The 51,545-nt window shown below is 38.7% G+C and overlaps 2 protein-coding genes across 8 annotated transcripts; both read left to right on the top strand.

The window, feature by feature from the left end:
* Positions 1-6,610: 6,610 nt before the first annotated feature.
* Positions 6,611-12,655, top strand: nod2 (nucleotide-binding oligomerization domain containing 2). Of its 5 annotated transcripts, none has more exons than XM_026173841.2 (12): positions 6,612-6,728; positions 7,026-7,585; positions 7,882-7,935; positions 8,071-8,197; positions 8,453-10,226; positions 10,376-10,459; positions 10,543-10,626; positions 10,706-10,789; positions 10,864-10,947; positions 11,085-11,168; positions 11,282-11,365; positions 11,593-12,655. In XM_026173841.2, the coding sequence occupies exons 2-12, from the start codon at positions 7,100-7,102 to the stop codon at positions 11,663-11,665; spliced, it is 3,018 nt and encodes a 1,005-aa protein (XP_026029626.2). In that variant the 5' UTR covers positions 6,612-6,728; positions 7,026-7,099; the 3' UTR covers positions 11,666-12,655. The 5 variants fall into 5 exon arrangements, with proteins under 5 accessions (XP_026029652.2, XP_026029626.2, XP_080156092.1 ...); XM_026173849.2 differs by having other exon boundaries at positions 6,631-6,724; XM_026173867.2 differs by lacking the exon at positions 11,282-11,365 and having other exon boundaries at positions 6,611-6,728.
* Positions 12,656-15,989: 3,334 nt separating this feature from the next.
* cyld (cylindromatosis (turban tumor syndrome)) lies at positions 15,990-38,531 on the top strand. Of its 3 annotated transcripts, XM_026173811.2 has the most exons (17): positions 15,990-16,342; positions 17,433-17,975; positions 19,823-20,134; positions 21,887-21,992; positions 22,653-22,754; positions 24,820-24,936; positions 28,148-28,536; positions 29,010-29,175; positions 29,275-29,416; positions 30,158-30,280; positions 30,517-30,608; positions 31,613-31,679; positions 34,223-34,355; positions 34,825-34,933; positions 35,162-35,280; positions 35,620-35,836; positions 36,265-38,531. In XM_026173811.2, the coding sequence occupies exons 2-17, from the start codon at positions 17,484-17,486 to the stop codon at positions 36,447-36,449; spliced, it is 2,871 nt and encodes a 956-aa protein (XP_026029596.1). In that variant the 5' UTR covers positions 15,990-16,342; positions 17,433-17,483; the 3' UTR covers positions 36,450-38,531. The 3 variants fall into 3 exon arrangements, with proteins under 3 accessions (XP_026029596.1, XP_026029604.1, XP_026029614.1); XM_026173819.2 differs by lacking the exon at positions 24,820-24,936; XM_026173829.2 differs by lacking the exons at positions 22,653-22,754; positions 24,820-24,936.
* The last annotated feature ends 13,014 nt before the right edge of the window (positions 38,532-51,545 follow it).

Below are 51,545 nucleotides of genomic sequence, written 5' to 3'. Positions count from 1 at the left end.
ATGAGTTACTGCTGAGCTTATGTGGTTCTTTAAAAACTGTTGGGCAAATTAAGATAAATTACAATAAATAGGAAGGTCTACCAACCAGATTCATTACATTTTCATCCACCTGAAAAGTGTTTTTGTGTGCTGTTAAACCATAATGTTATAATTCAGTTGTTATTACTATTATTGTTTATAGCAATAGTAGTAGCATTTTATTAATTGCTAGAGTTGCAATCAGGTCTTCTCTATCCTTGAATGCTATATGCTGTGCAAACTCGAGTGCCGATATGAGTTTAAAGTCTAGTTAATAAAAATAGTCAATATAAATACGTGCAAATGATCTAGAGGTACTGATGGATGGAAGGTCAACTTCTGGCTTACACCATAGATAGAAAGTCTGAGCATGTGGCACAGAGTCAGTTATACATAAACTCTACTTCTTTTTTTTTTTTTTTTTTGGCCTGTCCCGTTTGGTTCTTTTGCCATCAGAATTATCGTCTAAAGGCCAAGAAAGATGCCCAATGGATTTACTTTACCAAATGGACCATCCCTTGCCGTATTGGTCCATTTGATTGACCTTTGTTTTTATTATTTATTTTATTTTATTTTCACTTGCTACACACGGGACAGACATGACTGGGGGAAAGAAAAGGGAGAAAGAAAGAGAGGTAGGGAAAGAAAAACAGCGGGGAAGAGGAACGGTGATAAAGGGCAAAAAACAAAAACAAACAAAAACAAACAAACAAACAAAAAATACATATATCAATCACCTGGATCACCTGTTGAGAAAGAAAAAAGAGAATACAAGCAAAAAAAGAGAGCAATATAATGAACAACATCATCGCGATAATCTATGTGAATATAACAGTAAATACTAAATGTTGAATATTATTGTGCAGCACGTAAGATCGACAGCGCAGTGTGCTTTGAGGTAGGAGCCAAAAAGGGTGTAGTTTGTGTCTGTGAGCACTCGTGTGTATACCTGTGAGCATGAGCGTGCTTGTATTCAAAAGGTTCCTTCATGTAATGATCTGCTAGAGGGTGTGGGGAGCCACAGCCCCGTCCTCCAGGGCATGAAGCAGGTATGGAGGAGATCCAGGCTCCAGACATCCAGAGGCCCTCAGAGCACAGGCTCACTCCTGGTTGCTGCTTGTCGAGGCCTGGAGCCTGGGGCTCGTTCAGGTCCCTTCGGGGGGTGGGGTGCCCTCAGCCTCTGGGCCTGGGGCTCGGTCACTCTGGCACAGCTGGCTGCCGGCGGAGCTCACCGGCTTCTGCTCCGCGGCTGCTGAGTGCTCCTCAGCTCTTTCCGGGAGAGTGGCACGGTTGTCCCTCTGTTGGTCTTCCTTGGTCTCCGGTGCGTACCTGAACGCTCATCCCCGGACACCAAGAACCACCAACGCACCAATGTCTGAGGGTGTCTGCCACTGGCAGGGGGAGTGGTGGGAGCAGATAGGCCTCCATACCTAACCTCTGCTAACAGCAATTACAGTGAACAATTACCAAGAAAAGCAGCTTACAGAAGAAAATAAAGAGCTGCACTCTCTCAGCACTGCACATCATAAAGGTATTTAAGTGTGCTGTTGGCTAAGAGGATATTATTGAAAGTGACAGTTGCTTAGTGTAATTAAAGGTGAGGAGCTCAGCACAGCAGAGTTTACTTCCTAATAGTGACACAGTGATTTTTCTAAACCTTGATTATTTTTTTATGTTTAGTTTAAAGTCATTACTGAGATAATAACCATGTGTGTGGTTATTCCATATTTAAGGCTATGAAGAGTCTGGTGACTGTCATGGAAAAAATCCACATTAGCTGGGACTATAATAGGATAAACAGCTGCTGTGAATGTGTACCGTGTTATATTTGAGTTGTTAGGAGACATGGGTTAGAAGGAATGGTCTTTTAGAAATACCCCATCTCTGTGATACCACTGGCAAGACGCAATGATATTGACTTAAATATGGGGAAATGAGAGGCTGCCATAAGATGTCCTCTGTGCTTTGTTTCCAGCAGATAGGCAAAAAGCTTTGAAGTGTGGATTGGCACAGCAGGGTGCTAGCTTCTGTAAAGGGAAGATGCTAAACGCTAAAGGATGAGAAGGACATGAGGTAGTCTATTACCAATAAAGGAGCAAAGAGAGGGGGAAAGGCAAATCCAATGATAATGTACATCTGTTCCAGTGAATTTATGAGCTTTGAACATTTTTTCATGTGGGATAAGTGGTTCTTTTTTCTTACAGAATCTCAGAACTTCAAAGCAGATTTGCTTTGGATAATGCAAATGATCGGAATATGCCGGTCCCAGCCTCCTCAAGAGCATGAAAAGAAAAGGGGAAAATAGAGAATTAAAGCTAATTGCCATGGCAGTCTTTTATGTGTCTAAAGAAGGGCAAAAATAAAACACTTCAATTATTGTCAAGTTCATTCAATTAGGAAAGACGCTGACAAAGTGTTAAAGTTCAGTGTGACTGACCCAGAACTCATTTTCATTAAATGCCACTTTTCATTTTGGACAATTCCTTTGTTATAGCTGATGAAATCATAATTAGAAGGATTTAATTCATCCTGTAATTACTAAGATGGCAATGACTTTGTTTAGCTCTGGTGCTGTGGTGGCTCGTGCATAGGACTGAAAGTTATTTTTCCACTAGTCCAGTATTTCTTATATATCATAACTCCAGAACAATGTGAACATTTTAAGCAAACACAATCTGTTTATTAAGTTATTATTATGTTATTTAGTATTGGGTATAAAAAAAACAACAACAAACACAGGATCACAGTTTAATTTTGTCTTGTATATTCTGATCCCTATGTTTTTGAAGAACTTGGTCAAATGAATGGCAGAAGTAAAGAACAATGTTCTATGCATCCTTTATTTTACCTTTGCCAAGCAAAAGAGATTGTGAGGCTATACGGTGAGTCCATTTTAAAAAGTTAAAATAGATTGTTTTGCATCTACAGCAGTCTGCATGAGAGGTTTAAGAGGATCCGTGATATTGATATGTGGCCTGATCTTTGCAGTTTTATTGCATGAACTGATGTAATAACACAGAGAGCAAAGTTGTTTTGCCATTTTACATACATTTATATCTAAACTCAGTCTTAATCCGCTTTAACTTATGAATTAAATAGCTCACCATAAGATATAAACCCTGCCACAACAACAACACAAAAGGCAGCAGACTGTTCCTTTTCACGCCATTCTGCAAATTGCACTGTCCAACTTTTTCAAAGTCCAAATCTGTCTGGACTTCCAGAGGCTGACTCCAGACTTCTCGAGATAGCAAATGAATAAAACAAGGCTCCAGAAAGTTGCATTGGTTTTTAGTAGATCATTGGAGCTCTTTCTTTTTGCAACATCAAAGGCAGCCGCAGCTCTTTGATGTGGCAGCATGCTGTTTAAGGTACAGACTGAATGGAGAGGTGTCAAGCTGCAAGGTGCCTCTGTAGTTTACGTTGAGTGCTGCAAAGAGCTGCAGATGAAAGGCGCAAACAGAGTTTGATAATGAATGTCCAACAAGTAGGACCCATCTCAGACAGCGCACACTCAGCAGGGTGCTTGCGCTAACCTTGAGCACAGCACCCTAAACCTCGGGCAGATGCCGGAGACCAGACTCCTTCAACTTGGCTGCTCCTGCAAAAAGGGAGCTCTCAGATGTGAGCTTTAATCTTCCTGTCAATTAAATCCTGATTGACACACACACCCATACACACATCATCATGGACACATGCTCCTCTTAACCCGTCAGCTCCGAAAGCGACGCCATCCACTTCCTCTGCTGAATACTTGTCTTTCTGGCTTGAAGAGGCTATTTCTAATTATACATAAATCCTTCCAATATAAAAGGCATTTTATGGCTTATATTTATGCATGCTGCACTAGTTGTCCTCCAACTTTAACTTTAGAAATTGAATGAGGTAATTCACTCAGCCATTCTCTCAGTGGAAAGCAATATTACAGCATGTCAATATACCACACACTCAGCTTTTTAACCTGCAATACCACAGATAACATGGCTGCCTTGTTGTTTTTAGTTTGCAACCTGTTAAAATAAAAGTTTTACTGCTTGTGTAAACAAGCACACTGGGAAGAATGCTTTTTTTTTGCATCACTGGTTTGAAGTTCTCTGTATTTTGATTAAAACATCTCTAATATTCCATCTTATTTATGTTTCCTAGAGAATTATGTCTAGGAGTTATGGGAACTGATCTCTGAAACAAATATTAAACTTAATTATAAAAAAAGATATGACTGTTTTCCAAAGTCTTTTTGACAAAGTGCCACTATAATTTCAGTAACCTGCTAAGGAAGCACTATCTCATACAAAAACATAAACTGTTAGCTGACTGATTTTAAGTCAATGCATTTTAACAATAATGCAAATCGGTGTGCTCATGTTTGTGGTGTCATTGTACCGAATTTCCCTGACAGTGATCAATTACAGCTTCTGATTATTTGACTGTTTGATTTCGTCATATCATGTTATGTTATGTTATTTTTTTTGCAATATAGTAGTTTCAAAGTTCACTACATATGTTTTAAAAACAAGCAAACTTTGTGTAACTGTAAGATTACACTAAAATGAAACATGCCGGCTTGCTTCTGGGAGTTCTGAATCTCTGGTAAAGCAATCAGTACACAAACAGCCCATCAGTGCACCTGGCTTAACACTGAGCTCACAACATGTGCTTTTCATATCTGCACAGAAAGAATGCACAGTGATAAAATGGCTGCAGCCAAAGTATTCCATCTCTGTTACAGGAGTGAGAAGGATCCAGCCCCGAGCTGCACTCTTACTCATAGACATGCAGTTTAAAGCTGATTTAGTGGGTGAGGTTATTTAGTGCTGGGTGGGTCAAGACTTAACACTCATGTCCAATAAAGTCCAAGATAGGGATTAGATCCTGTGGTTCAAGCGTAATTTGATGCCATTTGCGATTTCAAGCTTGTCATGAAAAATAAATAAATAAATAACATACACAAACACGCATACACATACAGAGGAAGACAGCCATAGGGATAGAAGTAGCTATACTGAATGACAGAGACATCAGGTAGAAAGAACATGTGAAGCTGAAAAAGTACCAAAGGCTAAGAGAAGAGCTCGAGAAGATGTGGAGGATGAAGGCAACGGTAGTCTTAGTGGTAATCCCAGCATTTGGTGGCGTGACCACCAAGCTCCAGCACATCCCAAGAGCAACATCTCTGTCCAGAAGAGCACAGTCCCAGGAACAGCTAAGATACTGTGCAGGACCATCAAGCTCCCAGGCCTCTGGCAGAGGACCTCTACTTGAAGGATAAAGAATTTTTTTATATATATATATAGTTGTCTTTAAAGTGATTGAACAACAAAACAGCTCCTAATAATATAAAAATAATACTAATAATGAAGAATATTATATAGTCCAAACAAATGAAGTGGAGTTACATATTTTTCCTGCAATAAAAAAAGTGTTTGGAACTGTCTCTAAACAGAGCACAGAAATATACAGCTATGTCTTTTGGGACCGTGTGTGTATTTTATTTTTTTATTTTCGACATTATTTTACCCTTTTTCTTATGTGTTGAAACTTCTCTCGACCCCCCTGCTGTGATTTGGATAACAGAACTCCACCTTAAAGCTTCAAGTAAGATGCCTGACAGAGAGCACTCTGCATTACACTCCCCTTGGTGGAGTTGCCTGTTTTCAGACAAGAAGAACAAGCAAAAGAAGAAGAGAAACTCCCGTTTGAAAGTTTTACTCCAGTTTGTCTTTGATTACTCCTGCCCTTGAGTGTTTGAGGATTTTCTCGAACAGGGCACAGCGAACACACACAATAAGCTAATCATGTTACTCAGGAGGGAGCTGTAATAATGAAAATGATAAATATATGACTGCCCGAAAAGTCACTCTCGCACCTATTTTATCTCAGCTTCAAAGAATGCAGAGGGAGTAAGGAGCATTATGTGCGGTTTTAGGGTTGGGTTTTTTTGAAGTTTAGATCAGATGCACAGCATGCAGCCTACACTGCAGGTTCTCAGTTTCTGTTCTAACATTGTAAAACTGATACCGTAGCAAGATGATTTCCTACAACCTCTTTATGAATCTGCTGGGATTTTCTGCTTGATTTCTAATTGAACCGCAGTATCTTGTGCCCACAGACACAGTTTGAGCTCTGATTGAATTGATTCGAAGAAGACAGCTTTAGTGATACAAAAAGAAACTGTTAAAAGTGGAAAATCTGTGCCGACACCATGTTGTTTTCTTATGCAATAGTTCCATCAAGTGGTTGCAACACCAAACTGCGATGGGGATTGGAAATACCTAAGACCCGTAAAAGTTTCCGCCACTTTCTTTAAAAGAAGAGAGAAAAAAAATCCCACCCCAAATTACCCTTTCTATTCAACCTTCTGCTTTTTTAAAAACTGCAGTTCCTCTTTGCGGTCTGAAGAATGCAGTATCTTGCAAACGAGACAAGAGGATGTGGAAGTCTCAGTGAAATGTAAGCGCTTGAGTGTGGCAAGCTATATTTAACCAACCTTAAGTATCAAGTCACCATTGTTTGCTCTGTTTGGAAAGCACCAGGGAAGTTGACCATTGCGTCTATGCCACATCTCCGCCTGTATTTAGCTACCATATTATGGGAGGGACTTGGAATCAGGGCAAGTTTCACTTTCAGCTGCAGAATAGGGAAGAGGTAGGACCCTATAACTCTACAGTGGCTCTGTTCGTATGACAGAGGGAGGAAAGAAAGCCAAGTAAGTAAGTGTTCTTTTTTGTGGTTTTATTTTGTGTTACTTACGTCTGCAATTGAGGTCGCTTAGTCGGCTATTCCGTACTTGTACATGTTTTAAAGGGACCAGCAACACATTTGATGTGTATGTAATGGTAGCCATATATTCTTTTCATTCTGGTTTAACTTTTTGTTATGGCTTAAGAGAAAGACGCACAAAATGACATGTACTGCTGTATGGTATTTAAAACAGAGTTAGAAAAGAAAGAAGGAAGCTCTAGTTGGCCCATAGTAACATGTTGACATTTGGCCATTTGCTGTGACAGGTTTTCACACCACAAGAAGCAGAAGTAACCACAAACTGAATGTCCCTGAGCATGGGCACTGATATGGAGAAAGAATGCTTGCCGAGGAACTAGTGCTTAAACAAAGGACGAAGATACTGCATGCACTGTGCAGCAGTGGGTCAGCTGAGCATCTGGAGAGGGTTCTGGATATACTGCTTGCCCAGGGGGCGCTCATATGGGAGGACTACCAGAACATACAGGTACCAGGAAGAACACTGTATACCAATGCAAGACAGCTGCTTGATCTGGTCTATACAAAGGGTGTGGACACATGTGGGCTCTTTCTACATGCTCTCAAACTGGTTTTGCCTGAAGCACAGGCAGTGGGGCTCTCTTTCTCCGAATCCTGCTCAAATCTAGAAGAAAACGATGAACGTCAGAGCACTTCTAATCAAACTCTTCTGGCTCAACGACCGAGCCTTGTCCACAAGCTTCAGGGCTGTGTTGATGGTGTTCTAGAAGCTCTGCTGGATTCGGGTCACTTTTCTTCAGCTGATTGTGATGAAGTGCGGTTACCTATATATACTCCCACCCAACAGGTACTGTAAGCACCTGAATGTCACATTGTTAAAATGTGGTTTGACAACTTCATGCAATTGTTCTTTACCTTTAAACTGTCTTGGAATGAAGCTTGTCATTATTTCTGAATTCCTGATACTTAGATGTCATACAGACAGAAGTGCTGGAGTATTTTTGTTACTTTTTATGTTACTTTATCAGTCAATACTATACTTTAAATAGATCTAATACTATTCTGATATTCCTGAGTAATTATACAAGTAATATAAAATAATATAAAGAAAACTGGTAAACATATCTTGCTGCCTTTGTATAGATCCAGGCAAGGTTTTTACCACTTGGTGCCTGTCTTTGTGCTAAGCTAAGCAAGGTAAAGCTCTTTCTGCTGTTGCATTATTAGATTATGAATATGTAAGTTGGTCTTTTATATAACTCTGCAACAATCCAAATAACTGTCAAAAATAAACTTTTTATTATTTTCATCCATGTCCATGTGATCAATCAGGCAAGGCGTCTGCTTGACCATGTTAGATCCAGAGGTGATTTAGCAGCATCGGTTCTCCTGCAGTACATTCACCAAAAACAAGAACCTGGATTGCCACTTAACCAGAGGGAACTGACTCCTCCCAAAGGTCTGTTACTGTAAAAAGCAATGTTTAAAATCGCAGCAATATGTATTGTTTTTATGAGTAAAGCTATCCTTGATCACCCTCATGGGAATAATGTCCGAAATACAGAAGGTTTCTGGTTATACTTTGAAACACAAAATTGGCAGATTATATTACAAGATTATGCATGTTCCACATTTTACCAAAGAGATACAGGATGTATGAAATGATGACTTGTTCACTCATTCCATCTGTTCTTCACAAATTTTTCTTTCACAGAGTTTTTAAAGTACCAGAAGAAGCTGAGCAGCTCTGTGTCTGCTCAGGCCTGCTTTCTCAGCACTTATGGGGGAACTAGCCATATGTCTCTTGATGACATTTACACTGACGGCGAGCTGGAACTAGCTGAAGTTAATGCCCATGGACCTTTGGGATTGGAAGACATCGTTGGTTTGGCGGGTATAGTGAATGAGGAGGCCGACACAGTGCTCGTATCTGGGGAGGCAGGCAGTGGAAAAAGCACCCTTCTCCAGAGGCTGCACTTGCTTTGGGCTCGAGGGTTAGCCCTTCAAGACTTTCTCCTTCTATTTCCATTCAGCTGTCGTAGGTTGAATTCAGAGCACAATGAACTGTCAGTCCAGGAGTTGTTGTTTCAGCACTGCTGCTGGCCAGACCGGAATCAAGAAGAAATTTTCCAGTTCATCTTGGACCACCCGCATCAAATCCTGTTCACTTTTGATGGCCTGGATGAGCTCAAGCAGAGCTTTACAGATGAACACAGAGTTTGCTGCCCCACCCAGCGTGCACCTGTTCATGTATTATTGTTCAACTTAATCCAGGGTTCCCTCATGAAGGGGGTGCAGAAAGTGGTCACTAGCCGTTCAGAAGCAGTGAGCCCATTGTTAAAGAAGCACCTACGCAAAGAGGTTGTCCTGAAAGGGTTTTCCCCAGCTGGGATTGACTGTTTTGTACGGAAACATCACAGGGACCCCACTGTAGCCGCTAAGGTTTTAGAGTCAATGCAGGCGAACACAGCTTTACTTGGACTCTGTCACAGTCCAGTTCTCTGCTGGATAGTTTCACAGTGCCACAAGGAGCTGCTGGGCTGTGGAGAAGGCAGCCCCAAAACAATTACAGATGTTTACCTGATGATCTTACAGCACTTTCTCCAGCACCAAAGTCCTCTGAAGAGCACGATGGGTTTAGGCTGGCTACAGGAGCACCTAAAAACAGTCCTTCTTCTTGGACAGCTTGCATTTGAGGGGATAAGATCCACCTGTTATATTTTTTCAGGTACAGACCTTGAAGCATGTGGTGTAACTGAAAAGGATATCTGCATGGTTTTTCTCATAAAAAGCAAAGATATGTCCTCTACCCACTCCAAGTGCTATGAATTCAGTCATGTGACATTGCAATGTTTCTTTGCTGCTCTCTTCATTGTTTTGTCAAGTAACACTAACCGTTCAGTTATCCCAAAGCTCTTTGAGCTAGAGAACATGAGGGAGACAGGTCTGACCCGTGTCTGCTTTGGAGCCTGCTTGCCTTCCAGTGATCAACAACAGCAAGCTTCAGAGAAGGAAAGTAAAGCAGCAGAGACACCAAATCTGCAAATCACAGCCATGTTTGTGTCTGGACTATTGTCCCAGCGCCATCAAAATCTGTGGCTCCACTGCTGCCCCAGCGCTGCGGTGGAAAAAAAGGCCAGACAGGTGGCAAAATGCCTTTCCAAAGGCATTCAGAAACACTTTAGGTCCATTCCCCAACCTGTACAAGGGGAAAAGAAGAGCATGCATGCAATGCCCGACTTTGTGTGGCTTATAAAATGCCTCTATGAGATGCAGGAGAGTCAGATAGCTAAAGATGCTATGAGCAAGTTGGAGGTGGACCATCTGAAATTGACATACTGTAATATCGGACCTGTAGAGTGCACTGCGCTTGCTTATGTGCTCCAGCACTTAAGAAATCCTGTAGGCCTCCAGCTGGACAACAACTCTGTGGGTGATGTTGGAGTGGAACAGCTTCTCCCCTGCATGCACATTTGCAATTCCCTTTAGTAAGTGGAAATTACACATTTCTCTTTTGTTAAATTTCCTTGGTTAATAGATTGAACGCCAATTCATTAGAGTGAACAAACTCTCTAACTGCTTTCACTCTAAGAGAGGAGCAGTTTTTATTCTGAAATGCCTATTGTTCCTTCCTTAGCCTCAGAAATAACAACATTACAGATGAGGGCATCCGCAAACTGATTGCTAAAGTCATCCAGTGTGACAGCTTTCAGAAAATTGCGTATGTATTATCAAGATGATTAATACTGCCAGTTAAATTAAATTTTATCAGCCAACTTTCAAAATCTTTTTGTTTCTTTCCAGGCTCTTCAACAACAAATTAACTGATGCTTGCATGCAGGATTTTTCTTATTTATTGAAGACCAAGCAGGTCTTCATTTCTTTAAGGTCAGCGTTTGTCATCAAATGTGACTCTACTGTTGGCCCAATGACCAAAAGATTAACAAATAACCTTCTTCTCTTCAAGGCTAGGCAACAATAACATAACAGCAGAAGGAGCAAAGCAGCTGGCAGAGGGACTGAAAGTCAATCAAACCTTGGCGTACTTAGGGTAAGTGTTTCCCATAAAATGTCATGTTTCATTGTTGATGAATTTCCATTTACAGTATTTCTTTGCATTTCCAGGTTATGGGGCAATAGGATAGGTGATGCAGGAACTGAGGCCCTTGCTAGTAGTCTTGAGAAAAGCAACTCTCTGGTGTGGCTAAGGTAAGATTTGCAATAATTCTGGAACATGTTTGCTTAACTTTCACATTATGAAAACCATGAATGTGCTATTTACATGATATGTTAGGATGCTTTATCAGTTGTTTTTGAAAACGCATCCCTGCACATTTTGCTTACAGCCTGGTAGGCAATGGTGTAGGGAGTGCAGGAGCATGTGCCCTCGCTAATCTCATCAGGAAGAGCACATCACTGCAGGAACTTTGGTAAGTGTTAGACACAAGTTGTATGCAGATTACCAATAGCAGTCTGGTTTGATGGTAACCACTGCTTGCACAGCAGTGCTTAAAATGCTCCACCCTCTTATTTCCTGTTAAAGGTTGACAGAAAACTGCATAACCAGAACAGGGGTTGAATGTCTGATTCAAGCCCTTAAACACAATACATATGTGACATCGGTATGGTATGTAATGCTCAGCAAGCCTGACACTCATGAATACAAAGTTCCCTATATTCTTTAGAGCATCCACTTTTGGACTGTTTGCATCCAGACAAGTTGTTTGTCAGTTTCAGTGCCAAGAAAAAAATGCATCAGTTTGGTGTAAGCTAGAATATTCTTTTTCTTTGTTTTTGTTCCCATGTCTCCTGTTCATTTATTTACTACTACTGTCTCTTATTTTTGCATTATAGGTTAAGAAACAATGATCTCAGTTTGGAGGATGTAGAAGAAATGAAGCAACTGGAATCAAGACTGATCTTCTGATTTGTATTACAGTGGCAAAGGACTTTACTTTGCAAGAAAATGTATTTTATTTATTACAGGAATAGTTTCTATTTTTATTTGAGATTTAAAATATGTGTAATAGGGTTTAAAAAAATTTGGATCAGTGTTTTTTCAAGGTTGCAAAATACATACACCTCTTTATTGGGTTTTTATAGGTGGAAGTGGTGTGGCATTGCTTTATACCATAACAAATACTACCTTTTACATCACCAACACAACTTCTACTACTCATAGTAACAGCAGAAGTGTTATTTTTATTTTTTGTTTCTTTATTTTATTTTGTAGTTGTTAGTGGAAAGAGGTGTGAAATTTTACTACAGAATGTAAGACTGTATAGTCTGTGGTTACCGTTATGGAAGAGTTGTAACACCTTCATATCCTTCAGTCAGAAACAGCTACACATGTCCAGTTACATTGTCTTAAGGTTACAAAAAATGTTACATTTGAAGTTTCCATAGAAGGGCAGAGGCAAATATGCTGTTTTGGAGTGGGAAAAAAAGAAAAACAATTTTCTGTATCAGATCAGATGTATGTTTTTACTGTACTGATACAGAAAACTGTCTGGGACATTTACAAAGAGTATTCTTACAGTCCTTGTTGTGCAAGTTAAAAGGAGAAATTACTGACATGACAAGTTTCAATTTTTGTTTATTAAAACTTATCACAGCAGAAAAGTTTATAGAGCACATTTTGTTGGATGTTTTTTTTCTGGTTGTTTGTTGTAGGAATGAGTTTACAACTCTGTGGAATGTTTGGTGGAAATTGGGTGTATTCTGTTTTACACTATATACTATATTTATGCTGTCTATGTTACCTGTTTTTGTCATGTGTGTAAACTGGTTTCTATTTTCTGTCTTTTAATATAATGCTCATTAAGCAGATATGTAATTAAAAAAACATCCTATAAAAAGATAATTCCCATTCTGTTAATCCTGATTGAATAAATGCAGCTAAAGTACTTGAATCAGATTCACATAAGGTGAGAACATTTATTTATTTATTTATTTTATTTAGAACAGTGCATGTTAATGAACATAAATGTAAAAAATTTTTTTTACATGAATGTAAACATGCCAGATTACAGCCAAAGGCTAATTTCCATCTGTTGTCCTTAAACATAAAAAATAGACATAATAATTCATAAAAATTCATCATACATTCATAATAAAAACTCCATCACCAAACTTACACATACACACCATTCTGTTCCCAAATAAAACATTAAAACTATACAACTCATACATGATCACACACTTGATTTGTCCATAACCAGTTTTTAACCTTTGCCTTAAACAAATTGAATGTCGAGCATTCTCTAATGGGTTGAGAAAGACTGTTCCACAGATGGCCACCCTTAACAGAGAGGACGTTCTGCCCAAATGCTGTCCGTCTGTGGGGTATAAACAAGTCTCCTTGGATTGAAGCTCGAGTGGTCCCGTCTGAGCTTTCTTTATGCCTAATGAACTGCTTTAGTGGTGGTGGAGCAAGGGAGTGTAAGACTTTATATATTAAACACAATCTTTTAAGTTTCACTAAGTTATTGAAGTTCAGTAATTTATGTTTTTTTAACACATGACAGTGGTGGTGGGAAGTTGGTTTTTTGTCAAGTAGTTTTAAACTTCTTTTATAAATGTTTTCAATAGTTTTAAGTGTTGTTGGACAAGCAAGTGACCAGGACGTCAAACAATAGTCCATATGAGAGATGATCATTGAGTAAAAGTAAGTTTTTGCAACATTCATATTTAAATTATTACGTATATGATTAAAATTTCGATCATTAAATTTAAGTACCTGGGACACTTTATTTATGTGACTCTTGAAGGATAATGTTGGGTCTATAATGACCCCAAGATATTTAAATTCTGGAGCTAATTCAACCTCTACTGGCATAGTAGGGTGGTTGACTTGTTATATGGTCTCAGTCAAAGAAGGGAAACAGAGAGAAAGAACTGAGTTATGCCAGAATATAAAAACCTGGACTAAAAATGTGTAAAACAGGTCTTATGGACTGATCAAACCAAATGTATTTTTTTAATTTCAAATCAGCAACAGTATATATGCATGAAAAGAGATACGGAGGGAAAGAGGTATAACAGTGAATCTCTACAGCCATCTGTAAACCTTTGCGAAAGCTGTGTTTCAGAGACAGCTGCATTTGAACCAGTGATGTTGGGCATTTTGTCAAAAATGATTATATAAAGAAAACAGAAAAATACTGTCAGATTTAAAATAATGCACTACAATGATCACACGACAATGATCTCAAGCACATTGGCAATGCAGTAAAAGCAGACCTAGATAGAATAACACACCATCAGTCATGGATTGGCCTTCCCAGAGCCCTACTGAAGCATTGAGGGATCAGCTTGACACAAAAGGCAGCCAATATCCAAAGAAGAGCTTTGAATGTCCTTCAAGAAGCCTGGAGAGTTATTCCAAAAGACTGCTTAAAAAACTACAAGAAAGCTGCTTCAGAGAGTTCACCTTGTACTAATTGTAAAACAAAAGTAGTCATGCTGTGTAGGTTAGTCATTTTCTTTAAAAAAAAAATGAATGGTCACAATACTGTGAATAGTAATAGTTGAAACTGAGTAATTCTATATTTTAGAAAAATAGTAACAAGTAGTCAGTCCAAAAAGCAATGAATACAAAAAAAGCCATAACTGGAGCTCAAACTACTGATCTGAGACATGCTTTTCACCCTAAGATGACATGACAAGCAAAATATTTTTAATGGTATGATCTAAGAGTTGTATCTTATTTTGGTTACTGTTTCATGAACAGGCCCCAGACAGTAGTGCAAACACTTGAAATTGCAGCAGCACATCATTCCCCCTTTGTTTTATAGAAATATAGATTTAGGTCACATACTGAACAAACTTGATGGTGCCAAGAGGGAACTGTGGTACTGTATGAGAAAGTCGGCAGTGGCCAAGAAGTATGTATGAAGACAGTAAGACACTAATGAGGTGTGCGGTAGGAGAGACAGATGTGTTTCAGGTTGGGGTGGGAATCAATCAATCAATCAATCAATCAATCAATCAATCAATCAATCAATCAATCAATCAATTTATTCATAAGCACATTTAAAAACAACACAGGTTGACCAAATGGTTGTAAGTTGACAGAAGAGTTCATGGAGGAGTCTGATCTGTACTGATCTGTAATGCAAGTACAGAGCAGGTGGAAGAACCTGGAGAGGTGAAGAGAGGTGTAGGTGAAGGGAAGAGAAATGAAAGTCAGTAGAAGTAAGACAGAATTTGTGTGTGAATGAGAGAGAGACGAATTAGACAACTTCTAAATATGAAGATGCTAGGAGCAGAGATAGTGAAGGTAGATGAGTTTAAATATCTGGGGTCCACCATTCAAAGAAATGCACAGTGCACAAGAGAAATGGAGAAAAAAGCGTATGCAGGCGGGAGTGGGTCGAGGTGAGAGTTGGTGTGAACAATAGTAGCAAGAATGAAAGGGATGATTTACGAAGTGATAGTGAGACCTGCTATTATGTATGGTTTGCAGATGGTGGCAATGACAAAAAAGGCATAGGGCAGAGCTGAAGATGTTAAGATTTTCATTGGGGGAGAACAGAATGGACAAGATTAGAAATTAGTAGATCAGAGGGACAGCACAGGGTTGACCAGTTTAGATAATGAACATGAACAAAAAATGTCAAAGATGGAGCTGTCAAGCAGGAATAAAAAAAAAAAGAAGACTAAGGAGAAGATTCATAGAAGGAGGACATGCAAAGAGTTGGTGTGACAGAGCAAGATGCAAGGGATAAGGTAAGATGGAGCCAGATGATCCACTGTGAGAACCCCTAAAGGGAGCAGCCCAAAGAAGAAGAAGAAATCTCACAGGACCACAATGGAGAGGCTGTATTGTCTTTGACACTTTAAAACTTGGAACATATAACGAACCTGTTTGGTTATACTGAGAAAATTACAAATGATCTCCAACACTTGAGACTGAGAACCTTCACAGACAGATCTCCAGCAATTTTATACTTAAGTACATGATACTATTAATAATGTCAATCTTCTTACTCTTAGGCCATATTTAATTTTATACCAATTTTTTAATTTCATAATTATAGTGTAAAATTGCTTCTATTTAAATAAATATTTCTGAACTGCCTGCAGCTGATGAGCATCATCTGCCTTGGAAGCCACACTCCAACCTAACTACACTTTCTGCCGTCCGTGGGAAAACCCCAGAAAGTGGGACTTGGTTATTGACAAAACAAACAGCGAATCAGCGTTTTAGAAAGAAACGACTAACCAATGTCTGTCAGCGAACACGAGGACGTCATACATTAAGTTTAGTGTGGTCGTCTCCTGTAAATAATATATCTCATAGATGTAGCGATACACTGTATTATTTCACACATTTCTCGTGGAGAATAGGTGTATTTAAATGTTTTTAGTACACTTAGGAAGGTGGCAGTCTTCTGCCAGCCTTCTTGCTGTTGACCGGCTCGCTAGGCTAACTTTAGCGTGATACTTAGCTGGTTAGGATAGTAGCATTAGCTGTCCATTTAGCTAATCAGAGGTTATTACGGGAGCAGTCTAACCTGTTTTCAGAAGCATTTGTCTAACTGGAATGGACTTCGAAATGACAGCCATTTGTAGCCACTAACCGAATTCACGCATATCAAAGGTAAGGTGTCCGTGTTGTTGGCACTGGACGTAAATGACTGTCTGGTGCATTTTAGCTCACTGTACGCTAGCCACTTTCCTCTCTTAAAGGGCCTTTGACTGACAGCTTCTGCCCGGCGACACGCTGCTGATGTTGTCAAAGGAAAATGATGATTAAAGCAAGTCATAGTATCGCTTTGTAGGTGTCATCTGAAAGACCCCGTTAACTCAATGTCACAGCAGGTCAGCGCGTGTCAGTTTGAAATTACTTTCATTTTCAATCTGTGTTGGGTTTTAGCCATGTATGGCGTTAGCCTTACAAAATCTTGTAAAAATGGTCTAACGTTACTCAGGCTCTTAAAAACAACAGCGTATTGACGGAGTAAATGTCGCAGTTCAGTAGCTGCTGTCATGCTTGAAACAATTGACGGATGTAGAAGTATTGTGTGCTCTTGACTCTGTCGGGTGGTTGAAAAATCATATCTGAGGTGTGATCAGGGGAAATCCACCCGACTAGTATCTGTCTTACCCAGAGTGTCAGAATAAGTCAACTGTTTGCTCACTCTCTATTTTTAGAAATTTGAAATAAGTAGTAATTTTACACAAAGTGCTGATTTTTAAATAGAAATCACTGGTCTACTGAATGTAGATGAGAGCACAACAATCTCTCAGAAGAAACCAAAACAAGCGAACTGGATCACAGATTTTCTGAACTCTCAGTGCAGTTAAGACCGTTTTACCAGAGTTAATTTCAGTATGGCTCATCACACATCTTTTTGCATCTAATTAATGAAACTGTTCCAATGTGTGTTTTTTGTTTGTTTGTTTTTTGCTCAATTGTACTTTTAGACAGAATGAGCAGTTGTTCTTGTTAGTTGAGTTCTGATTTGTGCTTTGGAAAATTTCTAGATTAGAAATATTGTTAATGTTATGAATTATATTAATGTTTAACTTATTGTGGTATTAAAGCACATAACCGCAGCTGTCTAACCACATTAATTTACATTGCAGAAATGTAAGCTCATCACTTTCACTTATTAGGTCAAACCTTAAGTGTTCTGGGCGGGGGTTTTGTGGGGGGGTTTTTCCTAATTTTTCTCGTTTCTTCTTAGACCACAGGTCAAGGTTGCCTTGACATTGGAGCTTCTGCCTAGCATGCAGACATGAGCTCTGCCCTGTGGAGCCAGGAGAAGCCCAGTGGGGGCTTCAGGGAGGACTGGCGTTTCTACATGGTTGTAAAGGAGTGTACAGTGGAGAAGCCTCCCCAGAAGACCCTGAGGATTCCCCGTGGCAGTCTTGGCCAGGCCTGTCAGGAGCGCAACAGCCTAGGAAGAACGCTGCCCCCATGCAAGGGGAAGAAAAGTCTCCGTATTCTGGACCAAACCAACGTGGTTTTGAGCCTGGATGAGCGGGACGTCTTGGAGCTGGATGAGAAGTTGGCTGAATTGCTCTTCCCCATTACTAACTGTGAGGAACGGTATGCGCTACTCTGTAACAAGTCACGGCTAGAGCGTGTCCGTGATATTGACTGTGGTTCCAAGGTGCGTGTCCAGCTGCGCTCAGGGGATGAACCTCTGCCTGGTGTGGTCCGCTTCAAAGGCTCACTGCTTCCTGATAGAGCTCTTTCTGGAATCTGGTTTGGAGTGGAACTTCTGGTGAGATCTCTTTCAGTTTTATTCTCATTTTTGCAAAAACATGGTATCCATGTAGATTCTTAATTTGATTTTTGATCTGTTCATGAAAAATGAGATGACCACTATAGTTTAAATAAAATTTAAAGGACTGACAAAATTGTTTAAATGTAAAAAAAAAAAAGTAACAATTTAAATGAGAACATTTCAGGCTTAAAAAAGGTTTTATTTCAGCTTCATTCATGTATCTAATTAATATGAGACAAATGCTTGCAAAAGTAAAATAATCACTAAAACCAATGTATTACTTTTTAGCATGACCTTAAAAAATCTTGAAAACCAGTTATTATGTCTATGTCTGTGTAAACGACTGAAAACTAAATAGGAATAACAAAAAACAGGAACTGTTTCTTGAGTGCTGTTTGAAACCAGGTGATTTTTGCTTGACTCATGCAACTTTTTTTTGACATGATGGCTAACTGGAAACTGTTGCAAATGATTCCAGCAAATAAAACACTTATTCTTCAAATAACTTACTTAATAAGTTACAGAAGCACCACTATTTCCGCTTACATCTCATGGCACTGATTAGTGAAAGTGCTCAAGAATTTTTTTTTAGTTGTGTTACAAACTGAGTATAGATAAGAATGTAGGTTGTCAGTCTAAGTATGTCAGTGTCATTTATATGGTACTGGGAGGGAAAAAGATCCCCGGATCTTCTCCTTACACAAAAGCACTGTTGAATTCTTGAACTGTTGCTATTTTTGGAAATAATGTATAACAAAAATAGCATAGCTAACAATAAAAAAGCTTTTTTGTAGACTTTTTAAACTGTATTGATGACTGTTGAGGGTACACAGCAGTGCTGCAGAAGCTGAATGAAAAGCAAAATATTCACATTTGTATTGCTTTTACAGCGATGATGCCACACATTGACAACTTCTGTTTCAATTCACTTGGTTTAAAAAGCAGTGTGATAATGACAGTTTGTGTAAATATAACACTGAAAAAACAAACTGTAAAGCTTCAATCTTGTGAATCATGCATCTAATGGCTTTGAGTAAAAATGTGGGATTAAATAATGTATATTGCTTGTTTTATTTTCAGATATTTCAGGTTTTATTTAACAGATGTGAAGTTATTAGCTAGTACTTAAACTTCTAAAGGAAGTGGCTATAACTGTTTACCGTTTACACAAGGCTAAAACAGAGATGCAGTGTTTAAACTGGTTCGATTGTAAGAAGATAAGGTCAACATTTTAATTCTGTTCCTTTTAATCTCATCACAAAATCTGAGTTTTTGAACTAGGCTATTCATTCTGGACTGTACATGCAGTACAATAATTAAATACAGTACAAAGGCTTGTTTATTGCAGCACAATGTTGTTTGTATTCTTCAAAGTCCAGCTGCTGTCTTCTTGAGTGGGCTGATGGAGCTAAAGCATTCAAACTGCGCCTCAGTATAGCTGCCTCAGTTAGCATATAAGCTTATGATAAACTTCTGATTTATACTCCTAACTACATAGAGTTCAGTATGTTCGCTTTGCCAGCAGTAATGGTGATTCAGCAGTTTTTCTATCCAAAGAACCTGCCTGTGGATAAAGATGCACAATATCTTATATCATCCAGTGTCTGTACTAGAAATGTTTGCATTTATCATCACAGTAAGTCAAGTCATATTCCTGCTGCAGTAATCGATCAGATGCTCTCACAGCTCTAGGATGTTGACTCACCTTTATTCAAGAACGCTGAGAAAGCCGTTTTGCAAACTGGCCTCCTAATTAGAAGAATAAGTTGCTCATCTCTGTTGCTCCTGTTTTGACTTGCTCTCTAAATTTGACTCATTGTCTTTCCTCTATTTTCCCATCCCAGGAGGAAGGTCGGGGTCAAGGCTTCACGGAAGGTACCTACCAGGGTCGCCAGCTTTTCCGCTGTGAGGATGAATGTGGTGTGTTTGTAGCCTTGGACAAGCTTGAACTGTGGGAGGATGATGATGACGAACCTTTGGGTGAGCTGGAGGTAGACAATATCGGTCTGGTGGAAGAGGATCAAGACTTTCCTCCACTGGAGATCAACTCAAGGGTCCTGGTGCAGACCAGGGAGGGACCAGAGAGAGGCACCATCATTTTTTGTGACCTGCTACCCGGCAATGAGAGCTTGGGGTACTATGTAGGAGTTGACATGGTAAGAATGGTTCCCTTTAAATGGGTTAATCTATTCATAAATGTACACCTGGACAGATGCAGAAACAAGCAATAAAATTTTTTAGTGCTCTGAACTGCTGGTTAGAATAAAGGATCAGTTTGTTCACCTTCCAGTCTGGGGAAAATGCTAAACATTCAACATAATATTCTAAGATCATACAGAAAAACATTCTCTTTTTCTTTTAAGAAGTAAATAATAACGCTAAATCTGGAAGCCCACTGTTATCAGTCAGGTAATAGTAAGTTGAGATGCCTTAGTGCCTAATAATATGTGTTGTATAGTATGCGTATGTGCTATTGTACAACCTTTTCTACAGACTGAGCAATTTTAGTAAAAAAACAAATATATATATATTTTGTCTTTGAGCTTTAGAAGAAGAAAGAAAATGATGATTTCAAAATATAGTGTATTTCCTTTGAATACAGTTCATTCATGTTTGCTGACATTCAGACCATCTATTATCTGTGGTTGCACTACGTCTGCCAGCTATGTCAAACACATTTCAATTCAGTCTCAAGTGGATGTTGCAGTAAACCACTGAATAATAGCCAATTAAAATACCTCCAAATTTGTCTTAAGAAAAATCAGTGCAGTTTCAAGTGTCTCATTGTTTTTTTGTTTTTTTTTACACATTCAGTCAACTATTATAAAGAAATGTGTCAGTATTGCTATTTTGATACAGACTATGGGTAAAGTCTCTGTCAGTAAGAAGTCTGTAAAACTGAGTGATTTAAACTGCTGGCTCAGATAAAATTACCAGTTTAGACATCCTCTCTCATGATGGAATTCTTACTTTAGGACTTGGTGTGAAAATATAAAAAAAGAAAAGGAAAAAAATGTCCTACTCTGCTGCAGTTTTCATGCTTTATGTTTTTTAAATGTTTTAAATGTTCTACCATTTGTCATCATTTTTATCCATAAACAATTTCATGTGGAATTTGCATGCAATTCCATGTAATTATCACAGTTAACTCATGTTTGCTGTACAACTTGCCTGTGTTTATTATTTTCTTTTCTCTGACAGTTACTGCGTAGGAACGCGTCTTGTTGCCTTGGATTGTAGTAGCTGGTATCTATGACTACTGTTGTCAGGCGGGAGTGGTATTGTAGTGATAGAGAGATTGAAATACATAACTAAGGCATTTGACTGCTGATCGTTATCAGCACCACCAGCAGCTGCAGCAGCAGCAGCCCACTCGGTGCATCTGAGCCTCCCACACAAAGGCAAGACAGTCACGCGGGGAGTGAGGTAAAGACTTAGTGCTGTATGACCCAACAGCATGGCAAAGGGCCAGCAGGCAGCTGAGGAGAGCCCACTGCTCTGCCTCACTCTGCGTCCAGCCTCGCCCTGCCTTCTCTAGCTAGTGGCACTGGCTTCAAGCTTATCTTAGGCTATCCCTCTGAAGCATATTACTGGATTCCAAACTAGAGAAGAAGAAGAATACCGTGGTTGTACTTGCAGAGACAGTGGAGCTTTCAGGTGGAGGAGGACCTAAGGTGGAAGATATGGTTAATGTGGAAAAAGATGAGATGAGCATGGTTTATGGTTTATCATAACACAGAGGATCGAGTTTAAACAAAATCTTTAGATAGAGTGGGATATAGCAGACCTTGCTGAACATCAAAAAAATACGAGGAGAAGTACCACGTGTGGCACCACTTTAATCAGTGTTCCAGTGCTGAGGAGCATCTAAGAGGGTTACAAGGTTGTCATGTCTCCAACTCTTTCAGGACAATCCTATCGGGGACTGGGATGGTGTGTTTGATGGAAAGCTGCTGTGTAATTTTGCCAGTTTGGAACACACTCGACTTGTCCCCATCTGTGACGTAATGCCAGGTGAGTTATGTAGTATTTGTTCCTGGTTTTTACTGTGTTTGTACTGTCTAGCATTAGCATTTCTTTTCCTGATAACATTCAGCTGTGCCTCACTTGGACCAGCACTAAGCTGCTTCCTAGCATTCTGAGTTTGTGTTTTGCTTGCAGCGGGAACAGAGAGCCTTTTGTGTTGATGGCTCACTTGTTTTTGAAAGTCAAGTGAGATACTCTGGCTCTTTGTTCCCCACAGTGGAATATTGATTTGCTTATCTGTGCTGCTGTCTGACTGTTCAAAGTTGTATTCAAGTTTGAATAGTCAGGTGACTATTCAAGACTAATTGACATTGAAGAATTTGCAAATTTGCCACCTTTCTTTAAAACCATTCATTTAGCAGTATCTGACCATGGAGATATGTGTTATCTCAAAGTAGAACTACTTTAAATTGTCTCCCTAAACCAAACGTGTTATTTATTGGTTCCCAATTCCTCTTGTTTTGATACTTGACAGTGAAAATGTTACTTACAGCTTGCGGGACAAGTGAGGGGCAAGATAACTTGCAGCTAATTAGAATGCCTTAAGCAGCAGTTAGATGCTCTAGTTAACTGTTTATGCAGTTAACAAATTGCACTGGTCATTAATGTGAATTTCCTCTAATATGGATGTATTTTTGGAATTCACAGAATATTCCATGCAGGACCAAAGGCTCCAAAAGCACAGTTTTGCCCCCAGAGGCCCGGCCAGTGACAAGTCGTCCTCTAGCCAAAGCAAACCAAAGAGCAAAGGTAGTGCACTAAGTTATGATGCACAGCTACCTACATGCATAACCACAGCTTGATGTGCTGATAAATCTTAAAGAGGACTTATGGTTATTTCCAGCTTTGTATTTTTATTCTTGGACTCTCTTAGAGTAGCTGTCTGGTCTAAAATGTAAATGTGAAATAATCCTTTTTTAAAATCTTATCTGAGTCATCATGCAACTCTTCTGTTCATCCACTGAAAAAATGCTTTTAGCTTCTCCTCCCTTTAATCTGTCGTTCTTTTGACTGGCTGTCTTTTCCAAAGAGAAGTTTTGAACAACAGGTGGGAGTGACTTGCTCATAGCCAGCACTTTTTGCCTGAGATGACCATATTAGTGGTCAATAGCGCTCATAAGAATTGAAAATGCTGCCTTAAAATTAATGTTTAAAGTAGTTGAAACCCTGAGCTTAACTGTAGTAACACAATAAAGAAATTAGGGAAACAGTGGTGGAAATAATTATTTCATCCCATGCTGAATTTTTAAGTTTCCTTACTTACAAAGAATTGAACGGTTTCAAATTGTTTGGGGGTTTCATTTTAGTATTTAATTGCCAAGCAAACATGACCATACTTGATAGAGAAACCATTCCTGGCAAGGACAGCAGTAAGTTGTTTAGTGTAGTTGGCCACTAGGTTTGTATACATCTTAGGAGGGATTTTGGCTCACTCCTCTTTACAGAAACTCTCTAAATACCTTAGGTTTCTAGGGTGCTGCTTGGCAACTCAAAGCTTCAGCTTCCTCCACAGTTTTTCTATTGGGACTAAGGCCTGGAAACTGACTAGAAAACTCAATGACTTTAATGTGCTTCTTCTTTAGAATACAGTATAATTTGGTGATTGTCATTCTAGAAGATCCATCAACAACCCATCTTCAGTGTTCTTTTTTTGGGAAGGAGATTCTCGTCCTAGATTTTACAAAACATGGCCCCTCAATACTGTGAAGTTGTCCTGTACTCACTGTTCTGTCAAAACAGTCCCAAAATATAATGTTTCTAACCCTGCGCTTGACTGTGGGGATGTTGTTCTGTGGGTCTTACTATTCCTCCAATCAAAAAGGGCTCAATTTTGGTTTCATCTGACCATGGCACTTTGTTCTGAATCATTTAGATCACATTTAGAAAGCCATACAGGCTTGTAGATATGCCCTCTTGAGCATTAGGACCTTGAAGGCGTTTCAAGATTTCAATCCATTATGGTTTAGTGTGTTATAAATGCTGTTCTTGGTGACTGTGGTCTTAACAGCTTTTTGATCATTAACACGCTGTCTTTGTAGGACTTGCTCTGTCTGTAAATGAAAGCTTTAAATGAGTAAGGAAGAAAGTAAACAGATGACAGGTGTGTTTACCAGAGCTGCTCTACAGTATTTTGATGCAAAGAAAGTCTCAGTCTTAAATGTTGAAGGATTTTAGTCTTCTAGACACAAAGTCTTTTGAGGAACATCCATAGTGTAAATATGTCAGAAAAGATCTTAGATAGACCAGATGTCATTGCTCATGACATCTGGTTTCAAAACCCCAAAATCCTAACAATGCTCATCTTAAACAGGAGTTCACAAGCCAATGGATGAGGTTTTACTTTTATTCTATGGGAATATCACAGTGGGTTTACTTTAAAGGGGCATTCCATCAAATTTGCCAGGTTGTAAAGCCAAAAATATCCTACACATTTCCACTTTTCATACACTATATAAGCCAGTTATGGCTGTCTTTTATTTGTTGCAGATAATAATTGTTGAAGCTTATAATATTTTTAGATGAGTAAAATCAGGGATGATACCTTTGTTTTGTCGGGAAGTCCCACATAAAAGAAAATAATACAGATTGCTTAAGTTGACTTGATGTGAATGCAGTGCCTCTCACCCTGCTCTTCAACTTTTTGTTGCCGTTCATGATTGATCTTTTCCTTAGAGTTGTAGATGCCTGTTTCCTTTGTTCAGTGTTGAAACATGGTGAGAGAAGTTAAAGCACATATACTGGTACAGTGTGCACACGTGCACATTATGCTTATCTCTCTGTACTTTCTCTTTTCATGTACTTGCTGTATTTACAGGATTAGGTCATCAGTGTGGCAGTAGAAGCAAGTCTGAGTTTTACTATACTTTAAATGGCAGCTCTCTTGATCCCCCAGCCCAGCCCAAATCCAAAAGCACATGGTACATTGATGAAGGTAAAAGGGGGAAAAAAAAAGTACTCATGGGATGTCACCATCTTAAAGGCAAGCTACTGTTTACAAACTACATATTAATCTGAGGTACTGCAGAGCTTTAATACATTTACAGTTGCAAAATAAGGGTTTCCATTCCCACATTCCCTCTATAGTAAAAGACATTCACACTCTGGTACTGTGAGTTGCCATAAATAAACGGGTCCATCAAATGTATGCCGTGAAGTACGGGTAATATAAAGAGAATGTTGTAGAATTTGATGAACGACGTTTCAAAGCTGCTAAATGAATACCTCGAGGTACCGTAAGCCTTGAGCACTGGATACTCATTTGATTTATTGATTTAATTCAATTGCATTTTATTCATACGGTGCCTAATCAAAACAACAGTTGCCACAATTTGCTCCAATGTATTGCTGGTCAGAGCCTGTGCTGCATGTAATTTCCCTGCTCTGTCCTGGTTATCTGCAGCTATCCAAGAAAAACTAAAAATGTAAACGAAAGGAAAACAGTTCCAGAGTGGATTTGTTCAAGTGTCTTTGAGTTCCGAGTCATAAATTTTGGGGCAAAAAAAATGTTATGTGATTGATTTTGCAAAAGAAGGATAACTGTGAGGTTTCCCCCCCTTCCCAAGGTTCTGGTAACAAAAAGTAATTGCAACCAGATTTAAGTAAACACTATTTATACAGAGCAATACTATCAAGTAGTTTGCTGCAGTAGCTTGCTGTAAGGACTTTTCCAGTAGTCTTGTCCCTGTTCACAATTTCAGTGTTTCTTTGTGGTATTCTACCTGCATGAGCTATTTGGTGTTTCTAAAGGCTTTTATTGATGCTTTGTGCTGCAAATGACTCCTTACCTTTCTGATATTTTTGTTTTTTGCTACTGATGGTGGTTCAGCACATTTGCCAGCAAAAGCATTAGTAAAATATTAGGTTTGTGGAGTCAGACTTGGCTAATTTTTGTCAGATTGTTGTCTTGTTTATGTGTTTCTCATGGTGTAGGAAAACAAGTTGATTGTTTTTGTTCTTCTTCCACTGCTCGTTTCATCACCAATCATCACTAGCAGTTGTGAATAAATTTTTTAAGAATATTTATTGTCCTTGGATCCAGTGACAGAATCACAAAGTAAAAGAAAATATAAATAAGATTAAAAGACATGCAGGAAAAGGTGATAATGTGCCTAAATATCATGGCAAATTTGGACTAATCATAAGCAGAATTTGCTGTCTATAGCTGTTTGTGATGTTGCCGTGTCATGGCAAAATAATATTTGAAAACCTTCTGGGTTATTTCAGTAATGCATTTAGTTCAGGTAATTTCACATGCTGTTTGAAATTAGGACAGTCACAAATAGCTGATGTGCCATTTTCACAACTGCTTACTCATCCTGTGAATGTGTAATCATTTTCATCTTCCTCAGGGTTACCCTGCATATTTTGGGCCTTTTATGCACTGGTGCTCTCATTTGTATCAAAGTCAGCAGACAAGGTTACACATTTCTGTGGTTCTTTCAGTACAGGAAGAGTTCATTTGGAGATGGACAAGCTTGAAGTTGCATTCTGTCATGACAATTCAGTCAGCACTGGTTATATCGCACTTTTTTTTAATCACTGGTACATTTAAAATTCAGAGAGGCACAATGAATAAACATGTATTTGTTGTTTATTCTCTCTGGATAAGCTATGTTACCACAGTGCAATGGTGTCTGTTTATTACAGAGAAACAAATGTTACAATTTAGAGGATAACAATTTGTTAAAAACATTCAGAGAGGGGCAATGAAACTGTGAGATTGGTTTATGAAGTCACGTTATTAGAGATTGTTTGAGGTTGTTGTGCAGCGGGCACCCTAGGTGGCAAAAGCAATAAAATCCATAGATAATAAATACTGAACTAAATTTTTATAACTAAAATGGCTAAAACCTAAGTGGCCTTCTATTATGTTATGCTCTTTATATTACTCAGTTTTCCATATTGAATTTCAAGAAAACAAATGTCAAAGTCCTCTAACAGGGCTGTGTATATTGAACATTGTAAAGGGTAGTGGGGAATAAATTCAGTAACTTCCCACTTCTGTAAAAAGATGGTGTGTAAAGTTCCACTTTTCAGCTTTTCAGTCATTCAAGTCATTCACTGTTCAAGGATTTGCATGAAACATTATATTTACAGCAGTGGAAATGCAGATGTAAATTGCGGTGGCTTTACCAGAATCTCCAGCTTGCATCAGATATTACATAGTGACTGAACTGTCCTGAACATAGGGAATTCATCTGAAAAGTCCCATTTCACAAACACATGGTTTGAATTAATGGTACAGTATTTCCTTGTGTACTTCATTTCATGAAATATTTGTTCACAACTTGATTTTTTTTTTCAATATTATCAAATAAAGCTGACTCACTGTGACATATGGAAAATCTGTAACTTGATTCTGCCAGTAAATTGATTGAATGATATCCAATTACTTAACCTCATACCACAGCTGAGGGCATTTTCACACCATATAGAATATTGCTCAGCAATGGACAATTGTTTTTTTACAATTGTCTAAAAGACACAGATAATTATTTCTGCTTGCCAGTATCTACTCAACAGTATACCCTTTCACAGATGCCTCTTATTTTGGTATTTCCTTCTCATTTAAATAACAAATATCTGGTCCATTTAAGCTTTTGTTGTTCATTTTCATGTTTTCTTCAGCTTGATCAATGGGTCCAATATTTGAGAATTACTTCTATTATTTTCTTTTTACAGATTGTCAGCAAAATAAATGAATAGATGGCACTACTTTGGCACTCATGTGTCTCAAAGTTCCCTGAACCTACATTTTCAGAAAAAGATGCCATTTACTGCATTTTTACTACAAATTTCTTAGAGTTTGATCAGTAAATAACAGTAAAAATCAGTTCGGTCATGAAAAGACTCTTAATGGTTGATCTCTACTGTTTCCACGTGCTACTGATGTATCACTGATGTGTGATAGCTTTGGCGTCACTTGTGTGAAAATGCCCAAAGATGCTGTAAAAATGGTGTTTACCATGTAGTAATTCATCACCATCTGAAACCATCTGCTGCATGTGGTAAAAATGGAATAAAACAAGCATTTATAGTTTTCCTCCCTAAAGACCGCTCTACAGTCTCTGCCCTACACACAGCCTACAGAATATATTTTTAAAAAACATATTAACTTTTGGGTTTTGTTTTCTCTCATGCAGTTGGGGAGGACCCCGCCAAGTCACTTACTGACACACCCCCTGACTTCAACCAGTCCTCTCCACCATCCAGGGCCCCACCCTCTGGCTCATTGTCCAGCGACAACAAATTTCACTCGCTGCCCTTCAGTCTCAATCGTAAGCCTGGGCCTATTGACAGCATGAGCCATGGACCCCTGTCACTCTCTGTTCAGTCAGTGATGGGAGAGCAATCAGAGTCCCCTTCTTCTGCTGCTCCTCCCTCGCCACGGCCTTCAACACCTCCTCGAGGACAACCAGGTTTGGAGGTGGGGTCTCTGGTAGAGGTGAAAGAGAACCCTCCTCTGTGTGGTGTCATCCGTTGGGTGGGTCTGCCTCCTGGCCTACTGGAGCCTCTGGCTGGTCTGGAGCTGGTGAGACGACACAAAGATGTAAAATTAGGGACAGGAATTAGAGATACTGCTTGTCTTGCCAGTATTATGCAGTATATTAATTTGTTGATGTTTTTGTCCTACCCTTCCCCCATTATTATTGCATTTCCTGTCTGTCGTGAACCTGAGCTCAACTCATATTATTGCCATTTTGCGCATAGTGTAAATATATTGTGCTATCATTGCAAACAATTTGAACAAACACTGCCTTGGTAAATAATATATTGGTAGACAGACAGTATGCATATGGTTAACACATACTAACTGACTTCTATATAGACTAGGTATATGAAATTCAGTATATCAGATACTGAACAGCCACATTATTGTCAAGAAGTACACGATCAGGCAGTCCTTGGTTCCCAGACGTTTGGAGTTAAAGAAAATGTTACTTTTTTAGAGTACATGTTTGTAGGACCTTGCAACAATTTAATCACATGAACTTGTAATTCCAGGAAGAAGAGTGCCCTGGTTGCACTGATGGCACATTCAAAGGCACACGTTATTTCACCTGTCCCCCCAAAAAAGCCCTGTTTGTGAAGCTGAAGTGCTGCCGGCCCGATTCCCGTTTCCCGTCTCTTCACCATTCCTCCAATCCCATAGAGCGCTGCAACTCCATTGGTGAGTCATTTGGAGGTATATCAATAATTAAAATGATTAGTTTAACTAATGGTCTCACAAAATTTGTGCTTACACTTGTACTATGTGTATTTTCTGCAGCATTTGGGGGTTACCTGAGTGAGGTGGTACATGAGAACACACCTCCACGCACAGAAAATGATGGCCTGGATGTCATGGTGGGAAAGAAGAAAGGCATTCAGGGTCACTACAACTCCTGCTACCTGGATTCAACCCTCTTCTGGTCAGTACTTTTTAGGTGTAAGGGTAAATACTTTTTTATCTACAGTATATGAAATTTGTTTTATTGCCCTATGTGCACTTTAATTATCGATTGACTGCACAGAGCCTCACCAGCCTTTGCCTTAAAGCAGTAACTTAATAGATTTTTTATTTTATTTTAAAGCTTTGACCAGGATGAGCTCCAGCTGTGAGCTGACTGGGAGATGGTTATATAGCAGTTTCTGTCAACAGTCATTTTAGGTGAAGCAGTCAATCCAGAATAGTAGAAATTCCTGTAATAGTGCTTGAACTATTGTTGTAGTTATTAAATTCAGTCTGAGGGCTGTAGACAGTAAGGAAGGTCCAAGATTCACATGTGATGCTTAATTAACAAAATGGACACTAATGTAAGTGAACAAATTGTGTTATGTGCATCATATGAAGTTTTACAACTAGGTATCCATGATTTAATACAAATGTTGAAAATGGATATTTGACCAGTAGCTTTTAGTGAATTATTTTTTCAGTTTTTTTGTTTTATTTTTCTTTTTATTCCAGGTTTAGATTAAAATTTAAATGAAACATCTGAACATCTTACTATCAGAAAATATCTTCTTGTTTGCGGATAAACAGCCATCAAGCTAGTTATATTTCCAACTGTGATACTTTTGGGTCTGTTTTTTTTAGTAAACAAAGACAACCATTGTATGGCAATTAGCTAACAGGCAACATTCATTTTAATTCCTTTGGTGGTCCTTTGCAGTTTGTTTTCCTTCAGTTCTGTACTGGACACGGTTCTGCTGAGGCCACGATCAAAGACTGACGTAGAATATTACAGAGAGACTCAAGAGCTGCTGCGTACAGAGATAGTCAACCCTCTTCGCATGTAAGTCTTAAAAGATACTCAGATCCATGTATTTAACTCTTGCAGTATTGTAAGTCTGTGTTGGAACAGTGCTGAACAATTTTAAATTAGAGCTCATACATTTAAATAAAAGAAGACGTTTTTATTCCATCCATCAAAACCTGAATTTAGATGTGAAGCAAACTGCTTCTGAAAAGCTAAACTGTAGTTGTATTTGCTAAACTGTATTGGAGTATTTAGACCACTTTGTTTTCTAGACATGGATATGTTTGTGCCACTAAAGTTATGAAGCTAAGAAGGATCTTGGAGAAAGTAGAAGCTGCTTCTGGATTTACATCTGAAGAAAAAGGTATGAGACTTTTTTTTTTTTTTTTACCTTGTGCTCATGTCTGTGAAGGTTCTCAGTCATCCAGGTCATCGTAGTCAAAGGAGCTTGCAAAGAAAAGCGTCTGGACTTCTTTAAGTTGCTTGAAGACGTTTCACCTCTCATCCGAGAAGCTTCTTCAGTTCTGAAGAACTTCTCGTCTTCAAGCAACTTAAAGAAGTCCAGACGCTTTTCTTTGCAAGCTCCTTTGACTTACCTTGTGCTCATTATCATGGGTTTGGAAATTGATATTGGAAGTTGTCTCAATTATTAGTATTCTACTAGTAGTCAAAGGAGCTTGTAAAGAAAAGTGTCTGGACTTCTTTAAATTGTTTGAAGGCGTTTCAAATCTCATCCGAGAAGCTTCTTCAGTTCTAAGGTCAAATGGTGGGGAGTCCCAGATTTAAACCTAGTGGGAGTATCCCCCCCACAGAGGGACAAAAGGACCCCCCTGACGATCCTCTAATCGCCTGAGCCAAGGTGTAAAAATGGGTGTGGGTCCCAATCAGCCAGGGTTTTGGGTGAGCTCATTGTGAAACCTGGCCCCACCTTATCATGCGAATTCCTGAGGTCAGATGGCCCAGGATGTGAGTGGGCGTTAAGGCGTCTGGGGAGAGAACTCAAAACTGGATTATAGATGGCAGAGAGTTGGTGTCGTAAACCACCGCCTCTGTTCAAAGATGGTCGCTCACAGTGGACATAGATGGCTTCTTTCACTCCTCTTTCAAACCATCGGTCCTCTCTGTCCAAAATGTGAACATTGGCATCCTCGAAAGAGTGTCCATTCTACTAGTATTGCTTTTGTGTCTGGCTAAGGATGTAGATTTTATGTGACAAATTTCAAAATAAATGCTATAAAAAAAGAAGACACTTACATACCAAATCATTAATATACTATATATACGTACACTCATAGTTTGAACAGTTTATGGTGGCATTTGTGCAGAAATATTGCCTCAAAACTCATTTCAGTTAATTTTGCATTGCAGATCCTGAGGAGTTCCTCAATATCCTTTTCCATCACATACTGAGGGTGGATCCGTTGCTCAAGCTAAGGTAAAGGCCAAGTAACTTACAACTAAATGTGAAAATCTGTAAATTCCAAGGAAATACAGGTTTATGTAATTTACTTTTTTTTTTCAAGATTAAAAAAAACAAATACCAACAGAAAATACCCAAACTGATAGGTTTTGTAAAATTAAAATATTTTACTACTCCAAAAGTGACTGTCTCAAACACCAAGAAGAAAACTGATTAAGCCATGGAGAGAATGTATGCTCACTGGCCACTTCATTAGATACACCTTGATAGTACTTGGTTAATATACTATATACATTTTGAAAAATTCTTCCAAGATGTTGACTTGTTTTGACATGATATCAACAATCTTCATGCATTTTTTGTCAGCTAGACATCCATGTGAATCTTGTAAACTTAAAAAAAACAAAACTTATCAGTAATATTCTATTACCCAGTTTTGATGAACCTTTGTGGATAGCAGCATTGGTTTCCCATTCTTAGTGACAAAAGTGTTACCTCTAGTGTTGTCTAGAACTCTAGGCTACCAAGGTACGCTCTTCTGCATACACTGGTTTAAACAAGTGGTTATTTGAGTTACTGGGTCCTTGCTATTAGCTTGAAGCTAGGGATGCAACAATACCAATTTTTTCAAACCGGCACTGTCTCGAGCTTTCGGAATAATAAATAAACACTTCTGTTTGGAATAAAATAAATACAAATTAGGTTTGAGAATAAAATAAACTTTTCAATTGTTGCAGAGTTTCCATATTGTAAACAAACAAACAAAATAACGAAAGTATTTGGCATTGACGAACGAACTCCCCATCTGGATCATCAGTCCACTTTGCCGTTAAACCAAGGACTGACATCGCGCACACACTGCTTGTCTTTACCTCTTTAGAAAGTTTTGGCACCATTATCTCCCTGATGTGTGGGCGGCTGGGAATTTCATATCGCAGCTTGAGTATGCTGAGAAGAATCCTATGTTTTCCACGACTGGCATTGGCTGGTCATCCAGAGCGATAAAATGAGCCTCTGTTATTTTAACTGCCCGTGGATTTTCTCTTGACATTTTTCATCGCTTTTCCAAAACCTGAGTTAAAGTTGGCTGTTTTGGTCCACACTGACATTTTGTTTAGCCTAGCTACAGCAGCCTCCAGTTTCTCTTTTTTTATCTGGTGCTGCCAGTCTGACTCGTCTAACCCTGTGCCTGTTTAGCGCGGGATGTCCCCCTAGTGGCCAATCTAAAAAACTACAACAAAAATGACAAGCCACCCTCTGATTAATGAAATAAGTTAGTATCGGTTCATGGTATCGGTTAACTTTTACGAGTATGAGTACACACACATTTTACAGTATCGGCCCCGATACCAGTATCGGTATCGGTGCATCCCTACTTGAAGCAGTTTCATCTGACCTCTGACATAAGTTATTAGTCCTTTATTTAACCAGGTAAAAAATCTCATTGAGATTAAAAATCTCATTTCCAAGAGAGACCTGGCAGTGAGGTATTGTTATCCAGAGAACTGATTTTCACTGAATATTTTCTTTTTTTTTTCCAAAGAATTCTCTGTAAATTCTAGACGTTGTTGTGTGGGTAAATCCCAATAGAGCCATAGTTTCTGAAATACTATGACCAGGCTGTCTGGCACCCACAACCATGCTATGCTCAAAGTCATTTAAATGACATTTCTTAAACAAAAAACATCCAGAAAGCACCATCCCTCCATCTAAACAGTCTTTAATTGCTAAAACATGTTATTACTTTGCTTTTCGTAAAGAATTAGTTAGGGATGGTAATAAAAAAAATTCAGTACTTTTCACACAAAAATAATATTAAAGGTTAGGGTTATGATGTGCCATAAAGAACTTCCCCCTGATTATCAGTGCATTACCAGACAGTGGAAATATAGTCACAACAGCACTAAACCATGTGTCTAAATCTGTAATATGTAAATTTATACCACAGTTCTTGACACTGGAACCTTTATGGGTTACAACATGGGCAAAGTGGTTGGACTGTGGGAATTTTGTTTGACAGACTGAAAGCTAATGTTGCGGTTTTATTTACAAATCTTTGAAATTCCGATGAGCAGACTATATGACTTAAAGAGTTGGATGTCATCATTTATGACTGTTGTTTTGCTGTACATGAATTGTTAAGCTGTGTCATTACAAGTTGCCGAACTTGGAATGAATGCTACTGACAATCTTTAATCTGATTTTACAGTCTGTCAGAGACATGCAGATATAGTGAAACAAATGTTAAATTTTGAGCTGTTAAATGTCAAACAGCCTGATTTTAAAAACATGTTAAAATTTTCTGTTTATGTTGATCTTTCACCTCCCGCTCATATTTCACAAATTCTGAGACTATTTTTACTTCTTTTATAAATTGTTACAAATATTGGTACTGGTATTTTTCAGCTTGTATACCGGTAAGTAAAAATTGCTCTTTGCTGTATCATTTTTTAGGAAAAAGCGCACAGTTCATGAAGAGCTTCCAAGACCTGTACACAATTAGTTTTTCCCTTGAGGAAGGAAGATCATTGAACAAAGACTTTGCTGTTGTTTTCTAGGTCAGCAGGTCAAAAGGTCCAAGACTGTTATTTTTACCAGATCTTCATGGATAAGAAGGACAAGGTCGGAGTTCCCACCATCCAGCAGCTCCTGGAATGGTCTTTCATCAACAGCGACCTAAAGTTTGCAGAGGTTTATTTGAATTATTTTCAAAAGTTTGATATTATAGTGCATTGACTGTTTGAAAACTTTTTTTTGCAAGTCTAAAAACATTTTATATACTAATTAATTAATTTTTTTTTTTTTAAACATTCAAAGAAAAAAAGAGTTTGAATTAAGAGGTTGTAACTGAAATATTACATTGGCATGTACTTATTTATAAATGTTTTTGGAGTGTTTAATTTACTTGACCAGAAACGTTTTTCAGTTTTACTCCAGCATGTGCTATAGAAGTTGCACCTTTCCTTTAAAATAAGACATATATTTCCAGATATTAACGATTACACAGTTTATACCGTATATTATGTATTTAATATCCTCTTTTTCTTTCCTGTTGTTGGAAAGACTTCCTCTTATTCGTCTGTAGCACGATAGTCTCAGTTCCTATTTTATGACTTGGACATTTATAGACGACCACCTATGGGTTCTCTTTCTCTGTTAGGCTCCTTCCTGCCTAATTATCCAAATGCCCCGCTTTGGCAAAGACTTCAAAATGTTCAACAAAATTTTCCCCTCCTTGGAACTGGACATCACAGATCTTCTTGAAGACAGTGAGTAGCTAATATTTATGTCCAGTCTAGGTCTGTAATGTGCTGGTCAGTGGTGATTCAAAGCTGTATGTGGCATTTGGTATTGAATTTCCACTCAGTTGTCACTTCAGCTCAGCTGAGATAAAGGAACCAATTTTTCTTGCTTTCCAGTCTGCTTTCAATTTTTTGAAGAATTTAACTTTATCACTGCCAACACACTATACCAAAGGTTTGTGTTTTCTTATCCAGCTCCAAGGGAATGTCGTATCTGCGGAGGCCTGGCTCTCTACGAGTGCCGAGACTGTTATGAGGACGGGGACATCACTGCTGGCAAGATTAAACAGTTCTGTGAAAAGTGCAATACACAGGTAAATAACTCAAGGCGTTGTTGCAGCATTACTTCAACCAGAAACAAGTTTTAAAGTCTATGCCAGAATCAGCCATTTGGTGGCGCCAAATCCAAAGAAATCCTAGTGGTTCAGTGTTAAGTTTAACAAACTCTTTGTATTTATTTATTTATTTTTTCAAATAATTTGTATGGCAGTAGGATTCCTGGAAGACTTTTGTTTCCTCTAATCTCCTTTATATATTTCTTAAATAACTGTGGAATATTTCTAATAACATGTTTAACATCTTTTGTTTGTCACTAAAAGGCCAGTGTAACAAATGGTGTATGACGCGGGACATATGTGCTTGTACTGATTTAGGTTCACCTCCATCCGAGGAGAAAAGCCCATCGACACGGCAAACTGTCCATTCCCAAGGAGCTACAAGAAAGTACAGGCCGTCAGGGCAGTTTTCCCCGCCAGAGGATGGAGCTGTTCGCCGTGCTGTGCATCGAAACCAGTCACTACGTGGCCTTCGTCAAGTATGGCAGCGCAGATTCAGCCTGGCTCTTCTTCGACAGCATGGCCGACCGTGATGGTGCGTGTGATGGCCTGTTGATGTCGTTTTTGTAAATTTTGACTGAAGTTACTACCATTTAAAAAAAACAACAAAAAAAAAAACATCTTCTTTGTTTAATGTCAAAACTACGACCCACAATAAGTTAAAAACTATTTATACAAATAAGCAAACAATTGTTTGTTAAGATGCCAAGAAATATTTAATTACCCTCTAGTGCATAAGCTGCTATGTAGCATTTTTGTTGCTTTCTTATGAGATTGTGCTACTGTTCACTGGTAACTTGATAACAGCTTTATAGTTTCACCTTTTTTTTTTTAAGGACGTCGTTGTAAAAAATCAACTAATAGTGATTGCATTTAATTAAAATTGAAGAGGTATTTTAGTCATGACCTAGCTTTGTTGTGTCCATTCTGCTGTCTCTAATGACCTCGCTTGCGATTTTTCAGGAGGGCAGAATGGTTTCAACATCCCGCAAGTTTCTCCCTGTCCGGAAGTGGAAGCCTACCTGAAAATGACCCCAGAGGAGCTGCACACCCTTGATCCCAAAAGCATCCAGGGCCAGGCCCGACGCCTCCTGTGTGATGCTTATATGTGCATGTACCAGAGCCCGACGATGAGCCTGTACAAGTAGAACCCTCTCCCAAGAACCCTACCCTCCTGCTCCTTAGTCACTCCACCTCCCCAAGGCAGAAAAGTTCCAGGAAGACCAAAAATTAAACTAAAAGAAGAACAGCTGCCTGCCAGTAGGGGCACTGTCCAGAATTAATCCTTTCCCCTCTTACTCTCCTCAATGCCTGTTTGGTTCTGGAGGCTGGAGAGATGGAAGAAAGGGGGAGAAGCCTATTTGCACTGTGCATTAGTTGAAGTGTTGTGTTCTTCATGTAGTCCTATGTAGCTTCCCTGTGTCTCACAGCTGAGCATTGGTAGTGGATGATGAAGCAAATGTAGGCATTATGAGGAATCACTCCCTGTTGAGGGAGGAAAGAGATAATGGGCGGGAGGGCATGTTGCGTTGTAGTGACTGACAAAACATGTGCAACAAAAACACAATGAACTAGTGGGAAGACCTTGCTCACCTCATTTACCTTAAGAAAAGAGGAGTCTTGCTATTCTTAATCACTGAAAATGTTGGGCGCTTTCCATAACGCACATTAAGGAAGTAATGCAGTGTGCAAATCCTCATCCAACCTGTACGCTTCTGTGTAAAATACCTAAGTAGCATAGTCTTGGTAGTAACATCAACAGTATAGATGTCAACCTACTGTGCAGCTGCATCAAAACCAGACTCTTTGCTCTTTGTGAACAGGTTTGCATAATTTCCCATCAAACTGTGTAAGTGTCTTTACAGTATGTTTTGCAGAAACAGATGTAGCCATTGTAAAAGTCTCACGTTTTACTGCATACTTGCATAACTAATGCTGCACCTTTTACATCATCCCCAAGCGAACCTATCAGGAAACATTTAGGTTTTGTTTTTTTATTTTATTTTCCTCCCCATTTGAAGTCACAGTGAGTGCTAATTTGTCGGTCGGGAGACATCGGTTTTGTGTTACAGAATACAAATTTGCTCCTCTGCTCTCGTTGTAAAGAATGGTCTGCATTGCTAATGCAGTGTAGATGCCAGATACATTCATGGAGGGGGACTTGTACAATGGCTGCTGTTGTAAAGCTGATTGGTGGAGCACTCCATGCATTCATAGGGTCAATGAGGTGAAATACTGGAAAAGTCTGACTGTTTTCTTTAAGGTAAGTGTGTGTGATGTGAAGAATTTCATATGCAGTGTTTTTAAGTCTGTCACTCATTGTGTTGATGAGTAAAACTAAATTATGTTTTATGTTTACAAAACCTTTTCTCTGCCCATCGTGGCGCATTGGATATCCTATGATTTAGGTGAAGCAGGTATTGACTCTCGCTGCCTTTAATGAAAGTATAACTTGCAATATTTCCATCCAGGCACAAGATAACAAAACAGTTGTGATCAAAATATTATTATTTATTGTACTTTAAACATATTACAAACTATTCTCCCTTTCTAAGAAAAAGAAACAGGGTTCATGAAAGTGTACGTTTTGGGTACTCCTTGTCCTCTTACTCTATATGAAGTAAGTTTTTGTCAACAGCAGCTACTACTGAATGTTCATAGTGACACATGGAACAGTTAACAGATGATGGGAAATGAAGAGGCACAAGGCTGGTAACCTTGACGCATCAATGTATGTAAAGAAAAAAATAAATAAAAAGATGATCCTTGATTCCATTATATTCCCAAAAACCAAAAGCTTACCAATCTAAATACAAAGTGATTGTTTTTTATTTATATATATATATATATATATATATATATATATATACATATACACACACACACACTTAATCACACCTTAATAATCATGGATTAGGTTGTGATTATTAGGTGACCGTATAAGGACAAATTTTAAAGTACCTCCCACCTGACAACTTCCATTTTGGTCTGTGGTCGTTTCCACTGTTGCAGGTATTCTGACACCTGTGCAAACTTTTTCTGCACTGCTGGAGCTTATCACTGATTGGAGCCTTGTTCTCTATGAGAGAAGTCTCAGAGCAGAGATTAGGATTGAGATTATTTTTTTTCCTCTTTCATCTGTACAGTGTAGACATATGTAACAGGTGGAAAATTTATGTCAGTGATGTTCCTGTAAATGTTAAAAATAAAGCCCATTTTGAAGGGTGAAATGTCAAGTCTTGTGTATTTTGTGCCAGTGTAGGAATTTTTCTGCAGATGCTGTGTGGTGTTGGAGCGAATTTGCAAGTTTTCCGGTTGGTATTTCAGCCATGTAGTCACTAAGGGTTTTTAACTTGGCACATGAATAAGTAGATCTTTATTTATTTATTTTTTTAAATGTGTCAAACTACATTAACAAGAATAAATGAGGCTAATGCGTTTTTTGGTCTTCATTTGCAGCAGTGATGCTGAAGCACATGGCAAGTTATAGCATGATATATACTTTTTATTTTATGTTTGCCTATTAATTTGGGAAGAAATAGATATTTTTAAAATTAATTTTCATGCTAAACATTTTTTTTTAATTTAAATTAAAGTGTATATAAAGCAACTCAGATGCAGCTAGCTGGCTTCATTATAGACTTTATCATGCCCAGGCTTTTTTGGGCTGGGTAGGAAATCATGGTGCTAGGTTTAAACTGACAGCTATCATTCCATGGCACAGATGTGATACTACTTTCTGAATCAGATGAAAACTCACTTATGTCAGGCTAGTGTAGTGCAAATGCACAAACACTGATTTTAGTACCTGTAGCTTGCATCTCATCTGCCATTAACAAACATGAATGTCAGTATCTATTTTCTTGTTCAGTGTTATTACTTTTAATTAATTTTTATTTTTGCATTTATTTATTTTAAAGGCATATAGGTATGAATCCCCACAGATCCCTTGGTGTATTCATGACTGTTTAAAGTGTGTATTAACCCCGCATAGAAAGATCAGTTTCTTTACTGACAGGATTACTACCATCATCCACTGACATATAAACATTTAACAACAGTATGATTACAGCCTGTTATTGTTACGGGAGAATGTGAAAGATTAGTTATAGTCTGTTTTGAACACTCGGTTGGTTGCAGTCTTCTAGCTGCCCTAATATGCTCAGCTTAAGTCTACATCGGTGACCCAATTCCCCAGACGACCTCTGACAAAATGATATGCCTGGATAAAGCAGCATGCATTATACATGCATCTCCACCCCGGACGGGAGGCCTGTTCCACACCTTACCCTGTTTAGTTTTTAGTCAAACTTGAAACCAGCTTAGCAAGCTGACTTCAGAAGTGCCAGATAAGTATTTGTCAACAGAACAGCTGGCGCACAATGCCCTCTTGTAGCTTTATGCCACAGCATATGCCAGCCGCTCGTAGCGTGTGGTAATTTAGCCGGGGCTGGTTCTACGGGAACAGATGGGCTCAAGTATTGTTATTCTCTCTCCAGCTCAGGGCCCCTGGGGGGAATCACTAAATAAAATCAAAGCAGATGGACCTCTCTGGGCTAGGCTGTGTTTATGATAAACAGTCAGTAGAACCAGTGTCCATCTAACACCTTAACCCCACCCTCCACACAAACTAACAGCAAACAGGATTACAGTAGTTTAACCTCACCTGCTTTGGTCTTAAACTTTTGATTCACCGAAAAACAGCAGTCAAACCCAAACAAATAGAAGGGTTAGGAAAGAGCTAAATTAGGACTTGCCCCATCCTGTGGAGAGTTTCAACAATTTCCATAAACCACAAGTCATTCTTTACTCACTTGACCTTAAACTTTAAAATTCTCTCAAAACAGAAACTCTTATTTTGGTGCTGGATTAGAAATGTCTCACTAGCCTGTTCTTTCTCACTGACAGAGGACTGTTTTGTTCTTTTATAACCTTGCCAAGATTTCATTGCTGTGGTTCTCACATCCACGCCATGGACACAGGCCTTGGTGGCAGCATGGGCATCTTAAACACCATCTCATAAGGTAATCTGGTGTCCCCTGTTGTTATATGGTGCACAGAAATGCAGAAGAGTTCTCACTTAGCATTGAAGTTCGAATCTACTTTCATTCCCATGGGAAAAAACAGCTATAAACAAAAGAATCCTATCAGTGCAGAAGGAAGGTAAATGTTTGCGGCCATTCAGACAACAGGAAAGCAGTGATTTCCGGCACTAAAGATGAAAAAGAGTGGAGCATGAATGGTTTTAAGCCAATCAGTCCTAACTCAATATACCACTTCAGTGTTGTTTTAACTCCATCACGGTAACCGGTTTTATTTAGTGTCTTCAAAGGTCAGTTTCTGATGAAGTCAAAGTAGTGTAATCAACCTAAATGTTTATTGCCAGAAGTATTAACTCAGCAGTTACTCAGTCACTTTAAGTTATCTTAAAATCTTTTCTTTAGTTTTTTTTCCCCCCAAACTTTTCTTCAGGCGTCCAAAGACAGTTATTTTTCACCATTACCCAGATTGTTTTTTCTTTTCCGTGGACACGTGCCTCTCTAAAATTACACTCAGACATTTAGTAGATCTATCAAGTCAATTCATCAGCTGAGAGATGCAAGTCCCTCTGGCTTGATTGTTGTCAGGACACAAAATTAGCATTTCTGTCTTTTTTTTTTTTTTTAAAGCATCGATTGCAGCCTTCCATGTTTCATCAAACAACATTCTTTAAAAAAAACACCACCATTTCTTTAAAATGCCACTTGTGGTATAAAGAAATGTGGAATTAACATTTTCATTAATCACTTTTTGAATCAGCAACAACATTCTTACATACAGCACATTGGCCACGATAGTTGTCTTTTGTAAAAAGATAAAACTACACTTATAGCCAAATACTCCATTTCACCTTTTGATGTCTTTCCAGTAAAACATGTATCATTGCTTCTTCTAAACTGCTGTTGTGTTCTGTATTGTAATCTTAACATTTATTCTCATCTAAGTAACACGTAAGTTGTTCTCTCTCATTTTCAGAAAGGACCTGGTCGCTTGGATGAAGAATTAATTGCCTCTAAAGCAACAGCTACCAGATGTTGTTGGTCCTAAGAGCCAGGTGTGGATAAATTGCATATGCAGAATGTGTGTAAAATATTTAAAGTCGTATCTTTCACTTAAGATGTGAAGTGTTTTTATTGCCCATCACTGCTTTGAGTATGGCGAGAGGAAAGGCCGGCGGCCCCCCTGGGCCCACCACACTATAGCGAAGCACGTATGGTGTTAAGAATACGGCTGGTGAAGCTGAGAGTGAGACTTGGCATGGCTTTGTGTTTGGTGGAGTTGGTGCATAGAAGGGTGTGTAGGTGGAGGTTGTGGGGGTGGGGATCCTTCCACCTGTTCACCCTGTAATTCGCTCCTGGCTGCCACCTTTAACACTGCATTATTTACAGGTGCTCTCTTGATGGAGACACAAGCTGCTGCCTGCTTTAAATATGGATATGTGTGTGTGTGTGTGTGTGTGTGTATGTGCAAACAATGAATGCGTGCACACTATATGTGTACGCCTGCTTGCAAAAGAGTGAAATGAATTCATTTCACTAGTAGATTTACTTGTAATGCTAATATAATATAATACATGACAACATGTCAAGTGCCAGTATGAAAAAATGAGACACTAAGTACTGGACAACAGTCACAGTAATAACACCTGGTGATGGCAGTGGAGCATTTTGCAGTAACCTTTATTTTTGGAGAAAACAAACAATCCTTAATAATGCTCAATTTTTTGTGATATTCTTATCAATAAAAAAGACAAACTTTAAAATGGGATTAGTCTATTAAAATGCTAAAAACACTGTTTTTGACTCATGCAAAGTTGAAGATGCACGGTTTTCAGAGAGCACACGCGTGCATGCTCTTTCCCCATTGCCTCTGCAGGTTGCACATTGTGGAAATTGAAACCTGTGACCTTTTTGCTATCAGCTCTGCCTACTGTTTGCTGTTCTTAATGTTAACCTTGACCCACGTGATAGCATTTAGTTACTGGCCATGATTTCATATGAATTAACCCTTAATTATATAAGCGCAGTGCATATGGAGACTGACACCAGACACACACAAGGCATACTGCTTCATTGTGAACTACGTGTTGTCATCCACTTTGTGTAAAAACGGGAATATTAAGGTTTTTTTTATGTCACAATCCACATTATGGTTTGTGTCAGTAAACCACATCCTGCTTCCTTTTGTACTCTTATTAACCCTTTCCTCTCACAACCATAGCAACAATTAGGTAAAACTAGAAAGTGCATTTTCTGAAGAAACTGCAGTGTGAATGCTTGAATCTGAATGTATGCACTGAAATGAATCAATTGCTGAATTTTAAGTTATACATTTTGAATAAGATGAAAGATACAGAAATTTTCACCTGAAAACCAAAGTGCAGAACTTTTGAAAGCTGATGTTCACACAGAAGAAGTTGGAAAATAGCTGAAAATGTTTTAAATGTAAATTAGAAAAACCTAAGTAATGAGAAAAGAAAATTTAGTCAGAAAACATCTGAATGAATATTAAAAGTTCATACTCTTTGAATCACTGAATGACTAAAATGTGATCCCTCCACTTGGATCCACACAGTTTAAAAAGTTTACATCCCTGAGCTTTTAAAGAGACGGTGTTGGAAAGAGAACAACGATGGCGACGTTTTGAGGGTAAAATGATGGCTGTAACACTGTGGACACAGCAGCAGTTGAAAGAGAAGTGCTTAAGATGAATCTTGGCAGAGTGAGAGAGAGCTCGTTAAGCAGGCAGGTGTGAGCCTGGTTGCTATAGTGACTGCACCCAATGGCTCCATACACACGTACACAGACATGCACCTCACTTTTGCTGCTTAAAATGAACAGAAAAGTCAGGCCGAAACAAATTGTTCCCAAATGAAAAGTACAAGTCGTATTGACAAAATTCTTTCACCGTGCGTGGCAGCAATGTCTAGTCTATCGAATTCTCAGTTTTCATGCCTGTGGACTTTATTATATTGGCGTGGTGACAGTGGAAAGACAGCCTGTACTTCTGATTTTCAAACAAACTTTCTGAGCCATTTTAACATTAGAGTCTATGGAAGAGTTGGAAGGAGGAGGCTGTGCATTGGTGACATTTATGAAAGAACCATAACACCTATTATAATAATAAACACATTAGATGAAAGAGGACAGCGATGGCTACGTTTTGAGGGTAAAATCAGACCTGTAGAGCAAACGCTGCGGACACAGCAGCAGTTTTAAGAAAATATTTTAAGATAAATTCCCCCCCTCCTCTCACTCTAGCAGTTGAGCTGTCTCACTCTAGCGGCAACATTCCGTCCCATACACACCCATTATAAACTCTGAAACGGCTGAAAAAAAAAGGATGAAACTTAAACTGGAACTGAAGAAAAAGTATAAAAGATATTGAAAAGATAAATACAAGCTGAAAAGTTCAATGTCTTGACTTCGTTTTAAAGTTTTTGAATGGTGTCTCTAGGTCAACATATGTGGAAGTAGTTAGAGTTGAAAGAGGAGTAAGTTGAATGAGAATTTGAAGATCCTCCCTTTAAATTACATGGAAAATTTTTGTTGAATACAGTTGAATAATTTAAAAAAACACATAACAGCCAAAAATGAGAAAAATACAAGCACACATCTCCAAAAGAAGAGGAATCTAATGGTGCTTGAATGGTTTTTCTAAGTTGAATGGTGATCAGTGTTGGTCAAGTTACTTGAAAAAAGTAATCAGTAACTAATTACTGATTACCTCCCCCAAAAAGTAATCCCGTTACTTTACTGATTACTTATTTTTAAAAGTAATTAATTACTTAGTTACTTTTTAAAAACACGATTTACAACCTGAATAGGTGATAAAGCGATAGATCTTTCAGCCCAATTCTACTTTTTCTACATAATCCATCATACAAAATGTAATCAAATGGAAAGGTCCCTTTTTAAAACTTGTTTTATTAGTTTTAATCTTTTAACTTTATGCATCAAGCAAAAATTTAATTATATGCAACATTCTCTGACTGGAAGAATTTTGTTTAATATTTAAACCTATTTTCTGCATATTCCAGCACATAATTTTTTTTTAAAATTTTTTTGTGTTTACACTCACTCTTTCAAATAGATGAAAGTAAAACACAGCAGAAAATAAATAAAATGAAAGACTAGCGGTCCTGTTGCTCTATTTTCACCTGTAAAGCAGGAGTGGGGCAGGCGGAGGTTTACCCTGGTGCAGGTGTGCCGCGGCGGTCAGTGGAGGAATCCGCGAGTTTCTCTGTGAGTTTCCCATTACGTCGTTGCGCACTTGGTGCTTGCTTGGAAGTTTAGGGGGGTTTTTTTGCTGTAAAAAGAAGTTTTCTTCCCACGCACAACGGACACTAATGTTTTTGTCACTTTTTATGGAATCAAACTCAAAGTAAGGTCAGTACTTCCACGCTTTAAACGCTGCACGCTCATACTCTCTCCTGCACTCGATATATTATCCATTGTTGATCTGCACACAGCTGTTGTCACGAACGTCGCACTTGCTTACGTCACTGTCATGAGACATTCTCTTAAAAAAATCACGGTTTTAGTAATGTAGTAACGCAGCGTTCCTACGGGAAAGTAACGGTAATCTAATTACCATTTTTGCAATAGTAATCTCTTACTTTACTCGTTACTTGAAAAAAGTAATCGGATTACAGTAACGCCCATCTCTGATGGTGATAAAGGAAATAGCATACAAAAAGCGGGTCTACTCTGTGACATCATAGAGGTGCAGATGACATCAAAGGAACTCCACATGACAGACCTTCAAAACCCCTTAAATAGAGGTTGTAACCTCAACTCTTTTCATTGTTGTTTTTCAGTTCGGAGCTTATAGTTGCAATTCTCACACGTCTTGACAAAAGGTTTTTAAAAGTCCCTGAAGTCATTGCTGTGATATCATGCTTGGGTTATCAAAGAAATACTCTTCATCTTCGATGAAGACCATCATTAGAATGATGAAGGCTTTGAGCCTAAAAGATGATCCAACCCAACAGCCAGTGTCTACAAGCCAAGTACGGAGCAGTTTCTCCACTGGAGTGCAAAGTCCACCCAGTGTGATGAAACTATCATTGGTTGATCAATCTGCTTTAACTAGCAACAAACTTGCATCAAAAAGAAAGCGATCTGAAGTTGAGGATCGACTTGATGACAAAAGAAGCTTCTCCACAGCAAAGAAGCAACGGCGTTTCTCTAAAGAGAGACCCTGCAGTCACACTGAAATGAGCAAGACACAGAAGAGGGTACCTAACATATGGATCATCGGCTCAAGTTACATAAAGCGGGGAGAATGGGCAGCACGCCACGAGTTTGGAGAAAACTTTGGACTTGATGCCAATGTTCATTGGTTTGGAAAAACAGGGATGCGCTGGGATGGCGTCCTTCTTTGTTTTGATGCAGAGTTGATGTTCAGAAAGAGTCCACCTGATATTTTGGTCATTCATGCAGGCGGGAACGACTTGGGACTCGTATCCGCCCAGGAACTTTCCTCTGCAATGACTAAAGACTTGACTGAACTGCATGCAAGGATCCCCTCCATGACAATCCTATATTCCTGCATCAACGAACGCCAAATGTGGAGGTACAGAAATCCAAAGTACATGATGGACATGGGCGAAAAAACTGTAAACTCAATCATGAGAAAGGCAGTTCATTCCTTTGGAGACTTCATCATTGAACATCCCTCCCTGAGATATTATGACGAAACCCTATTCGGACAGGATGGAATTCACTTCAACAAGAAGGGAAATGAAGTGTTTCTGACCAACATCCGCTGTGCCATCGAGAAGATCCTTTAGAACTTGTCTCACAGAAAATAGACTTGAGAAAACGCACGACCTCTGGCAAGCCCAACCTACCATCTGACATCAGGAGCTCTATCAAAACTGTCTTTATTTGATTACTTTAATGTAGTCAAATAAAAATGAGTACAAATCTGAACACTTAAAGTAAACTTCATTAAAATAAAACGATAAATAGATAAATACAAGCTGAATAGTTCAATGTCTTGGCTTCGTTTTAAAGTTTTAATGGTGTCTCTATGTGAATGTATGTGGAAGTAGTTAGAGTTGAAAGACGAGTAAGGTGAATGAGAATTTGAAGATCCTCCCTTTGAAAATTTTTGTTGAATAAAGTTGAATAATTTAAAAAATATAAATGTTAAAAATGAGAAAAATACAAGCAGTAATGTCCTAAAGAAGAGGAATCTAATGGTGTTTGAATGGGTTTTCTAAGTTGAACTGTGTTGAAGGAGATAGATGCCGAAAAACGTACGGAATATATAAAATGGAATAATAAAGATTGAAAGAACAATACTGTGAATGCTGATAAGCATTCACACTAATAAAAATTACAACAACAATACTGTGAATGCTTTTACAAGCATTCACACTAATTATTTAAAGAGACAAATGATAATCTGAAGGTCCATCCATCCATCCATCCATCATGCTTATCCAAGGGTTGCAAAGGGGCTGGAGACCATCCAGACATTATTGTCTTTGTAGGAAAACTTCTTATGAGCTCTTGACAGGGTTTATGAAACATACAAAACCTCACTATGAATGGAGCAGCTTCATGGATTAGACGTGGGTTATATTATTATAATATCATCTTTATTTATATAAATGCTGATCTTTATTATAAATACACAGGACTGCAATTCATATTGAAATAAAACTACAACTTTATTTTTTTACTCTTTTCATCTTAATAAAGGATTTTGAATCATCGGTTTAATAAATTTTTTTTATCAGTTACATAAAATGGTTTCCAGAAGTTTGTACAGAATCCCTCTCCTCCTTAAAAATGACTCTCTGGTGCCTGCAGGATGGACGAGGTGCACTCTGTACAGATAAACGCATAAACACTCCTTGTACCCAAACAAAGGCATCAAGCAAGCATTTCATTAGACCATTGTGTGATATGGCAGGCTGCTGCTGTGAATGTATTTATTAGTTTGCGATACATGCCTTTTCCTGTTGTTCCCGGGGCAGTGGATAATGCCGGTTTTGTTCACGGCCCAGTGTGAACGGCGCCTCGGCTGCCAGCTGTCAGGGCTGATACCGTCTCATTTGGATTCCCAGCCTGCTTGCTGAATGGCTAATTAGATTTGCCATTTTCAATCCACTGATTGCTATACATAGCAGGACAAAGGGGCTGACAGCATGTAGCATTCAAGTCCAACTGTAACAATTAATAACTACGGTAATTAACATGTGCGTTGGGCACCATTGATTATGACATTACCTGCAGAACGGATGGCCTGGCCCCTGCCATTTCATTAAGGAGCACAGATATAGATTGTTATTAATAAACTGCTCTCTGCAGCTGAGGGGAGGTTATTAATTACACAAATTAGCGAGTGCAAAGGTAATCAAGTTAAAGCGGTTTCGTTCACAATAATTGATCTAATTTTTACTGACCACTCCTGTTCTATCGTGTCACACGGCCCCGTGTGAAGAGAAATCACCTCATTAACAAAAGTTTAATCCTACTCATAGTTCTTGGACTGCCTGGCTTTAAGGTCATATCTGAAATGTCAGAACAATTTGAAATTGATTGGTGGTAAATTGAATCAATGTCATGTTTAGAAAAAACAATAACAACTAATGGATGAGGCAAGCTCGCCCAAAACAAACAGGTTTGGTGGAAGGTGTGGCATGATGTTTGCTGAGTGAGTTTGGTCTGGCTCTGTCACTTTCATAATTCATTATGTCTATAGTTAGAGAAATGTCAGTATGTGGGTAATTAGCAGCAGCTGCAACGACCTGTTGGTGATGGTGGAGGAGGGAGGATGTGGTATGTCGAGGGGCAGTTTACTGGAGAATAGACAGACAGCAATAGATTGAAGTATGGCTTTAAAGGAAGTCACACTTTTTTTGTTGCAAATGAACTCTTAACATGTCGCCTCTGTTGCCTCACAGCAAGGTCCTGGGTTTGAATCCAGTGACCAGCTGAGGCCTTTCTGTGTAGAGCTTGTATGTTCTTCCTGCGCCTGTAAAGCTTCTCTCTCTGTACCCTGGCTTCCTGCCAGCGACTTGTATGTTAGGTTAATCAGTGATTCTAAATTGACCCAAGGTGTGAATATGAGCATGAATGGTTTTCTGTCCCTCTGTAATAGTCCTCTGACAGACTGGTGACGGTGTGCTCCCCCCAATCCATGACAGCTAGGCTCCAGCCCTTTTTCAAACTTGAATGGGATAGTCAAAGAATAGATGGATCATACTTTTATAGTCTGAGAATTTGAATGTTCAGTTCAGCTGAATGATGTTCTTATGACTGCTAAGAATTTTTGTTTTCTTGTCTATCTTGGAAGATCTTAAGCATCAGTTACTGTGGTTTAAACATTGTACATGGTTTCATCAGTTTTTAGGTCAGATTGGGCTGGTTACATGGTTAACCAATAATTTCGGCCAGATGCAATGGTTCATCATTGTTGCAACACATACTGAAAACAGAAATAAAATACACAGCTGTCTTTTAGAATGGCATTTGCTTTTTTTTTTAAACATGCATATTTGATTTGTACTTCACATCTTGTCTTAGGGAGGCTGAAAACCACATCATTATTAAGGCCTTTCTGTGTTTTCACAGTTAAATGAAAACACGAGGACAGCCATGTGATCCCTTTGCATTTTAACAGCATACAACAAGCAACAGCTGACGCATTCATTTGATGGTCATCACCACTGGCAGTAACCAAAAGTAAAACTATTTTAGAATTCATGCTTGGTATCAAGCTGCGGAGCTATATAAAGCTCTTTTTTTTTTTTATTACTATGGTAGAAATCAGAAGAACTACACATTATTGAATATTAAAGACAAAGTACCAAAATAAATAAATGAATTTGCAATAAAAGTAAATTTTATTTAACCATACAGCAAAGAGAAGTCTCTAATTCTAGCAGTGAATTTACTGTCTGGCTTTGTTCCCCAATCAATCCCCTTGGCATAGAAGGCGTAATTTGGCATGCAAGGGGAAAAGTTAAGGGGAGCAAGTCTGCAGGAGAGCTGGCACTGCGAGTTAAGTCCTGTACACAGGTGTGTAGAGAAGTATTAAAGGTGCAATTTGTAATGTTGGTAGTTCAAAATATTCCAAATCTTGAAAGTTGTCATCAGATTGAAAAAGAATTTTGAAATCTATATGTTGGACTTTAGCGATATCTACAGAAGCTGGCGCTGATGACTAGCTAACTCCGCCCTAGTGGCTGTTGTAACAACACTTTGTACCGTTAGTCTGATTATAATTTCTAAACAGTTCTACTGAATGAATGGATCTGGATAGGCTTTTTAATGCAATACAGATCAGCTTTCTCCATGATTCAGATATCTTGTGGTTTATTCCATTAAATGCATGTGAGATATTTTCCCTGAAATGTCTTAGCCTGTCATTGTTTTTAACCATATTTGTGTTTTACTATTTTGTACTCTTGCCAAAAAATATTTGTGGTTTGCCAGATTTGCAGGTCCCTCCCCAACCCTAACCATGGATAGGGCAGCTTTTTTGCTATGGTTTGTTTTTAGCTTAGCGAACCTCTACCCTCATGATGTGAAACCTTATCTGTGAATATATATGCTTACATTTTAAATTTCGATTAAAAGCTAAGCTTTAAAATGTGAGCATTTCCTAAAGGCAGCGTGCAAGACTTTAAGATCAATGCAGGCAGAACTGTCAAAATATTCTTCAATTTCTTATGTGCTTATGAAAAAAAGGATGGCTAAACCATATGCTCTGTATGTTTATAAGCCAGTCATAATTTAAATATGTGCAGTTTACAAAGATTTTGTCTGGGAACAGGGAGCCTTGCTGGCCGCTCATTGTTTTAGAAGCAGTCATTTGACATACGTTTTAGCTTCCTAGTCCACAACACAACCCAGATGTCCCTTTCCTTCTGTTTCAGGTGTTGGGAAAACTGCCAGCAAAAACAAATCCTCTTGATCCCTACAAAGCTACAAAACATGAAGGGAAATGGACAGTTTTTCTGATAGGTTCACAGAGTAGTTTATGATAACTGCACCTCCCATCACCACAACACATTGCCTCTACCTCTTTGCACAAGAACAAAATACACACAGATTTCTGTTTCCCCTCCACCTGACAAAAAAACAGCAGCCTTTTCCATCATCCGGAGTGTGTGAAAATTCACACTCATTTTTCACAACACATCTTAATATGCGCTGCTCCTTTTTTTTTTTCTTCCTCTCCAATCCCGCATATGAAATCCTTCCATTCCTGGCTGCCAACACCAAAAGATGCAGCCAATCATCTCCAAGCAATGGCAGTTACAATTTTCTGTGAACAATTTGCTCCCTTAAGAGGAAAATTGCTTTCAATATAAGCTCCCTTTGAAAGACAACAACAATAAAAAGATACAACTGTAATACCGCTGCCTCTGTCAGCACTTGGCTGGGACAGCTTCAGCAGGAACATATGACTGGGGGATGAGGTGCTTACAAGTCAGCCTTGTAATATCAGCATCTGTGTGAGACAGTCCTGGCAAATGAATCCCACTTTGAACATAACAGCTTGGCATCACATGAAAATGACTGCCATGAGCAGCAGTTGTCAGATATGCTCTTGCCATTGTGTTGGTGAATTGTCATTTATTATATGTTGCGCCTGCTTCTGTCAGCTCCTGTTGACTGCGTGTATTGATTTGCAGGAGCAGAGGGGTGCAGAGGTCACTTTGATCAACACTCTGCAGCACACGGGAATCACACTGAGCTGACATTCCATTACCTGAGACAAAAAGGACTCAAAACAAAGAATATGTTAAAGAACACTGGACTTCAATACAGCAATATGACTATAATTAACAGAGAAATGAATGTCTTATGCTGAAATGGCTACATGGTGTCTTTTCCTGGAAGCTATTGTGCAGTGGAGACAGTTGTGCGATCTCCTTGATATTACATGCTTGACCTTTGGCTCAACCATTCTCCTTGTGGCCTTGTTGCTTCTTTAAAGCAATTATGGTCCTTCCTGGTGCTTTAAATTACCTGGAAGATCAAGCAAGGCATTTGACTAAACTGGTATATGTAAACAGTAAAAAAAATACTGTTCATTCATTTACTCGTAGTTCACTTTTAGATGCGTTTTAATGTCATCAAGCCATTGTGCCGCTGTCATTGGTACCATAGATGTGGCTGATAGGTGCCCTCGTGCACCTAGTCTGGAAGTTGTGTAATCATGTATAGTGATCAGTG

This window comes from Astatotilapia calliptera, chromosome 1 (genome assembly GCF_964374335.1).
Source record: "Astatotilapia calliptera chromosome 1, fAstCal68.1, whole genome shotgun sequence".
Taxonomy (NCBI): domain Eukaryota; kingdom Metazoa; phylum Chordata; class Actinopteri; order Cichliformes; family Cichlidae; genus Astatotilapia; species Astatotilapia calliptera.
Note: the sequence above shows the minus strand (reverse complement) of the source record. Positions and strands in the feature narration are given on the sequence as shown.

Coding starts and splice junctions, on each gene's coding strand:
- nod2 (XM_026173841.2), top strand. CDS start 7,100: ATGCTTGCCGAGGAACTAGTGCTTAAACAAAGGACGAAGATACTGCAT. Junction 10,627..10,705: donor CAGGTCTTCATTTCTTTAAG/GTCAGCGTTTGT, acceptor CTTCTCTTCAAG/GCTAGGCAACAATAACATAA. Junction 11,169..11,281: donor ACATCACTGCAGGAACTTTG/GTAAGTGTTAGA, acceptor TTCCTGTTAAAG/GTTGACAGAAAACTGCATAA.
- cyld (XM_026173811.2), top strand. CDS start 17,484: ATGAGCTCTGCCCTGTGGAGCCAGGAGAAGCCCAGTGGGGGCTTCAGG. Junction 28,537..29,009: donor CTCTGGCTGGTCTGGAGCTG/GTGAGACGACAC, acceptor TTGTAATTCCAG/GAAGAAGAGTGCCCTGGTTG. Junction 30,609..31,612: donor ATTTACATCTGAAGAAAAAG/GTATGAGACTTT, acceptor TTTGCATTGCAG/ATCCTGAGGAGTTCCTCAAT.